Source organism: Cavia porcellus, unplaced genomic scaffold (genome assembly GCF_034190915.1).
Source record: "Cavia porcellus strain 051 isolate PalLab524CR breed Dunkin Hartley unplaced genomic scaffold, mCavPor4.1 scaffold_29, whole genome shotgun sequence".
Taxonomy (NCBI): Eukaryota; Metazoa; Chordata; class Mammalia; order Rodentia; family Caviidae; genus Cavia; species Cavia porcellus.
The window spans coordinates 46,425,240-46,497,328 of NW_026947512.1; positions in this window are offsets into that span (position 1 = coordinate 46,425,240).

The following is a 72,089-nucleotide window of genomic DNA, read 5'->3' on the forward strand; positions in this document are numbered from 1 at the left end:
ATGCCCTGTGCTGAGGCTAGGGATGACTTGCTGGTTCTAGACTGAGGAAATAAATAGGGTTCAGGGGACATATAGGCTCATGAAGCATGATCTGCACTGCCCTAATAGTGCATATTCACTCGCTTTTATCAATAGAGTTGGGGCCACTTGGTGCACAATTGTTCTGTTAAAAGGAAATTTGCAAGGTGATTAGTGGACTTCCATCAGAATCACCCGAGGTGAAGGTAAGCCAAGCTATCTCTGACCAGTTTCCACCACTGCTGACCTCTGAGAAAATCCTTTTTGTGGTCTCCTCATCACAGTCTCCACAAAGAGCAGGGTTCCAAAACAAACCCCATGAGAGAGGAAAAGAGACTCTGTAGAGGACACAGATCTTTGGGAAGGAGGGTGCGGTGAGCACAGGAGAAGATGACGTGCAAAACAGAAAGTGATGCCATTAGGGATAGTCGCTCCTTGGAAAGGGACATGGTGTCAACAGGAGAAGGTAGTGCAGGAACAATGTGGCCTTTTGTGGATTGCACAGAAGAAAGCAGGTTTACAAGGACCATGAGGAAAAGAAGATGCCTGTCAGAGTCATAAGGGGGCAGTGCAGACAGGACAGTGTTGCTTTGGACAGAAGAGGGTGACATATGCTGAAAGATACTGGTAATGTAGGTGACGGTCACCCAAGTTCGTAAAGCTGCATGTATTTCAGAGTCCAAAGCTCAAGGCAGTGGCTGACAGCCTACTTCCTTCACCCTGATGACCTTGCTCAGCAAAAGACTGTCCAGGTTGGGACCTGGGGCAGCCACAGCAGGCAGAAGGAAGGTGTGCAGAAGTGAAGGAGGCTCTGTCCCTCCAGAGAACCACTCTGTGTCACACTGACCCTGATCCACATTTTCATTTTCAATGCCAGATTCCCCAGTAAGGGATCAATGGGACACTGGGGCTCAGCTGAAAATCAAGTTTTAGAGATGCTAAGGCCCAGGGGAGGAAGTGATTTTGCTGATGTCACCCTGGCAAAGAGGACTCAAAACATCTTCTCCCAATCCTGGTGCCTGGGGCTCCCCTCACATACCTTGTGGGGCTATCAGAGAGCTTGAAGATGAGTAGCCATTCACACTGGGCTATTTTACTTGGCTGAGGTATATCAAATAGCAACTTCCACTTACATAATGTTTCCACTAGGCCCTAGTGAACAGACCTAAAAGCATTTCATTTGACCTTAAAGCGTGTAGGTAACATTTTCCCTCTGCTCCTTGCGTCCCTCCCTTCTTTTTCTCTTCCTTTGTTTCCTCCTCTTTTCTTGTTTCTAAGTTTTTTCCTGTTTTTCTCCTCTTCTCTGCTGTTCTTTTTAGTCTTCTCTCCTTTCTTTCCCTGCCTCTGTATTTTTGGAGTGCTGGTGGTTCAGTGTCAGAGCTTGCTACAAACTTGTCAAGCACCCAACCACTGAGCTATAGCACCCATAGATGCCAAATTAAGGATTCTTAACAAGCACCTGACACTTTCCTCATCTGAACCATGACCATCTGCTACCATTGGAGCCCCCAGTGCCAACAGTCTGGCCACCCAAACTCACTTCCTCTGATGAGAGACAATCACCAGCAGTGCCTGGCCCAAGGTGATTGCGGTTTTTAACCTTTTTCTTCTGAACCACTGCAAGATCACCAAGGCTGTCCTTTACTCACAACTCTCTCAACTGTAGAAAGAAAGAGCAGTATGCTCATGAAAAAGATAAGCCCTTGTGTGCCCATCTTCCCACGCAGCTTTTGCAAACTACCTGTGTGCACATTATTTGGTGCAATCCTACAAGGTCACCTCTCCATTCCAACAGCAGCAGGGACTGAGGTCCTCAGACATGGGGCTCAGGGAGATCTAGTGTGTGGTCTCACGAGGGGAGGGAAGAATCCCAAGAGTTGACCCAGGAGTAACTTCTAGAGCTACCCAAGCCATGGGAGTGGGGCATGGCCAGTGAGAAGAGGGACAGTGAGGGGCCCTGGTGGAGGAGTAAGAATTTATCTCTATGCTCCACCTGGGTGGCACACACACTGATCATGCAGCAGTAATCTCTAAGAAACTTAATCTTTGTGTAGGGGCTGCAACACGGAATGATTTACCTTTCTGAAGAGCTTGAGGTAGGATGGGTGCTATAACATCCTTAATGGTCATGCAGAATTCAGCAGTCAATCCATCCTGTCACGCAATATTTTGAGTTGATGGATTCTTTATAATTGTCTCAATTTTATTGCTTCTAGTTGGTTGTTAAGCATTTTGTGTCTTCTTGGGTTGGTTTTGGTAATTTTCATCATTCTAAGAATGTTTTTTTTTTTCAAGTTTTCTGCTTTATTGGAATAGAGTTTTTCATAACAATTACTATCTTCTGGATTGCAATAGCCTGCGTTATGATTTCACCTCTAATTGAATTGAAGTCTTTTTCTCTTTTTGTCTAGGTAAGTTGGGCTAGGGGCTTATCTGTATTGTTTATTCTTCTTTAGAAACGGCTCTTCACTTTGTTGATTGTATTGATTTAATCTCAATTTTCTTAATCTCCACTCTGAACACTACTTTTCCCTTCTTAGGTTTAGTTGTAGGATATGTTGTTATTTCTTGAGGATCTTAAGGTTTATCATCAGGCCATTTATTGGAATCTGATGTTTTCTCTTTTTTTTGTTTGTACTTTATAGAAAAAAAGTAAAACAAGCTTTTATAACAAAAAATTGAAGAAGTATTAATACACTGCATAGTGTTATCTTTAAAGTAGTTATTCCTAAGTATTAATGATGATGAACTTCCCCGTTAGGGCTGCTTTCATAGTATCCCAGATGTTGTGGTATTGTCCTTCAACTTCCCACAATATTCTGATGAAATCTCAGTATTGCATTAATTTGCCTCTCTCCATGAACAGTGATGTCGAATATTTTTTCATATATATATTTTCCATTTCTACCTCATCTGAGAAGTGTCTATTAATTTAAGATACCTATATTTTTATGGAGTCTTTAAATTTGGGTGGGTCTGATTTTTGCGTTTTAGTTTTTTATATGTTCTAGATAGTAGTCCTTTGTCAGAGCAACAGCTGGTAATTTTTTTATTCCAAGCTGTGGTTGGTCTCTTCAGCCTTCCATTGGTTTCTTTTGCTGTGAAAAAGCTTTTTAATGAGATGAGATCCCAGTTATTGATGCTTTGAGTTTCTACGCAATCAGGGTTTTCTTCATATTGCCTTTGCCTATATAAATGGCTTCAAAAGATCTACTTATTCTACCAGCATATTTACTGTCTTAAAATTTTAATCTGTAATCCATTTTGATTTTACCTGAGTGCATAGTGAAACACATGGGTCTAGTTTTAATCTTCAGCATGTGAAAAGCCACTTGTTCCGGAACCATTTACTAAACAGCCTGTATTTATTCCAGTAAAAGTGTTGGGGGACTTTTTTTTGAAGGTAAAGTGGCTGAGAATGCTCAGAGTTGTTTTTACATCTTCTAATCTCTTACAATGATAATACATGGGGTTTTTTGTGTGTTTTTTGCTTGTTTGTTTTTGTTGGGTTTTTTTGCCAGTATCATGCAGATTTTTCTCAGTAATTTTGTGGTATAATTTCAAGTCAGGATTTGTGATGCTCCCTGCATTGCCTTTGTTATTTTTGTTCTTTTCTGGCTCTAAATGAAGTTTTGGATTGTCCTCCCTAATACTTGAGATATACTGTTGGAATTTTGAGGACTGCATGGATTCTGTGTAAGAATTTCGAAAGTTTGCCCATTTTTACTGTATTGGTTTGTCATACTCGGAGCAAGAGATGTCTTTCCCTTTTCTGATATTCTCTTTGGTCTTCTTTTTAAGAGTAGGGTAATTTTCAATATACAGTTCTTTTATTTTTTCATTAGATTATTAGTTATCTCATTTTTTGGATGTTATTGTGAAAGATTTTTTTGCCCTAATTTCTCTTTTGATGTGTTTGTTATTCATGTACAAAAAGGTTGTTGATTTTTTTAGTGCTGGCATGGCTTCCAGACATGCTGCTGTAAGTTGCTCATTAATCTTTTGGTGAAGTTTTAGGTCTCTTCTGTGTAGAGTATCATGCCATCCACAAAGAATGATAATTTACACTTTTTCTTTCTCTTGTCTAATTGCTCTAGCTAGTATTTCCCAACTATATTAAAGAACAGTAGTAGTAATGCACATCGCTTTGTTGGTCTGTATTTTAGTGATATCTTTCAGTTTCTGTCAATTTAGTATTATGTTAGATGATGGCTTGACTTGTATGGTTTTTATCTAATTGACATAAAAATGCTTATTCTGCTTTTCTGTAGCACTTTGAACCATGAGTGGCTGTTAGACCTTGTCAAATGTTTTTCTGCATCTATTGAGATAATATGGTTTTTGCCCTTGATTCTGTTAATACAGTCTTAATACATTTATTCCTTTACATATATTGAACCATCTCTGTGTCCCTGGGATAAATTCTACTTGGCTGTGATGTATAATCTTCTGACTTGCCTCAATCTGTTTGTCACTATCTCATTGAGGATTTCTAAACATATCTTAAGAGAGATCAGTCTGTAGCTTGTTTTCGGTTGACAATCCTTGTCAGGATTGATGTTGGGGTAATACTTCCAGGAAGGTGTTTGTAGTATTGCTTGTCTTTCAGTTTCATTAAATAGTTTGACAAAAGGACATTAAGTTGTCTTTAGATATCTTACAGAATTTAGCAGTGAATCTATGAGGGCCTGGACTTTACTTTGTTGGTACAATTTTTCTTTACGCAACTTAATACATGGATATTTAGAAATTTTATATCTCATTGACTCAGGTTTGGTAATCCATACATAATCTGTCCATTTCTTTTTATTTTATTTTTTCTCTTTTTAGAATAGAAGTATGTATTTATAATCTTCTAGGTTTATGCAAATTTTGTTATTTCACATTTTTGAATGCTTAACTACTTGGCTTTGGCTTTTTAGGTTTTTGTTTCTTCTTTTTTTATATAAGTTTAGCTAACATTTTGTCAATTTTATTATTCAGAGAAGTATCTCTTTGATTTATTGATTCTTTTTATTGTTTTCTTAGTCTCCATTGCATTACTTTCTGATAGGATAATTTCCTCCCTCACATGAACTTTTGCCTTGACTGGCTCTTCTTTCTTTGAGACTGAGGTTCAACATTAGTTTGTTAATTTGAGCTTCTTTCTGTTTTGGTGATATGAAAATTCAATACTCTTTCCCTTGTAGGACTGCTTTCATAGTGTTCCATAGTGTATGTTGTATTGCAATGATCACTTAATTGTAGAAAGTGTCTAATTTAGTTTCTAATCCATTGGTGATTAAGGAAGGTGCTATTCATTTTACATGTGGTTATGAATGTCTTGTGGTTTCTCTTCACATTAATTTGCAAATTCATTGCACTATGGTTTGTACCCATCTTAACACTTCAATCCCCTTGCATTTACTTGAACAAATTCTATGAGCTGGTATATGGTCTATTTTGGAGAACAACCCATGTGCAGCTAGGAATGTGCACTCTTGATGTTGTTTGGTGGAACAATGTAGACATATACTTCATGTATTTGTTCAAACGTTTGGTTGCGTTCTGATATTCCTTTGTTGATTCTTTTTGTCTACTTGATCTATTTGTTACAGTGCGGCATTGAGGTCCCCCATTACAATTCTATTAGTGTTTGTTTTTTCTTGTCCATTAATATTTGTATGCGCTGGCATTTCATGCCTATATATTTATGATTGTTATTTAATCCTCTTGTATTCTTCTCTCTTCAAGGATATAGTAACCTTCTTTGTCTCCTCTTCATCAATATTGGCTTGAAATTCAATTTTTTTCTTGAAAATAGAGTAGCTACATGTATCTGTTTCTGGATTTTTCTTGCAAGGAGTAGGTTTTCTTTCTTGTTACTGGGTCCTGCTCTTTGATTCATTTTGCCAATATATTTCTTATGATTAAACTGAAACCATTATCAACACTGACCTTTATAACATATATATTGGCTTATCATTGACATGTAATTTTCACGTTTTTGGATTCCTTCACACCATTTGCCGTGCCTTTTGGATTCATTTAATTTCATTTCAAGTGGTTGCAATCCTTGTTATTTCTTCCTAAACTATCCTCCAGAACACTTTGGAGTGCCAGTTTCATGATCTTTCAGGTGGTTTTTTTCATGGAGTTATTTTCTCTCTCCATCAATTTTAAAGATAGTTTTGTGGGGTACATCAATATGAGTTAGAGTTCATTTTATTTTAGGGCTTGAAATACCTCACACTCTGACTTGCTTTTTGTGGAGACATCTTCTGTGATTCAGATGGTTTTTGCTTTATAGGAAATTTGTTTCTTTTCTGTAATGACTTTAACATGTTGCTCTAGAATCTTATTATAAGCATTACTGTAGTTTTTGTTTGTTTTGCCATGGCTTATTAGAGTTCTGTGTATCTCATGTGTGCGCATGATTTTGTCATGCTTGAGAAGTTATCTGAAGAAGTTTTCTTGTGTCTTCTGTGAATAAATTTTTTATTTTTGCTCTTGCTTTTTCATTTACTGTCGAAATTTTTGTTACTCTTTGCATCATCTAACAGCTTCTGAAGGATTTCTCATGATCTTTTACTATTATACAGAAATTTTTTTGCATGAAAACATGTATGCTGGGGCTGGGGATTTAGCTCAGCGGCATAAGCGCCTGCCTAGCAAGTGTGCGGTCATGAGTTCAATCCCTGGTATCGATAAAAAAAGAAAAAGAAAAAAAAAAAAAAAACAAAAAACAAAAACCATGCGCGCCATAGGTGTAATTCTGACTTCACATTGGCTCATTCTGCTGTGTACTCTTTCAATGGAATTGTCAGTCCTCTGGTTATCTGTTTTTATCTGTTTTGTGGATTGTATTTCACTCCTAGGTAGGTGTACATGTTTTCCATCATTTTTCTTAGGTTCCTCTAATTTTTTCATTTGTATCTTCCCTAGAGTCACTAAGTATGTCTTTCCTTTTGGTCAAAAGCTTTGCAGTTGTTTGAGAAATTATTTCTGATTTGATTTTTTCTAGAGGCTTTTTCGTTTGTTTTACTGCTTCCACCATTATCACTTCAGAGAGCCCAGGTGAGTGACTTTCAGATTGTTCCCCCTCATTTCTCCTAAGTTTGCTTTGATGAGCCGGAAGTCTGGGATTGCATAATTTTTCCCTGGGTTGATAACTGTAATGTCCTATGGCAAGTTGTTTTATTGCTAGTATTTAGAAACCTTAGGAAATGACTGTTCTACAGGTGTCTTCTGGGTATAACCTGATTTTGGGTTTTAAGTCCTTTGTAAAATCTTACTTAAAGAGAAGTCGTTAATAGAGGACAGAAAGAGAGAAGGGAGAAATAAAATAAGAACAGGACAGATCACCAAGAACAAAAAAAAAAATTTTCAAACTATGTTCACACTCATTTAAAAATAAACAGTGAAGAAAAACAAAAAAAGAAAAGACAGACAAAAGAAAATGAGAAAAAAATGTCCACTTCAAAGCATGTCTGTGATGTCACTGGTAGACTATGTGGACACACAGAGTTCAGATCCAAGTTGATTAATCTCAAGTTAGCCTTGGCTTTACGATGGGGTGGTGAACAATGCCAACAAGACTACACCTTAACATCCACCAAAGTGGAGATTGTTTTGTGGCCATGAGGCAGAAACCACATTTGTTCAGCATGCAGCAGTCTTGGCTTGAACTTGACTCCGTGCCATATAGAGCTTGGCTTCCTGATCTGTCACTGATAGTCACTAGATGAAGCTCACAGCTTTTCACAGTTCTGATGTCAGTAGTCCCTTGTCCATGATGGCTATCAGCCTGTTGCCCTCTACTGGAGGATGTCTGAATATGAATAACTGACCAGCCACTGCAGGCTGCTGCATCCAGGTTTCTGTTCTCTGGCACATTTTTCTATGGATGGCTCTGGGGTCGCCAGGAGACCCAGTGTGTCTGCAGCTGTGAGCTGCCTCTCCTAAGAAGAAAACCAAGCCTCAGGGAGAGACAACCACCTGCTGTTTCCTTGTTCTTCACTGAGGACTCTCTTCACTCTCGCTGGTAACTTCAGTTCTCATTTCTGATCTGTCCTGAATCACAGGAACCTGCTTCTCTCCTTTTCTTCCTCGTGTTGCTACATTTCAATGTCTGAAAATTCAACCTCTGAGGGGCTTTCTCTGCTGCTCACCATTCTGCCATCTTCATGGATGTCTCCATTTCCAGAAACATCTTGATTTAATTCTCACTTGTTTCCTGTGATTCAGAATTTGTTATTAATTTTCCACATCCTCCATTTTCTGTATTTTCTTCTGTCATTGTTATTCACTGCACAGTGATCTGAGAATAAAAGTGGTGATTTCCTCTACATTTTTCAGTCTTTGTGGACAGGAAAATGATTCATTTTAGAGAAGTACACCGTGCTTTAGAAGAAAATGTGTCTTCTTGTAGTAGGGTGTGATACTCTGTAGACATCTGTTGAGTCCAGATGCTCAAGGATGTGGCTCAGCATATATTGATTTGTTGGTTGAGCTACTGTCTGCAGAAGTTCAGTGTTTGGATCCCCCATTACGATGATGTCAGTATTCACTGGATGTTTTCCATTCAGCTGTATTTGTTATATGGAGTCACAACATGGTGTACATATATTACTGACCATTATCTCTTCTTGTTGGATTGTTCCCATAACTAGTAGTGACCTTCTTTGCTTTATAGCTAGCATTAGCTTGACATTTACCCTATGTGAAATTTGCCTGTTCCTGTTTGTCTTGGCCATCCTATTGCATGAAATACTGTTTTCTATCCCTTGGTTTTTAGTCTATAATTATTTGCTATATATAGATGAGTTTCTTGAATATAATAGGCTACTGGATTTTTGATCAAATTTTCCAATCTGTCTCTTTTAACTGGGAACGTGGGTTCATTAACACTAAAGGATATTACTGAGATATGTTGATTGCTTATGATCATTGCACTCTTCCTCTTGTAGTGACTCCTTTCTGCTTTTTTTTCCTGTCATATTTTGTCTTGTTCATGCACTGACCTTGCTTCAGCTTCTCATTTCCTCTGAGTTTGAGCTTTATTGGCTTCATTGTTTTGTCTATGCTACTTTTCTCTGTTTTCTGGAGTGTTTTTTTCATACTCGTATGTCTCTTCAGTTGGTCTTTTTCATGGAAAGTTCTCATTTCTGCAACTAATCGGAAGGGAAGCTTTGCTGGGTAGATTGATTTGCATAGAATTTATTTGCTCTCATGACAAGAAGTACTTCACTCTTAGTCTTTTAAGTCTTTTAAGATTCATTTTGGGAATTCTGCTATAACTTAAATGGCTTTAAATTTATGTATCACATTTTCTCTGATTGCTTATAAAATTTGATATGAATAATTTGTTATTTAATAAAGATGTGTCTCTTCGTGTGGTAGTGCATAATTGTGATCTCAGATCTTGGAATACTGAAGCAGGATGATTGTCATGAATTTGAGGCTGGCCTGGGCCACATAGTAAATTCAACGCCAGCCTGAACTTAATACTAACACCTCAATTCCAAAAGCAAATAATTTCTTGTACGTCACCTCTTTGGAAGCTACTGTAAAGGGTATTATTTGCAATTTCCTTATCATTCCACTCTTTGCTAGAGTACATAAATATTAGTAACCTTGGTGTTTTTCTTAAGCAGAAATGCTGACCTAACTGTAACTATTTTATTCAGTAATGTTGCAGTCACTCTATTGTCTGCCACTGAATTCAGTTAAACAATGATTTGATCAAATTGGAACTTCTGCGAGTGTGCTAAAAACAACTTTGCTACAAAAAACTACCCTGAACACAAGATATCTGTTGTACCATCACCTTCAGCAAAAGGTTATCTTGTTCTTGTAACTTCTGTTTGCCTCTTTATAAATAGGACGGACTGTTTGTAGTCAACACCTAGATTTTGAAATTTAGTCTTTTGGCATCAGTACAATTTCCCTTCTTCTCCTGAGATCTTGGGTACTGTTAACTCAACTGTTCTCATGACATTTTCTGATGCATTAGGCAGGGAAATGAGAAGACAGCTACAGCCCTTAGTGGCCCTCACTGTGTGTCGTGGAAATGGGTTGATGTCCCCTCAGTACTCAGACTGGAGGTATGTCCCTCTCTGGCTAACTGATTTCTGAAAACCCCTGTACATGCTTCATGGCATGTACCAGGACATGTACACTGTCATCATCAGCTATAACGGAGAATGAAATGAAACCATCCAGACTTCTGAATCATAATGTGTTTCTCTGGTACTCATCTTGTCTCAAGGGAAGGAACTCAATCACCTGATCAGCTCTGTTTTCTGGAGAGGGGGTGTAATGTTCTACCTCTGAGTGGATATGTGAGTGAATGTGTGACATGCCTGGAAATTCCAGCAATATAGGACTGTCATTTATATAGGTCCTTCAACGCTTTGGCCAAGGAGTTCAAGTGGGGTTGTCCTATGGTTCCATGGACTCTCATATGGCTCAGAGGTGACTCAAATCTCTGTAAGCAGTCACAGACATGGCCTGGGAAAATACAGGTGCAACTTTGCTAAGACAGACCTTCATCCACAAAAGCAGAGTGGCCAGACAAGTATCTCATCCTCTAACAAACATAAAACTCCACATTTGTCTGTCTTGCATCACCAGACAGGAGGACAACATATACTCATTTGGAGTCAGAATGGGATCTAATTACTAAGAGTTTCCAATTCCAAAATATATCCTAAAGAGTTTTCTAAAAAAATGTCTTTCCTGTTGATTACAGAATGAAAATGAACCCTGTTCTGTTCCTGAAGAGACTCTCTACTTGCTGAGGATCCCTCAGTGGCAGATTTATCATCTCTTATTGGCCACCATAGCTGCTGCCAGGGCCTGAAATTCCACTGGACAGCTGTATTCCTTCTCCTACTCCTGACTCATCTACTTCCAGCCAGTTTTATGGATTCCAGATCTTCTGTTGTGTCTGACTCTTCACCTCCCAGTCCTACCTCTTCCAGTTCTTAGGATTCCACAATGGCCCGCCTCTCCACTCCCAAATCCAAGGAGTCCACCCAGTCATTGCTTGCATCCAACCATAGACACACATCCCCTGGAGCCTTCTGTTTAATAGATGTCACACATGCCAATCCTAATCAGATGTCATACATGCCTATTGTGGTCAGATGGCTTTCATCTAGCACCCACTTGGAATGACTATCAGCAACTCCTTGTGGTCTTTTCAAGACAGAAATGTCAGTGCATTGTGACTGCAGCAAAAAAACAAACCACGATTAAAGGAAGAAATCCATCAACTGAGTATCAGCCCTGATGGATGTGTCACAATAGCCTTCCACAAAGGTCACCCCACCAAGGATTGTAATATGCCAGAAACAAACAGAGCAGTCCTGAAATACAATCAAGCCTTTCTCAAAGGCATCATAAATGTGGGGGGAAACCCTTTAGTATGTAAATACCACTACTGTAATCCAGAAGGCTGATAAATATTCTTCAGACTTTTATGTGAGACTCTGTGAAGCCTACAGTGCCTAGGCTCTTTTTGACCCTGAGGCCCCACATAACTTACAGACGCTAGATGCAGCCTTCACTGCACAAGCATCACTTAACATTGGCAAGAAAATCCAGTCTGTACATGACCATACCCTCTGGCCAAATTCCAGTGTGCCAGATATAAGGATTATGGATGCTGGAAAAATAAATGCTCACTCTAAGTTCAGACTAAAATATAAGGATGCTCAAATTCTTCAACATAGATCAGATGACAGTCCATTCATAGGTCCAACAGGCTCAGACTGGGCCAGACTGGGCTGCCTTCTTCAGCCAAGTCACTGGAGGACCACAATCTGTGTCAATATTTTGGCTAACTTATGACTTTCCAGGTAGACAGTGGAATTTAGCACCCTATAGTTCCCAAACTTATTGCCCCTCTATCAGAGAAAAAGTTTACCATCACTGGAGCATCTGGAACTCGTGACTCTTACACCTCTGTCAAAGTGTCACATCACACAAGAGTACCTCTATTCGCCAATCTGCAATTCTACTCCTGGGGAGAGGCATCCTAACTAAGTTAGAGGCCACCATGATCTTTTCTCTGATAATTTCTGCCTCCCTGTCCCTTCCAGTCCCACAACCAAGTTTCCTACTTACCATCTTCACATTTCCCTGAGAAAAACAATGGTGACTGATGGATACACATAGATGAAATCGACACTGAAATTCTCAAGACTCTTTTCCTCAATTTGGGCCACCAACCACCAGCCTCTGATTATAAAATTCCATCTCAAGCCAACTGTCACCAACATAGAGCATTACCTTATGCCTCCAGAGGCTCGAATATGAATTCATGTTCACATTTAGAGGCCTCAGAATTGTGTAATAACTATAGACTGTTAAGCATCCTGAAATGTACCTCCCCTGTCTGTTATGGTACTCAATAGGGAATATCATCCAGTTCACAATCTCCAAGCCACTAGTGCCACTGTGTTAGTTCTCCTTGCTGCAGTGCCAAACACTTATACATTCTTTAGTCTTTTGGCGCTCATAGCCTACTAATACACTTGCCTGGACATAAGGGATGTCTTCCTCTAGACTTAGGACTCAGGCAGTCCCTCTTTGCCTTTGAATAGTAAGACCTCAGTTTTGAACTCAAAATCAACTTCCTGCATTCACCACCCTTAAGGATCAAAAAATTACCCTCTTTGGAAAAACCCCCACCGCCGACATCACTCATTTCTCCAGCACAGAATTTCTAATTGCACCCTCTTCCAATATATTGATGATCTCCTTCTAGCTAGGGACACCCAAGCTGCCTGCTGGGAAGGCACAAAAGCTTTGCTGCAACATCTGATAGAAACTGGCTATATGTTATCTTGGAAAAAGGCAAATGTTTTCATGCGAAAACAAGTTTGTTTGTTTGTTTTACTTGAGTTAGGAACACCAGGCCCTTGGACAAAAAAGAAAAAAGGTCATCCACTCCAATCCATCCCAACCACAAGAAAGAAACTCCCCAAATTCCTTTGCTGGCTTCTGTAGGACATGGATCTCCAAGTTCACCAAAAAAGCAAGTCTCCTGTATGATGCCTTGTCTAGAAAACTCTAACACTTTCGAATGGAACCTAGAACTTTGAATGGAACTTTCGAATGGAATCCTTCAACGACATTAAAAAGGTCCTCTCTACAGTCCCAGCCTTGGGAATTCCAGAGGTAAATAATGCATTCACCTTGTTTGTTGGTAAATGATGATTTGTTGGCCAGGCATGGTGGCTCACACCTGGAATCACAACACTCAGGAGGCTAAGGCAAGATAATAGTTGAAGACTAAGCCTGTGCTACAAAGTGAGCTCAAGGCCCACCTCAACTGCCTAGAGAGAGCCTGTCTCAAAAAGACAAAAAAAATGATGACCTGTCACTTAAAAAATGTTTACACAAACTGTTGGCCCCAAGAAGGGACTAGTGACCTACTTGTGAAAGCATTTGAATCTTGTCAATAAGTGCCGGCCCATTTGCCTCCACACTCTATCAGTCAATATACTCCTGATCAAGAAAGGTGACAGGTTCACACACCAAGATGTAACCAACTGTTCAGATACCACATTTCTTACTGGACCTCCTGAATAACCATGGACTTCACTGGCTCTCCAACAGTGAAGTCACCCAGTGACAAGGACTCATGCAAAAACCTCTCCTGACCTTTGTATTGATATGAACACTCATTCCTCCCATACTCATGCCCACAAAGCAGGATCCCGCAGACCATGACTACCTGGCACTAACCATGAGATATTCTCAAACCAACCAGAATTAAGATGAACTTCTTGACAGATGCTGAGTACTGCCTGTTTTTAGATGGAAGTAAGTCTGTTGGGAATGGGGTTAGAAAGGTTAGATATGCTATTGTCACCTAAGACAAAGTTATTTTGGCCAAAGTTCTCCCATAAGGGAGGTCTGCACAGAAAACTGAACTATGGACCCTCATTCAGCCCCTCAATTAGTGTGAAATCAAATAAGTCAAGACAGACTCAAGATATGCCTTTGCACAGGTAATGTTTAGAAAATGAAATATACATATATTACTCACAATAAAAGTAAAAAATTGCTGAAAACAAAAATTCTGCTGCTATCTGGAAACCCCTCAATGTGGCAATCATTCACTTCCAGGGACATCACAATTTTAAAGGTCTCATGAGCTTAGAAAACAAAAAAGCAGGTAAAATGGAAAAAGAAGTTACTAAAGGAGCATCCTAGGACCAAAAACATCATACAAACAAATCTAGATCTTCTACTGGACATTCCCCCCAAAACACTGATGTTAATCAAAAGTCAACTAAGGAAGATAATAACTGGGCAAAACAAGAGCAAGGTACCAAGGGACCCACCCCTGGTGCACATGCCCACATAGATAAAGTGTCATCTAACAAAAATGGCTGATGTCTAAGTTCAAAAATGCCAAAATGTAGCCCATGTAGAGCTCCTAGGTTGCTAACATGACATCGCACACCTGGCCAGCATCTGCTCCACTGACCACCAATGATGCCAAACAGCACTCAAGATAATCTGATTTAGTGTCTAAAGTTCCCTCTTGGCATCCAATTGTGGCAAAATCATCCTTTTATGATATACAAATAGACTTCACAGAAGTCAAACCAACAAAGGATGCAGATATATTCTGGTCTTAGTCTGTACTTTGTCCGGTTGAGTAAAACCTTTCCACACCCAAAAGAAAATTCCTCCACGGTCAATCAAGCATTGCTCCAAGAAATTATTCCCATAGATGAGCTCTCTCTGCCCATGGAAAGTCATGTGATGGCCTAGACTTGTGGCACAAATAATTCAAATCCACACTGAACTACTCCAAAAAAAAAAAAAAAAAAAATGAAAACTGCATACTGCACATCGGCCTCAGAGCTCTGGAAAGGTTATTCAGATAAACCAGATCTTAAAGACAATTTTAACAAAATTCTGCCATAAAAGCAAAGCCTCATGTACTAGCTTTCTTCCTATGGCTCTTCTTCAGGTTCAGGGCTCATCTGGGCCCACTGGATTCATCTGCACAACTGATAAACTTGCAGAGATTCAGAAACAAGAAGTACCCTTCCCATGAACCAGTGGCAGACATGGGTTGGGAAGGGAAACAGGAAGTCAGTTCACCCTTCTTGAGGAGAAAAAAGAAGCATGCTTTCCATGAGCCAGCAGTAACCGTGGGTCAGAAGCGGAAACAAGAAGCACCCTTCCTTTGATCCAGCAGATACATGGGCTGGGAGACAAGAAGAGCTGAGCCCCACCTCACTTCAATCAGCAAATGGTTGAAATAGAAGAACATACTCAGTTGATAACAACCAAGGTACTTAGACAACACAATGCTTGTACTATCTGATTGGCTTTGCCGACTTAAAGCCAGCAGTATGGCCATGTATTTAGAGGCTAATAATGATATAGCAACTATGGGTGATTTTCTGCTCTTGTGTTTTGAAATCTAATATTGTTTACACTGTTTTGTTTTCCTACACTTACGGATTTTATTCCATAAATAATTCCATAATGTTTTGTTTTGATTGGTTTTATTCTGTACTGTTTTGTGTAGTTTTATTATACAAAATGGTACAGGCAGCAATTTTGAAAATAACAAGAGGCATTATGGTAGCAATTTTTGAATTCCTATTATCCTATTTTGAATTCCTGTATCACTTTCACTGTACTTTTTTATCGGTACTGGGGATCGAACTCACGGCCTCCTGCATGCAAGGCAGGTGCTTATGCCACTGAGCTAAATCCCCAGCCCCTCACTGTACTTTTTTGATTGAATTTATTGTACTTTATTTTATTTAGTTTTATTCTCTTAAAAAAAGAGTTGCCGAGATCTGACCTTGAATATGTCACATTTGCAACAAGAGATTCTACCCTGCCATCACTGATGATTGACAGGCAACATTTGATCCATATAACCCCTGCACTGCCAAAGATCGTTAGTCCTGCTCCTGTCACATTTAGAAACTGACATGTCTATGTCGGGCAGAATGCAAAGTTTGGAATGTTTTACTGGCTACCTTCTTCTTCCTAGAACTGATTAAATCCCTAAATTTTGCACTTTGCTATAGGAGTCTGGACTGTTGCATGCAATGACTGGGAAAACTAGAAGCATGGACATTTTTACTGATACATTTATTATAGTCTAGGGATTGACTGTCCTCAGCTGTTTCCAGGGCAATAGGGTTAAGGGATGACTTGTATTGTTATCTTGTTTTCTAGACCCGAACCTTGGGTCATAAACCAGGCCTTTCAGATTGTAGCTCTGCTCTTTCTGGTATCCTGCTACCCACATGAACCTCCTCACTCAGTCAGGCAACCCACAAACCAGCAATTCAATACATGCATCAGAGGAATCAAAACTCTGGTCACAATGTAGATGGCACTCCAGAATGTATACTGCCTAGAAAGCTCACTTACTTAGTCCTAATTCAGTCCATGGATCTCAATAATCTACGTGTAGATATCTGGTGATTATGTAACAAATCTCTGTACTTGACCAACAGAATGGCTGGAATCGATCCTGTGCCCAAGTCCAATTGGTTACTTGCTTTACAATTGCTCAGAATCAGTCTCTCCACTTTATATTCCCCATGAATCTAGAAATGCTGCTCAATACATCAGCCCTAGGTTCCTTTGATCCTATTATCTGCATGCTTGCAATAGGGATCCCACAACGGGCCTCAATGAATTCAGAGCTTAAAGCCAAGTAGCTGCAATATTTAGAAGTTCATGTTTTGGGGAATCATTATCACCAAAAATGTAGATTAGATAAACTATGTTTACTATAATCCACAAAGGTTTATAAAATTATACTTCGATTGACTTGTTCTAGATATGATTCTCACAGAAACCAGTGGTGTCTTGTGTTATGATATGAAGCCAATTTTGAACATTTATCTCAAACATCACTGAACCTGATAGCACAATTTCCAAGGCCTTCCAAGACTGAACAAACCCATCACAAAAACTAGCCAAAAACGCTGGAGATAATGACCCCTTTTCTGGTTTTCTAAAACAATCATTTGATAAATAAAAGTGTGTAATGGTTTCCATACTCACTTTCCTGCCATTAGTATTGGAATTTTCATTCTTACAGGTTTCTCTATAGTCTCTCATGCACATAATTTAACTCAGAGATTGAAACTGTTCTCCAGAAGGAGAAACCCCCAAGTTATCCAAGTTTCATGTGCTTAAGACCTGCCACCATTCAACAGTCTCTCATAGACTCAAATCATGACGCCTTCCGAAGTCATCAAGGGGCATCATGAGTAACGAATGCAGCAGAAATTTTGACCTAACTGCACTCATTATGTTTAATAAAGTTGCAATCATTCTGTTCTTTGCCACCACACTCAGTTAAATCACATTATTTAGGATCATATGATTTGTCATCAAAATGCAATTTCTGTGATTGTGCTAAAAACAACTTTGACATGCACAACTATGCTCCCCACAAAATACTTATTGTATCATAACCTTCAGCTAAAGTCTTATGTTCTTCATGTGACTTCTCTTTGACAATCGATAAATAAGACAACTCTGTAGTCAACACCTTAGACTTTGAAGATGATTCCTCTGGCATACATTAGCATCAACAAAATTATCTTTCTTTTCCTGAGCTCTGTCTATTAATATCCTCTTACGGTTTTTGACCTTCCTCCTGTTTATGTGATATATTACATTTATAGATTGAACCATCATTGCATCACTGGGGTGCAACCTATTAGATCATGATGTGTCCTGGTGTTTTCGGGTACCTGTGTTTAGTATTCTTATAGCCATGCTTGTTTATATGTTGAATTCTTTTCTCACATCTATGAAACTTTCTGCTACAATTTTTGTAGGTATATTAATAATTCTGCATGTGTTATCTTCTAGCTTGTCTCCCAATTCCACTGAGACTTTTGTTTGTCTCTTCTATTTCACTGAGAATCTCTTGGGTTTTGTTCTCTCCTTTTTTGTGCTTCTCTTAGCACTTTTTGGTTGTTTTGTTTTTTTCTTTTGAGACAGGGTCTTGCTATGCAGTTCAGGCTGGCTTTGAGCTCACTTTGTAGCCCAAGTTGGTCTAGAACTCACAACAATCCTCCTGTCTCAGCCTCCCAAGTGCTAGCATTGCAGGTGTGTGCCACCACACCCAGCTACCTTACAACTTCTGTATACCTGAACATTTTCTTCTGAATTTGAAACATAATGTCTTCAGCTTGGTGACTTCTGGAATTTTTCACTTCTATACACTTATTTTTACTTCAGATTTTCTGTCTGATAGCTTGTTAAGGATGATAAATCTTTGGTGAAGTTTTCATTCATGGTGTGTAAAGATTTGACCAACTCTTCTAATTTTTAACTTATTTCAACTGCATTCACTTTGGAAATTTTGGATGGTATTTCAGTGAACCTTTGGTTCATTTCTTTTTGAGGCTCTTCTGTTTTTTTTTTTTCATCTTTTCTCAAACATTTCATAGAGTTCTTCTACCTGATATTTTCTTTCCTCTTCAAGTTGTGTCCCCTTGATCAGACTTGGGGCATTTAGAAGATATTCAGGGTCATCTTCTGTCTTGGCTTTCCATGTTTTTGTGCATGTATATCCAATTTGCATATTTTAGTTTCACCAGGAAATCTAGATATTGGCATAAAAACATAAATCAACTGTTGTTCACTACAATGTTAGATTGGCTATAAGTAAGTTCAGTAGCATCAATGCCATGAAACTTCAAATGAATCTTGACCAAACCTGGGAACCACATTGAACATCCCTTAACCAGAACAAGAGGTTTAAGGTTTTAGAGAATGGTGCTAAGTCATTCATCCAATAGCCTATAACATGTTGGGTAATCAATTTATAATGCATACAGACAGCAATGCCAGGGCTAAAAATGCCACTAAATCTATGATAGTGAACTTTTAGGGACTGACTGAAGAATCTGCAATCAAAACCTACTTTGTAAGACAAAGTATCAACACTGGCCTCACATGTGCTGTTGTCCCAGGTTCAGCTGCTGTTGCAATGCTGGGGTGACCTCACCTGTCAACAGAGAGGGCTCTGCATCACTTCTCTGCCATGTAGGTCTTAGGTTAGCGAACACAGCATACAGTAGCTACCTTGTTTTTAAGGATAAGCTACTTTGAGGATTCCACCCTCCAAACCTAGCCTTCTTCAATAGAAAACAATGTCCATGAAATTCCTGGGTTTTGTCCTGAGCCTCCCAAGGAATCCCAAGTGGTCGCTATTTAGCAATCCCTCTTTCCAAGCCTAACTTTTAAGATGTTTTCTCACCTTGGTATTCTCTCATCTGATGCCTGGAGCACAGGAAGCCTTCAGCCATGAAGCAAAACTCTCTCCCCGGGTATTAGTCTGTTCTTCAATCAGGAGAGTCTGGTGACTGCCATCTATGTTGCCATGTGCTGAGGAGGTTCGAGGAGCAGGTCCCAGCAACATAGGCTGGGAGTGGGCTCATCAGTTCAGTTGATCTGAGCTGCCCTTCCCTGCCAGGCCACATGGAGGCCTCTGATGGCGGCCATGGCTGATGCACTCAGGCCTGTCTGTCCCACCTTGGGTGTTCCCTGGCCTGTTGTGCACAGGGTCCTGCCAGCAGTTTCAGCAGTTGGAGGTAGGTCACCTCCATTTTAACCGTAATCCTAACTTTAATATGTTGGGACCCTAAACCTAAATCTAATTGACACCTAAAAAAAAAAACCAAAACATATACCTTATGCTAACAGTGCAAACTAGACCTTGCCTTAGACTTTACCCTAATTATACTCTTTGCTCTTTTACTAACTTTATGCCAAAACCTAAATCTAAATATAGCTCTAACCCTAGTTGAATGGTAACTATAGACCTAATTGTAGCATTAAGTACTAGATGTAGCCATATCTCTGACCTTAGCCATACCCATATTCCTAAATGTAAACCTAAACAAATCTAATTCTAACAATGGATCTTGAACTGTAAACATAAACTAACACACACATTGCTGGAAACCTAGTGCTACCATAGACTAGACCCCATCACTAACCCTAACTTTAGACCCACTCCTGGACCTAGCTCTAACCCTGAGCCTTCCATGACCAAAAACACTAAGCTTTGTAGACTGGCCCTAACTGTAGTAGTACAACTAGACCTTAATCTAACAATAAACTTACTTTAAGCCTAACTGTGGTGAAGATCTAATGTTAAATCTAGACCTAACGATAACCTTCAGACTAAACCTGGTTGAGGAAAGGCTCAAGCCTGTTTTAAAGTTAAACATGAACATAAACCCAACCCGAGCCTGAGATTAAACCTAAACCTAAGCCTAAGTCTAATCCTGCCCTTGGTGGAAACCTAAAATGGAACACTAAAGCTATCTTTAACCCGAGGAAGAACCTTATTACTAGACATAGGCCAAGGTATAGACTGAGCCATAAAATGTCATTTGCAGTTTCCTATGAGGAACTCTAATTCTAATCATAACCTCAACCAAACCTTTTCACAAACCCAGACTTAACTCTAGGCCTAGCCCTTGCATAGTCCTAATCACTAACCTTAACACATTCTTAAATTGAACCTCAACACATCCTTAAATTAATACTAATCTTAACCTTAACCTTAGCCATGTGGAAACACTGACACTGTCCTTCTGTCCAAACCTAGATCTAAACCTAACAATAACCCTCATAGAATCCTGCAGATACTCCTAATCTAAAACCAAAATATAATCCTAGATATAAAATAACACTAGCTGTATCACCAAACCAAACCCTACTCTAATCATGGCAGAAAAGTAGACCTAGCCATAATCCAATCCCTAAATCTAATGCTGGTGAAAACCTAGGCCTAATTTTCACAGTAACTCAACACTATTCCTAAACTTATACCTGAGACCTAAATTTGGTCCTCAACCTACCCATAGTTTTGGAGCTAGACCAGTCACTAAACTGACAGTAGCCCTAATCATGATGGAACAATAAACCTCAACCTAAACATAAAATTTACCTAACTCTTATTGAACCATAAACCTAAAACTCCACCACCTGAATTGGAAACATAAACTTAACACTGGCCATAACTATAGCACATTAACTAACTGTATTCCTATCCTATGAACAACTTGGTGGAACTCTGATGCTAAGTATAACCTGCACTCTGGTCTTCCCTGACAGGGCACAAGCAGATGTGTAGTAGTAGCTATGGCTGGTATATTTGGCCTTGTGTCCCAAGTTGGGTGTTCCCTGACCTGCTGTGCACAGAATCCTGCTAGTATCACCACCTGGAGGTGGGCCACCTCTGCTTTAACCCTAACCATAATTCTAACATGTTGGAACACTAATACAAAGCCTAACCCTAAACCAAGGGCAATGATGGAAAAATATTTAGGGAACAAATAACCAAACTGGAAGCTAAAATCCACTTGGCCATCACAAAGTTCAAACATAGCAATAACCCCTGAGTACTAACATTTTAGTTTAAGGAAAAATACATAAACAACTTTTTATTTTTTCTGGGGATCAAATTCACAGTCAAGTCTTGCCAAGCAGAGTCGTGTGCCACTGAGCTATATTCAAAGCCACAATATCATATTTTTTGAAACAAAAACAAGTAACAGGCATGCAAAGGTTTCTCATCTCTGGTCTAGGGAAATATAATATGGCTCTTACCAAAACCATAACTGTAACTCTGTAAGCTTCTAGCTGTATAGCTACCTATAGCTCCAGCCCTAATTTCAGACTCAGCTGTAGGCCTAAACATAACCTGAACCTCATGCAACTATATTTCTAAAACTAAACCTAAGGATAAATCTGGTTGAACCCTAACCCTAGGCCCAGTGCTATTCTCGAAGTAGCCCTAACACTGAAACCACACAAAACTCTGTGGAACTCTAATCCTTAACCTAAACAAAAACCTAAACCTCAAATAAATCTAAGCTTCAACCTAAACCTAAACCTGGTGAAATCCTGAACTGAATCCTAACTGTACACCTAACTATATACATGGTGCAAAATAAATATTGGTCCTAATAGACACACTGCAGGCGGGATAGAGGCCTACTCTGCCCATTCTGAACAGGCTATTGAGGTTGTCTTGGTATTACTAACAGAAATCCTTACAGAGTTTGGACTATATGGTCCCTTCAGAGTGACAAAGGGCCTTCTTTTACCCCTGAAATAACTCAGGAAGAGGCTAATCATCTTGGAAAAAAACTATCAACTCCATTCTACATGGAGTCCTAAGGGGGATTTTATTAAGGAAAGGTTGAAAGTGTCAACAAAACCCTAAAGTGAACTTTAGAAACCCTTTGCCAAGAAACATCTTGCCACCTTCTCTGTGATTTTTGCTAACATTCTCCATGAAGGTCTAAATCCAAACTGGGGTTAGTATACTTTGTTTGAAATGCATGGGAGACTTTTTCTGTCTTGTGAGACAGTAAACTCAGAGACGAAAAGATTTTCATTTTAATGGTTACTAAGGAATTGGGTATAAGGCTAAGATTTGAGGTTGTGTAAACCTGACGTTTTGTCTGCCTGTTAGCCTTTTGATTGGCCAGAGAGACTACAAGATGTCAGTGCATGACTTGTTTTTTCTAAGCTTAAACATCAGCATTCAGAAGTAATTGCATTGTTGGTATTTTATGATCAATATATCATATTTGGGTTGCAATTTGGTTCCTTTTCACTAAAATGCTTGCCATCACTGCCTTTAGCTTAGGTTGAAGCTTAAGGTTAATATTGGATATGGTTACTGTTGAGACTGGCATTAAGGTTGGCTTTATGTTTAGGTTTTATTCTCTGAGATCATTAAGAATAATGGTATTTTCAAAGATTAGGTACGGTTCACATTAAGAATACACTTCCAACTTAATTAGGTCTAGGACTATGGCTATGAAAAGGGACTAGTTTTAGCATTTCAGCAAGCTTAGGCCTAGTATTGCTTTTAATGTCAGAGTTAGTGATAGTTTTGAAGTCAGACTAGCAATAGTTCTAGGGCAAGAGCTAGGTCCAGGAGTAGGGACAGGGCAGGGTGAGAGTTTTGGGCTCCAGCATGGATAGGGTAAGGTTTAGCATAAAATTACCTGAATAGGGTTAAGGCTAGAGAAAGATGACTGGACTCAACCTTCCAGAATAAATTATAATTTACTTTAATTATAAAGACAACCCAGAAAAATCTTTGTAAAACCTGACATTTCTATTCTAAAAGCAAGACTCCAGTGCTGCTGAATTCACATCAGTAAACAGGCATATCCAAGAATAATGGCTCTAAAGTTCTCAGTGTTTGTTTTTTTTTTTTAAGACATCTTGCTTTGTCATACATTTTCCTCTAAAGGAAGCGTGAAGTCTGACTTTCACCTGAAATTTGGACTCTACACTCAAAAATTAGTAGTAAAATTACTTTTTCTCCCAGTGAACAGACAGCTCAACAGTCATGAACCCAGTTTTCACTGTCTTATATCATCAACACAGTCAGTTTGCTACAACATCTCAGCACAGTTAGAGGGCACATAATCCCCAATACAGAGAACCTACAGGCCCTTGCAATGAAAATTACCTAAGAATATACATACCTCCAATCCTTTGACACCCCATAAAGAGTTACCAGAGTATGTGTCTCCCAAGGAAAAATTCAGCAGGAGGGCATGAAAGACTAGCTGGGGCAACTCCGTTGACGTGCTAATTGCAAAATTTCAGGACAAATGCACAAACCGTTCCCAAAGCCTAGCATATGAACTTCCAATCCAGATCTTATGTCAGTATGGGAAACGTAAGGAAGGAGGACAAGGACAAGGACAAGTTGCAGAAATAGGGAGAAGAAAGAGGAATAAGCAGAATAAAAAGGAAAGAGAGGCAAAGAAGAGAAGAAAGAGGAGGAGGGAGAAAAAGAAGAAAGACAAGAAGAAGAAAAAGGAGAAGGAAAAAAAGAAAGAAAGAAAGAGAAAGAAGAAAAGAAAGGAAGGAAGGAAGAAGAAGAAGATGAGGAAGAAGAATTATTTTTCTGCAAATGAGCTCTCATTGTCATGTCCTTTGTTGGCTACTCCTGCCCTATAGATTGTACTTATTACCGTTTCATACTTTTACTTGAGTCAACTCTCTCCATATGGATCATTTTTTAATTTTCAAACATTGATGCCTGTATTACTTTGGTACAATTTGTCTTTCCTTCACCAATGCTTTTCTAAAAACACAAATACTGAAGAACTACCTCCACAAGAAAACCTCAGTATGTGAAAATCCAATAACAGAAGCATAATCCTAACTCTAACCCTATCTATAAACCTAACTTTAGTCCAGTCTCTGGTGCAGCTGTACAGTTAGCCCTAGATTCAACCATACCCTTATACTTAACTTAAACCTATATGCAACCCTGGAGTAATACTAATTCTAACCATAATACTACCCTAATATTTAAATAAGCCCAACTATAACCCTTCCAGAAACCTATCTTTGGACTGATCAAACCATAAACCTGGAGAAACTCAAAACAGGAAACTCATCGTTATTCTAACCATGATTCTTACTCTGCTATAACACTAACCTTAGCCCTAGCCCTAGACATAGCTCTAAACATATCACTCACCCTATTACTATGTCTAATAACACTAGTTCTGGTGGAAAAAAACCAAGACCATAACATTCAACATAACCCTGGACCAAAAACAAACTCAGTGCTACCCCCAGCCCGAGCCATAGGCCTAATGGAAATCTAACCCTGAACTAATCTTAACTGTAATCCTTATGGAATCATGTCCATAGGCCTAGACAGGTGATTATTTAATGGTAAAACTAAACAAAATCCCAACATTAACTCTCACCAAACCCTAATGGAACTCTATTGTTAGGATAAAACTAGCTCATCCATGCTCTCACCATAACTCTACCTCAAGCTCCACTTTAACCAGTACCAGAATCACTAATCATAGCACTGTCACTATCCATCAACTTAAGCCTAACACTAACCGGAACCCTAACTCTAGTACAACACCGTCCCAGACCCTAGACCTAACACTAATGCTGATTATAACATCAAACCGAGTAAAATAGTACATACTCATAAACTAAGCAGAGTCATAACATTAAACCTAACAATAACCCTCATCATAATTGTAACCCCATAGAAAAACAATTCTAATCCCAGACCTGCCACTAGACCAAAAAAAAATAATGCTGATCATAACACTGAACTTACCCTGAAACAAAGCAGTCATAAGACTAACTGTTACAGAAACACTAACCATAACTGAAATCCTGCAGAATACATAAATATAACCTTGCCTAGAAATTTATTACTAACTCAAAACCTAAACCAAACAATTATAAGTAGAAGCCTAGTCCTTGACTTATCCCTAACCCTAATCCTAGCATCAACACAATCCTTAGCCCTATCTACGGACAAACCCTAAACCTAACACTATCACTGGTGGATTCCTAGGCAGCACTCCAGCAATAGACACACAGCTAGCCCTTACCATAATGATAACCCTAAAACAAATCCTAAACATAACTGTACTCGAGACTCTAATCCAAGACCTGTTCCTATATATTACAATAGTCTTATATCTTAACTGTAAATTTAGCAACAGTAACTCTAACGCTGGTAGAACTGTAACCATTTAAAGACACAGCCTCATTCATTAACAGTGCTAGCTATAGGAATAACACTAATCGTATACTTGATACAATCAGAATCCTATACCCTAATGCCGAACTTAAGTCTCAGCAAACACTCTCAACTAACCCAACCATAAGAGGAACCATGAGCTCAACCATAACATTAATAGGAAGCTTACACTGAGAATGATCCCTATCTCTAGCCTTCTCCCTAGATCTCTCAATAACTATAAACATAACCCTAGGTTTAGCACTAGATCTAGATCTAACAGGAACATACCATAACATTATCTCTAAGTCTGACCTCAGCCCTGCACCTAAAACTAGCCCTAATCCTAAACCTAGATACAAAGATGACTCTAGGACTAGCCCTAATCCTGAACATAACCCTAGCACTAATCCTATTCTTACACTTAGACTAAATATAGGCTGTATTTGAACATTATAGGTGGTTCATTAAGTAACCTTAGAATAATCAAGAGCCCAAACATAGCACTAAATTTATATGTGTATCTATCCTTAATTCTTATACAACCTAAATCTAACCCCATCCTAATCTCTAAACCTGGAATTCTAACAAATTCTGATCTTAAAATTAACCCTAATATTATCCTAACCCTAACTCTAGCCCTAGTCCTAAACCTCACCCCCACAATGTTGCTGGAATGCTAACACTAACACTAACGCTAATTCTAAAACTAATCCAAAAATAAACAAACCCAAATATAAAACCTAGTTAAATATCAGCCTCTACTCCAAATAGTGAACTCATGCTAGAAATTATAGCATTCATTTCCCTAAATTTCATTCTAACACCAAGTCTAACCTTAACACTTGTGGAACCACAAATCAATGTATAACTCTACTAATAATACTGTTGGAAAACTAGCCCTAGATCTATTTATCATCTTATATTAGCCCAACCCTAACCCTATACTTTAGCATAATTCTAAATCCAACCCCAATCTAAAATTTTACCATAACACAAACTTAGAGGAACCCAAATTCTAACTTAAATACCTATAGGAACTTCTTTAAACATGTAATCAAATGTTACCACTAACCCTAGGCAAAATCATAGACCTAACCTAGCCTAAACCTTAAGCCTCACCTTAAAAGAAGCCTGGTTGAACTTTATCCCTAGAACTAAATGTAGCCATAACCCTAACCATAAACCTTACAATAACATTAATGGAAATGTAACATTAACCGTAATTCTACTGATGGGGAACCCTAAGCCCTAACTCTAACCCTAGACCTAAACCAACCACAACATTAACTCTAAAACTAAAGGTGGCACTACTTTAGTATCACAGCAGGCACTATCCTACTTTAAGTCTTAGTAATAATATAATCTGAACATGAGTCAGACTGCAATGCAAACACTAATCCTAACCCTAATCTGAACCTTGAAGTAACTAACCTATCCCAAGTCTGAACCACAACCCTGACCCTATACCTGGAGGGAACTTAAAACAGAATACTGAAAATAACATTAAAACTGCCAGCGTTGCTGGTGGTCCCTTAGGCATAGGCTTAACCCTGAACCAGCCCTAAACTATGTCTTTAATTTTAAGCCTCATAGAAATCCTATTATTGTAGAAGAAAACAGTTACTCTTAACCCTAACTTAACCCTATAGAATCATCCTGAGGAAAACTAACCTCAACTCTACAACTAAATGCACCCCTAACCAGGGTGAGAAGATAAACTTAACATTGTCTTAAACAGAAAACTTAATGCTTCTGAAAACCTAAAACTAAGCATACCCTTAGCCATGATAGAACACTGAATACAAATTTAACAATAACCATTGCTTAAACCTAGACTAATTTTAAAACTAACACTAACATTAACTAAAATTATCCATTAACCCCTAGTATAATCCTAACTTTAATCCTCTTTTTTGTACCAGAGATCAAACTCACTACCTCACGTTTAACAGACAGGTGCTTATGGCACTTTGATAAGGCTCAAGTCCTCTAAGTTGAATCTTAACATTGTCTCTAAATATGTCAAATACTAATATAACAGTATCCAAGAACTCTTCCTATCTTAGTTCTTATGATAACAATCCCCACCCTATCCCTACATATACCACTGCTCTTATGCAAGTGATTCTATAGTGTTAGGGTTAAGAGTAACTGTTTTCTTCTACAATAATAGGATTTGAATGAGGCTTAAAATTAAATTTAAGACATAGTTTAGGGCCTGGTTCAGGGTTAAGCCTATGCCTAAGGGACCACCAGCAATGCTGGTAGTTTTAATGTTATTTTCATTTCTTATGCTCTTATGCCCTAAAAATCACCCAAACGGTAAGCCTATCCTTACTGAATTTTAAATTTAATGGAAATCAAAACCTTAGTTATGTTGGAGCCCCAAACTTAAACCTAATAACCCTTTCTATTTATTTGAGAACAATCATAATTCTAATACTCACTCTAAATAAACACAAATCCTAACATTAGTGAAACTGAATCCTAAATTTAGCATTGAATAGATACTCTAACCCTAAACCTATCCATACTTTTGTGTTACTCTAAGCTCCAGACCTAGAGCTCTATGCCTAGCCTTGGTCTTATGATTACTTGTAACCCTACATCCTGTGATTATCATTAAGGATGCATGAACTCTAATCCAAATCCTAATCCTAACTTTAACTCTAACACAAATATACAGTGGTAGAATGCAAGCCCTAGGCTTAGTTATAATTCAGGCTGTAGCCCTGACAAAAAAGGTTACCTAAAGTATCATATACCTATGTCTGACCGTAATCTGACTCTGATCTCAATATTAACCATAGACCGAGACCTAGCAATAGTATTAGCTGTGTTCCTAACACTAGATTTAACATAAACCTAGGCCTAACCTTATACCTAACACTACTCTGCTGAAATTTAACCATATACACTAGCCCTAAAACAAATTTAAAACCAAATACAAACTCTAACCTAAACTTAAATTTAAACCAACTAACATTAAACCTATAGTTAGCCCTAGTCCTAATCATAAATCTAGTATTACTGTGGTGCACATTAGCCCTAACCTATCAGACACCCCAAACAGCAACTCAATTCCTAGTGCAGCCTTAAACCTATGGGAAATGTAAATCTGTAATCCTGTTGGTATTTTAAACTTAATCCTAACCTTAAAATAAACCTTAACCTGAATCTTTACTATCTCTACACCTAACTCTAGCCTTATTGAAAACATAAAATTAAAAATAGAAACACATGCTGGAGATGCCCTAAACACAACAATAATCTTAATTGTAAGCCTGAGATTACATGTATCACTGTCCTATCTATGCATGGTGAATCTCTAACCCTAAGCATTATCCCAACTTTAGCCCAAACCGAATGCTATATCTAAAGCAAGCCATAGCCCTAACACTAACACTAACCCAAGCACTAGAACTTTCTCTCAATCTAATCATAACACTAATACCAGCCCTTAGTTCAATTTTACTCTGACCATGATGAAAACCTACATCTTTCCTTATCCTATGCCTAGCCTCACCTTTAACGCTATTCCTAAAGATAACCTTGGTAGAATCACTGTCCCAACACTAACTCTGACCCTAACACTAAACAAATATTAAATCTAACTATAATGAGACAATAATTATATCCACTCACTTACACTTCCATAATACTGCCAGAACCCTAGGACCAACACTAGACCTACACCTAGGATTGGCTTTAGCCCTAGCCATAACATTAACCCAAAAGGGACTGTAAAAATAAGCTCACCAAACACCAAACAGAAACACCAAACTAATCTAATGGCAATGATAGAAAATATTTTAGGGACAGGTAGTAGAACTGCTAAATAAAATCTGCTTATATATCACAAAATGTCAACACTGCAATTAATACTCAATATTGAAATTTATTTTCAGAAAAACAACCCATGCATTAACATTTTTCATCTTAAAAGAAGAAGAACACACCTGTCATAGGCTTTCCAAATCCATTCTGGAGGAATACAATTCTAATCTAGCTAAAATATAACCAAAAATTTATAGGTCAGTCGCTATAAAGTTAAGCCATACCAACTTCTACATCAAACCAAAATCCTAGGAGAAACATAACCCTCAAACTAATCCTCATGGAACCCTACATGGCAAATTAAACCTAAGGCTAAGTCTGGTTGAACCATGACACTACACTGAGCACACTACTACACTAGCCCAAAAATCAATCCAATATAAAATAATACTGGAATCATAAACCTAAAGGTAAGCACAAACTTAACCAAAAGACATAACCCAAACCCTATCTGAAACTTTAACCTACACCTACACAGAAGTCAAAAGTTGACCATGTCAGAATTAAAAATAAAACACTAGTTCTAAAGATAACCGTAAACATGTTGGAACTGTTAACATGACTAATATCCTAACCGAATTTCTAGTCCTAGCCTTAGTCATACAAACAATAACTAAGCCTCAGCCTAACAAGAAACCTAACAAGAAAACCAGTCTTAACTCTTAACAGCAAACCTACTAACCCTAAGACTGGTAGAACCGTAAACCTAATGCAACACTAGAAGCCTAACCCTAACCCTAACGGTGGCACTGACAGGAACCTAGAATTAGTACTAGCACTAGATTAGGCTCTAGTCCTGACTAAAACAGTAGCCCTATACCTAGGTAAAAACCTACCCAATAACATTAATGCTAACAGTAAGTTCAGTGGGACTCTAATCCTAACACCAATTCAAACCCGAAACCCATAAATGTAAGTATGACCTTAATTCTAAAAATAACATAAAACCTGAGTTTTCCCTAATTTCAATTAAGATGAAATTCTAACACTAAATCTAAGCCTAACTTAAAACTTACCACTAAGCCTAACTCCAGACTTAACCCTAACTATGAGTCTAACACTAGCCCTAGCACTACACCAAACTCTAACCCTAGCACTAACAGTAACCTTAAACATAACCCTATCTTAAATATGGAAGAAGATTATCCATATTACTATTTCTACCTTAAATCTAACCTTACACTTAAAACAACCCATATCTCTAAGAAAACCATAACCATAACCTTGACATTAACAGCTCTATCCTTGCCTTAGCCCTAGCCCTAGCACTACTCAAAGCCCTGTCTCCAAGCCCTAACCCAAATCATAACATAAATATAACCATAAACCCAAACATTAGTCTAGGCCTAAACCTAACCTTCAACACTACCCTTACCCAAATTCTCCTAGAACTCTAAGGCTAACTTTGACCAGAACTCTAACCTTAACACTAACATTACAGCTACACTAACCCTAACACTGGTAGAACTCCAAGCTTCACCGTATTCCTAAGTCTAACACTAACATTAGGCCTAAAACTTTCTTAACTCTAGCCAGTCTTAGACTTGGCTCTAAATCTAAACCTAAACCTAAAATTGACACTAACACTACCCTACACTGAATCCTACCATAAACATGGTGTATAACATACCAGTGAAGTGCATTAGCCCTAAACCTAAACTTAACAGTGGCAGAATCATAAACCTATTATGAATCTTATCTTTAAATTATATTTTGAAAATGCCAAAAACCTTAATGCGAATCCTAATCTTTACACTGAGAACACTCTGGTATCATCCTTATTGTTAACCCTATTCCCAACCGTAACAATACACCAGTCCTAGCCCTAAACTTTAGGAATACCTTAACTCTCAGACTATCAACAACACTAACACCATACCTAATGCTAAAACTAATCTTGCTGGAACCCTATCCTTTACCTTAACTCTAACCCTAATGTTAAAAAACCATACATCTCCTTGAATGTTAAACATAATAAAGAAAATGTTAATCTTAGCAATAACTTGTAGTCATTCTAACTTGAACACTGGAAAACCAATGTATATAAAGCTAACTTGAACAATAGACCTAAAAATAAGTCTAAAACTAAAGTTAGAGCAGACACTAATTCTAGCCCTAGCCCTATCACAGGCCCAGAAGTTATTCATCTCTTGTGAATAAGTTGTCTCCCGTATCTGTGATGGATCTATATTCAAATGGAAGATGTTGTAGCTCCTAGGTGTGCATTGATATTAATAAAAAATCCCCAAACTGAGTATCTATACAGACTTCAAATATGATTTTCTGGTGATGCATGCCCATGCAGTCCTCTAGAAACAAAGGGGCTTGATAACTATCACCAGCTACAAAGCAAACAAAAGCAAATTTTGCTGTTTCTACTGGTAGTATATTTTCCCAATCAGGTCACTGGTATGCATTGTAAGAGACACCAAAAAGACATGTTTAACGTTTCTTTGAACAAATAAAAGACTGACAGAGAGGCAAAAGTTGAGATTTACAAAACTTCAAAATCATAGTTTTACTGTGAATTCTTTAGAAAACATATCCACACACACTAGGAAGACAGAGGAACATTAGGAAAGGGGCAATTATAAAGGTACTAGGATGGTATTTAAGTAACAAACTGTTCCCAAGAAACAAAAATTACCTTCATGATTTTGGTGATTGTTTCCAAATGTCAAGAGATGTTAGAGTAGAAATTCTCATTCAAACTTTCATAAGACTCAGTTAGTAACAACCACCTGACAGATCTTGAAAACTTGTACGTACTATGTTATCCTTACCCTTAGGTCAACCCTAACACTAGATTTAACCCAAACATAACACTAAACAGATACAAACTGTAATCCTAATTGAATGTTAGTCTTCATCCTAGACAAGTCCAACTCGAAGGGTAACACTAAATATCATAACTCAGGTGGAAATCTAACAATAAAACTACAAACACTAACCAAACACTAGTTCAACCCTAGCCATGGAACAGATCAAACCTTACCCTAACCATAGGAAGAACCCTACCTCACAGCCTCATCTCAATCCTGGTGAAACTGTATCCCAATCCATACAAATATTCCTGTCACTAAGCCCTAACCTACGCCTAACACTAACCTCAAACCTAACTCTGACGTAACCCTAGCTCAATCCTAGCCAAACCTAGCCCTAACAATAATGTAGATCTTAATTTTACATCTAAGTGTAAGTCTTCCAAATTCATAATATTTATACAAACTCTACTCCTAACTGTAACCATAACCCTGGTTGAATCATAAGACTAAGCCCTGACCAAGTGCCTAACACTAATCAAACACCTAACCCTAATCTTAACACAGTTCGAACGCTAGAGCTGGTCTAGTTCTAGCTCTGAACATCACCATGCCCTAGTTCTACCCCTAAACCTATCTTTAGTGGATCAGTACTCTACTAAATCTAGTCATAGCACTATCCTTAGAAACAGATTTCACTATTGCCATAAACTATCATATATCCTATGCTTGCTACTAGACCTAACACTAGCCCTAACCATAATCCTAAATTTCAAGTAATCATAACCCTAAACCTAACTTTCAGCCTCACCTTCAAAATTGCGTTATAAACCTAATAATAACCATAAACTTAACCTTAACTTTAATTAAAATTTAGTCCAAGCATGTGTCCAATTTCGAGCCCTAGCATAAGATCTATATAACTGCAAATATATCACTAAACCTGGCTCTGGATCTAGACTTAACACTAACCATAAACATAATACTAGCTCTAAGCTCAGTGCTAGCTCTACACCTAACACTTTGCCCTATCATGAAGCCATAAACCTGAGCCTAACACTAACCTTAATCCTAACTATGGTTTAATTCTAGCTATAGACCTACAACTAACTCTTGTGCTAATCTTAATGCTAAACTTAACCCAAAACTTGGTGGATTCATAACAATTACACTATCATTAGTTCTAATTACAACCTTAAATGTGGTAGAACCATAATGCTAAGCCTGACCATAATTTGAACACTAACCCAAAACTTAATTCTAAGGATAACGTACATTGGGTGTCACTCTTGGAACTAGAGCTACCTCAAGCCTAGCTCTAGCCTTCTTCATGATACTAGCACTAACCCTTATCTGAAATTTGATGTCATCATAAAACTAAACCCCAAACTTAACATTAAATCTAAATCTAAGCCTCTCTTCCACTTTACCAAACATAATCCAAAAATCAGCCATAAAATTAACCAAACACTTAAATAAAACCTTAGACACAATAATGAGTCCTATTTTATCCCTAGTCATCGATCTTTGTATAAATGTCAACTTAAACAAGGACCTGGGAGTAGATACAGACCCACCAATAACAACGAACCTATTATTATATCGAAGTGCAACCCTATTCCTACACCTATATTTAACCCTAAGCATACACCTAGCACAATTCCTAGAGAGCCCAACCATAACAAGGCCTTAATACTCATGAACCTAATCCTAAAGAAATTCATAAACATATCCTTAGGACTAGCCTTAATGCTAACCACAAATCCTAAATCTTACAGTACCCTAATTGTGGCCCTATACTATGTCCTAATGCTAACCCTAGCCCTAACACTAACCATAAAATTAACACAAAAAATAACAATGGTGGAAACTAATTACTATGCCTGTTTCTAGCCCTTTTGCTAGACCTAGCCTTAGCACTAACCCTAAAATGAACATAGGGGAAACTCTAGCCCATAGTCACAGACCTAGACTTACCCATCAAACTACCAGTTTCACCTATCCAAATCCTAAACCTAACACCAGCTTTAACATTTATTTAATCTTTATATGAAATGCAGCCCAAGACATAAACTTAAACCTAGCCATACACCTAAGCTTCACCTGATATATGACACTGGTAAAATCTGAAACCCAGCCATAAACTGAAACCTATCCTTAATTTAAATGTCACTATGAGATTTACTATAAACCTAAGATTGATAAAAACCTAAACTGAACCCTAACCCAGATCAAACTTAACCATGGCTCAAGTATGAACCCTAGCTGTAACCCTAGCCTGAGCACTATCACTAATCCTGTTTTTCTGAAACCTAACCAAAGCATCCTGCACAGATAGGCAGTTTCTCAGAGGATGCTGGATCACAGTGTATGGTACTAGATTAGTCAGTTAATTGATTTAACTTAGATCTGGCTCTGGGTGAATGAATTTACTTAAGAAAGAAAACTCTCAGTAGATAAATGTGGTGCTCCAAAATAGGCTTGTATTCCAGAAGGGATACAAATGGAAATGGAGGCTCACTACTGTGGCTTCCTGTCTGCCTATGATGGAATGTTTCTCTACTGACATGACACTCTACCACCTACCCTGCCTTGGAGCCAGCTAACTATGGACCAAACATCCCCAATCTGCAAAATAAGGTAAACCTGTAATACTCAGTTTAAACCTAAAAGTAAACCTTAAATAAAACCCTAGATCAAATCCTAAACATAAACATGGTAGAAGTATTGTGCATAGGCTATCTCTAGCCCTAACCATAGCCCTAAAAAGTATTCTTAACTCTAGCTTAACCATAATGTTAACACTAACCGTACTACTAAACCAGGCTCAAGGATAGGCTCTAACCCTAAACCTTACCTTAATCCTAAACTTTACCTTAACTCTAATATTGAATGCAAAAACTAACAATGACTATAAAAATAAACCTAATTTGAAACATAACTCTAACCTTAACCATAACCTTGGTGGAACAATAAAAATAATTTCATACCTTAAACCAAATCTCAACACCATGATATCAAACTCTAACCTTAAATAAAGTCCACATGTGAGACAATGCTAAACATAACAAAATCTAACCTAAACACTAAACTGTACTGTATCCAACCTGGACACTGATGAAAATACTACACTTAAAGCTAACTCAAACTGTAGGTCTAACAGTAAATCTAAATCTAGTCTTAGCCCAAACACTAACCTAAGACCTTCCACAGGCCCAGAAGTTAGCCACACTTGTGAACAAGTTATCTCCCAGACATATGAAATCAGTGAGCACACTCAGGACCTACATTTCCAAGACCCTGAAGAGGTGTAATTCATGAATGGAAGTAGCTTTGTTCAAGAATGTCATCAAAAGCTACATTCTGAAGTTGTCTGCACACAAATTGTCATTGAAACCAAACTACTCAGTGGATACTCTGTTCAAAATGCAGCAATGGTAGCTCTTACGTGGGCACTGATATTACTAAAAATAAACAAATGTTTTCACAAACCACAAATATTCTTTTCTTCTGCTATATGCCCAAGCAGCCCTCTGGAAAGAAAGGGATTTGCAAACTAATGGAAAATCATCTATAAAGGAAATTCTATAATTTCTAGAGGAGGTCTATCTTCCCAAGCCAATTACTATTGTTCACACTAAAGACACATGTCTAAAGTCACTCTGGTCAATCTAAAGGCTGGGAGGAAGGAAAAAGATCAATATTATACAGCTACAAATCCTTAGCCACATACTGCATTACACATAAACCATTAGAACAAGTATATATTCCCCAGGATGAAAAGGGGACCTTAGGCAAAGGGAGAATTTAAAAAGTACTCTAATATTTAGCTAACTGGTCCTTCCTCAAGGGACACAGTTGGGAAAAAAAGGCTAAATAAATACAACCAAGCATTCTTTCAAACTCTTCAGGATTCTTTCCATATGGGGAGACATGCTGGAATGGAGATGGTCATGCAAACTTTCATAGGATCATGCCTAGCAGTAACGAAGTGAGAGGACTGAAGCACCTTCCCACACTGTGCCTACAGGAATCCTAGGAAACCACACATCCTTTGTTAAGACCAGGACAGGGGAGTGGACATAACCTGAAGAATACTAGCAATTAGACTTGGGGAATATAGTCCTAACAAACACTTTACAGCCTGGACTAAGGCCTTCCATGCCCATTCAGAAAAGGTTATGGAGGTAGTCAGGGTGCTCCCCCAAGAAATAATCCGCTGCTTGGACTACTCCATCCCTTCAGAATGACAATGGGCCTTTTCCCTCTCAAATTCCCCAAGAATGGGGGAAGGCTTTTGGAATAAACTTTCATCTTCACTGTAAATGGAGTGCCCAGATGTTTGGAAAGCTCAAAGGAGCCACACAAATCCCAAAGTAAACTCTGAAATCATATTGCCAAGAATTATCTGAGTCTTGTCTCTGATTAATGCCAGTAGACCTCATGAAGGTATAAACTCCAATACTGAGCTGCATATGAATCTGTTTGAAATTTTATGTGGAGGAATTTTTCTGTCTTGTGATATGACTGTAAACTCAAAAAAGCAGGATTTTACACAGTCTTAATCACTTAGGCCAAGTACAACAGGGCATCCAACTGCAGGAACCCTAATTTTGCCAGCTCTATTCCCAGAGGAACAGCCAATGTCTTCCCAGGAGATCAAGTGCTCATTAAAATTTGGAAATAAGTAGCTAATGCAGACAAATTAAAAACAAACTGAAGGGCCATTTTTAAAGCGACACTTTCCACATTTACTGCAAAAAATGTGGCAGACATAGATATCTGCCAGCCCCACTTCAATCATAAGAAAATGTCAACTCAGAGGAACCCTGTGCAAAATCTGACAAGACTAGTACTCCTCTGAGTACAGATAATTAAATGGGAGCTTGCCAAGGTCATGACTCTCAGGCTCTGAAGAATTATTAAGACATCTTGCTTTTCCGTACTTTCTCCTCCAAAGGAAGCATGGACTCTGACCTGCCCCTGGTATTTGGGCTCTACCCTCCAATCCTAATAGTAAAATTACAGTCTTTCTCACATTGAACAGACAGCTCAGTGATCATGAATCCATTTTTCACTGTCTTCTGTCAAGTTCAGTTTTCTACAAAATGTCATCCAACATATTTGGCGAGCACATAATCCCCAATGAGGACAGTTTCCCTCCATGAAAATAAATACCTCCTCTCCCTTGGCACCTCCTAAAGAATTACAGGTGCATGGGTCTCTCAAGAAGATTTGAGGCAGGATGCTAGGGTATGGAGAAGTATGGTTAGGAAAGCAGGCATAACCTGTTAAATAAAAAAATTTCAGAAGGGCATGAAAGATTAGGTGGGCCAAGTAGATCCCAGATACATGCTCAGAAGAGTTTCCAAACATATGCAATCTTAACTCTAAACCTAAGCAAGGCCTTACACCTTAACCTAATTTTATCAGCAATCATAGCTCTAAACCTGGGGAATGCCAGTCCTACCTAAAGACTAGATTTAAACATAAAATTAGCACAAATCCTAAACACAACATCAATCCTAGAACACTAAAAGTAACGCAGCTGGAACCCTAACAATATTTCTAACAGTTGGCATAATATGAGCCTTAAGAAAAACAGAAACCCTAACCCAAACACTAGCTGTAAGCATAATGAAGGCCACCATGACCTTGCCACACTATAAAGAACTATGACAGTATGTGCGTCTCAAAGAAAAATAAGGCAGGAGTCTATGCTGTGGCAAGGAATGGTTAGGAATATAGGGAGGACATGTTAAATGCAAAATCCCAGGAAGGCATGAAATACTACCAGGGGAAATTCATCTGACATGCTGCTTACTTTTTTTCCTAACTTTGAAAGCTCTAAGACATTATTACTATTTGTGCTTCTCAATCAATTTTTTTGCACAGAATGTAAAACACCTGGAAGTCTTCAGAAGAAGACTTGGACATATAAAATCCAGTTATAAAACTATAAATGTTACTCTAAACGTATCCACGTACCTCACGCAAGCCAAACCTCTAGCACAATTATGGAACTATCCTTAGATTCAACCACACCCTTATACATAGACTAATGTGTAACCCTAGAAGAATGGTGATACAAGCCAATCTGTACCCCTTTAGCTTAATACTAAAGTCAAGCCTCATGCTGGGAAAAACCTACCCTTAAAATAATCTAAGCATAAACCTGGAGAAATGCTAGCTGTAAACTTCATCCTAACCCTAGCCACAATCCTTACTCTAGGCAAAGCCCTAGCCCAAGACATAGCTGTAACTGTATCTCTGTCCCAGCCTGCGGTAAGTCCACGAAGATCCTAGAGGGGAGTGGAGATGTAAAGGGGCAAGAGACCCAAAGAGCGGAGACAAGACCAAGTCCCTTGGTTCAAGTCTCGTTTATTCAAGGAAGGAGTATCAAACATATAGGGTATTGAGGAGGAGGTAGTTGGGTTCTGAGACATCAGCAGGTAACGTGGCAACAGTGGCAAGACCCAGGGTTATAGAACAATTCAAATTTCCAGCCTGTGGGCTCATATGGTGGGCCGATTAACATAGTATCTCAATATATCAAACAAGCTAGGTAGGCAAGGTGCTGCTTAACTACCAAACTTAAACTCCTGGAGGGAGTTAAGGTGCTGCAGCCTGCAGATGTTAAGGTGGTGCAGCCTGCAGATATAAGGTGGCAGCCAATTACAGGGCTTCCCACATATCTCCAGCCCTACCCCTATGTCTAACTTAACACTAACTGGTGGAAAAAGAACCCTAATCCTAAAAATAAACCAAATACTGGACAAAAAAAAAAAGCAGCCTCAGTGTATTCCTAGTCCTATCCTTAGGCCTAGGACTAACCTAAATATAAGTTTAAACCTTACCTCTAAAACGTACGGAACCCTAGACCAAAGCCTAGCCATAGCCCAAATCAAATGGTAACAAATACTATATTCATAATCTTGGTGGATACCATCTAATAAAACTAAAGTGGACCTTAACATTAACACTAGTCAAATCCTGGCTAACTCTACCTTTAGGCTAGATCTAACTCACCCTGACCATAACACTAATACAATGCACCACCTTAGCCTCAGTGAAACTATATCCCATAACCTATCACTACCTATAAGCCTAATAGGAACAAAAACCTTAACTTTTGTTTAATGTTAGACCTAGAACTAAACCTAACTCTACTGCTAATTTTAATGTTAAACCTAATTAAAACCTAATGGATTCATAACAAATACACTAAAACAAGTCTTAAATGCAACACTAATCCTATTGAAAGCATAATGCTAAGCCTGACCATAATCTTTATACTAATTAAGAGCTTAACACTAACAAAACACACACTGAATGCCAGTCCCACATGTAACCAATTCCTTGGTTTTACACCTACTCCCACTTGTGCCCTAGGTCTAGCCTTAACCCTAATCTGAAACTTTATATAAGCATGAATTGAAGCCCTAACTTTCTGAATAACCAACCCTTCTATTAATACTGTCCCTAAAAGAACACTAATCTTAACCCTAGAATTCTCCTAAATATGACATTAACCACATTATAGCTTGACCTTAACACTAACCATAAACCTAGTATTAAACAAATTTTAAACATAACCATAGTACTAGGCGCACCATAAACTTAAAGCTTTATCTTATTCTAAGCCATTATTCTCAGCTTACAATCTCCAGGCTCCACAAAGCCCTAAACTCATGAAGAAACCTATCACTAATTCTTACTCTACCCTAAATGTAACCCTAATACAAAACTTGATTCTAACCTAATCAAACTTAACACTAACCCTAAATCTAACCCAAAAAGTAACCCAAGTGGATCCAATCCATATGCCCATTTCTGCCACATATGGCCTGCTAACCCTAGCCCTAACTAGAACACCAATCAATGAAGAACTCTAACCTTACATATAGGCATAGTCTTCACTATAAACCTAGCACCAAAATTTGTCAGGCCCTAGCCCTAACAGTAGCCTTAACATTAGCTATATCCATAGTATGAAATATAATCCCAGGCCCAAACCTATCCACACTACAACTCCTGTGATCTCCAACACAGGTACAATTCAAAACTCAGACAAAAAGCTAACCCTATCCCTAATTTAAATGTAACTGTGAACCATAACTCTAAAACTGGTGAAATCCGAAACATAACCACAAACCAGCCTAAATCTTAAACCAACCTCAAATGTTAACACTAACTGCAGCTCTAGTCCTAGCTGGAACCCTAACACTCTTTTTTTAAAAGGAGCCTTATCACTAAATCTAAGACTAAATCTAAACCTAACCATAAGCATGATGGCTGTGGTGAATTGCATCTAGATTTCTCCCATTGCTGCCATCATTTGTAGGGGCTTTTCAGAAGTCGCCAGATAAATGTTTTCAGTACTGGATTAGTCAATTAATTGATTTAACATAGATCTGGGTCTTCATGGATGAATTTACTGAAGGCAGAATCCTCTTGATAGATAACACAAGGCAGGAAAACAGAGGATTCTAGCCCATATAGTATATAATGAAAAATGGTGGCTCACTGATGTGGTTTCCTGTCTGTCCTACTGTTGGATGTTCCTCCTATGCCATGGCCCTCACACGCAGCCCTGCCTTGGAGCCAGCTCACTATGAAATCAAACACGCACAAACCACAAAGTGAAATAAATCTTTCCTCCAATAACTTGGAGTGACTATATTATCTCGGTAATGAAAAAACAAAACAAAAACAAGACAGTAGAATCCAAGCACTAGCTCTACACCTAAACTTCACCATAACCCTAAACCTATTACTAAATACTTAGCTCTAACTCTAATCCTGGTGGAACCCTAAACCTTATTTTAAACCTAACAGTGACCCTAAATCCTAGCCATATTATGTCCCCAAGCAAACCCAGCACAGGCCATAAACCTTGTCCTATTTATTTACCCCTATGTTACACTTTACTGTAACCATGCTGGAACACTAAGCCATAGCCCTTTCCTAGCAAAACCTCTTACCTTAGCCTGTCCTGCACCTGTCACTAAAACCTGAATTTAAAGCTATCAATAATCCTAACCTTAAGTATCTTCCTAACGATCACCCTGATGAAAATCTACACTTAGTCATAATTCTAGCCCTAATCCCAGCACTCAACCAGGAGGAAATATATCCTTTACCTAGAATCTAACTAATCACTTATAAAAGCCTTATTGCTAATGAACTCAGGATACTACACATAAACATAAATCTGTCTAAAACTAACTTGAAGCCTAAATATAGCCATATACCTACACCTAAATGACCATCAACCAAGAAATAGACAATGATGGAGGATATTTATAGAATGGCTAAATTTGAAGCATTTCTTGGTAAATTTTTTAATTTTTAATTTTAAAAAGAATAAACCTAAGAATAAAAAAAGAAACAGAACGAAGCAGATTAGAGCAAAATATTGCAATCAACACAAGAGTTCAAAACAAGACAACAGGAAATCAATATGGATTTCTGTAATTTCTCTTGTTTTCTTTGAAATAGTTGTGCATTTCTTCACACACAATATGAATTCAAACATGGCAAAATAGTATAAAACCAAAACAGAATAAAACCAAAACAGTAGAATGAAATCATTACAGGCCTTCAAAACCAGACAATATGAAGCTCAGCAATGGCTACCATAATGTCTCTTGTGTTTTTCAAAACAGCTTTCCATACCTTCACACATATTGAAATCAAATAATAGAAAATAGACTAAAACCAAACATAACAAAGAATAAAAGCATTACTAGACTTCACAATAAGATGATAGTGGATTGACTATTTTGTCTCAGCAGTATGAAAACAAAACTACACCTAAATTTCACCAGAACCCTAAACCTATCACTAAACACTTAACTCTAACTCTAATCCTGGTGGAACCCAAAAACCTTATTTTAAATCTAATAGTAGACCCTAAATCCCAGCCATGATGTAACCCCAAGCAAACCAAGCCCAGGCCATAAACCTTATTTTAGCCATAAACAATGGCGAACATAAGGTCTCATTTTCTTTAAAGTAGCTATTCACACTATCAATTGTAATAAAATCAATTATTGTAAAGTCTTTAGAAGTTCTAAGCATGTATAAGCCTATACATTACATCTATCCTTTCTGTTAGATTACAGATTAATTTTAACAAATTAAAATATCAAATTATGAGAAAAACAAGGAACAAAAGAGACAGATAACATTAACAAAAATCTCAAAACCATAACACTATTAAGCTTTCCAAACAAGGTGATAAGAAAATAATAAAGTTGCTATTTGGCAGAGTTATCTTCAAAATAGTTACTCAGATTCCCATCTATAAACACTCAAGATTGATCTAATCTTATGAATGTTAACTGTTTCATTCCAAGAATTAATAGAAATATTAGCACAACCAGGATTCACAAGTGTGTATATACAAATTTCTATCTTATGTTTTCTTTTTTTGTTCTTTTCTTTCTTTTCTTTGACTTCTTTTTCTAGGTAAATTAATGGAACTTGGGACCATATGGTTAAGAGAGATAAATTGGCATACTTTTGGAAACATTGCATTCTTTCACTGGCATGAGAAATTAGACATTGTGAAATGGGAAGAAATTGTTCAAAATAAAGAGGAACTATGGTGAGGGAAGGAAAAATGGAAGCGAGAAGAAAAAAGGATTTTAAAATGGGTAGCAAAGCTGTGTAAATAAGAAGGGATAAGGGTTTGAATGGAACAAAGTGAATTTGGGGGAAAAAGAGGAATCAAAATATAATATGTACAAATACAAGTTCCCTATAATGAGCATGATCATTACCTATCTAAAATGCATCAATAAATGTAATTTTAATAAAAAATATACTATGGAAATTAAAAAAGAAAAATAAAACTAACCCTAACTCTGAATGTGATGGAACACTCCCCATAAATCTTTTCCTAACCCTAATCCTAGCACCACACTAGGTGGCAATATAACCTTAATACTAACCCTCTGCAATCCCTCAAAAAGCAATTGTTCACAGTCCAGAAAACTTTCACCTTTGTCCTATCATAAGTACTAGCTGTAGACGATTTAGCACTTACCTTAAAAATAGCCATAATCTTAAACCTAACATTAAAAGTAATCTTGGGGTGTCCCTAATAATAACCTTACCGTAGACCTATTCTGAGCCTCAACCAGAACCAACATGAAAACCAGAATCAGGGCAAGAATCAGAACCAAAAGAAAACATGGAAGAAAATTAAACCTATCTCTAAACTTAATGATTATCTCTAGACTTAGATCTACCACAGGCACTAAACTGAGGTCTAACTGTAAACCTAAAACTAAGCCTATACTTAACCATAACTATGGCACTAGTGCACACCTAGCCCTAGTACTAGATCCAGCACTAGCTTTAGGCCTAGCACAGACACTAAATAATCCATAACTTCGTGTCCAGTGAAAACTAAACCCTAATGCTAACTCTAAATTAATCCTAATTCCAACTCAGACATGAAGCAGAAGCCAAGCATAGCCCCAATACTTGCACAAATCCTTTCTTCAGACTATCACTTGCAGTATCTCTAATCCTGGAGAAAACCTGGCCATAGTTCCAGGACAATGCCTCAAACTAGCCTTTGGCCTAATATTAGCCATAGTTATGGTTAGACTAGCCTTAACAATAACCTTACACTTTACTCTGCTGGAAAATAAACACAAATAATAAAATTAACACCCTAACTGTGGTGCAGCCCTAGCTCTCTTACAAACTTAACTCTAACAGTGCTGGACCATAACAAAAACACTAGACATAGCCTTAAACCTACACTAATCTAACCTGATCCCTTACTGTGCTAGAATACCAAGTTTAAACCTGTTGGAAACCTAACAATAAACTTGATTCTACATTTAACCCTAACTTTACTGTAGAGGGACTAGATTGCTAATGCTAGCCCAAGTCCTAAAATAAGAATTATTTAATGCCTTAAATCTAAATTTCTATCTTTGTGGAACCCTCATACTCACATTAATCCTAACATTAATCCTACCATCAAAACGAAGCCCAATACTAAATCTGGTTGAATACCAGGTCATGTCCTAGCCAAGGACCTCATCCTAGAAATAGCACCAATCATTGCCCTAAATTTAGCCTGAACATTAACCCTACAGGTAGCACTAACACAAGTGAATCCCTAACTTTAACACTATAGATAATTCAAATATTTGTCTTTTTTTTCTTCATAACAGGGATTGAACTCATGACCTGGCACTAGCCAGGAGATGCTTATGCCACAGAGCTAATACAAATACAATTACTGATGGAAAAAATAGGCCTAGACCTAGCTCTCCTTTTAACTATATCCTACCCTAAACCTAGCTCTTACCATGAAGCTAAACGTAACCTATTTCTAATCCTTACCCTAAACTAAGTAAAACATAGAGGGGACCCTAACTCTAATGATAACACAAGTAGAAATTTCTTCTTCCTTAGTACCCAAGTATTAACACTAGCCCTAGAGATAGTCACAGACCTAGTGCTAAACCTAAATGAATATGTATGGTAAACAAACCAATAAAGAATACTAGATGAACATTAGTCCTCATAAAAGCTAACACATAAACACTAAGCATAAGCCTAACACTAAGCCTGATGGAACAGTTAATCTCATTCTAATTCTAATCTAAGTGGAACCCAAAAAATTAACACAAAATTTAGCCTTAACCCTAACACCATAGATGGAAGAAACCTACACTGCTTTATGTCTTAGCATTACCTCAAGCTGAACCTGAGCCCCAACTCTAATAAAAACAATAACTCTAAGTCTAAGACTAACTCTAATTCTAAACTTAATCCTAATGCAAATCATAACCCTAAATTGTGGAAAGCTTGTCCTATTCCTATCTCTAGCACTAAAACTTTTCTCAGTACCTATCCCTATCCTGAACACTTCCCTTAACCCTGTGCCTATCCCTAGCCTTATCCCTATCCCTAGCCATACCCAAATCCCTATTCCTATCCCTACCATCATCCCTATCCCTGTTCCTACCCCCAACCCTACACCACCCCATACCTTTCCTTATCCCTATCACTAACCCTACCTCCATCCCTATCACTATTCCTAACCATGAGCCTATCTCCATAACTATCCTTATCCCTATCACTGTTCCTAATCCTACCCTCTACTCATGTACCTGTCTCTATCCCCATTTCTAGCATTAGCACTCTCCTTATTGCTTACTCTATTCATATTCCATGCTTCATCATATCTAAATACAATAACTCTAACATAGAACCAATGTTATTGGTTAATAATATAATATTAATGTTATTAGGTTAATGATTATTAATTAAGTTACTAAACTGATGCTGGCAGAACTGTATGCCTAGAAGAAACTGTACTCCCAACCCTATATAGAACACTAAACCGAATTCTAACCCTGGAGGAGCCACAGGATTAGTCCTAGCCATAACTTTATATTGAACCATAATCCTAAACTAAGTTGCAGGCCTGGTTGAATACTAAAACTAGCTCTAGAAAAACCCCAAAACTGGTGGTAAACTAACCCTAACCCTACCCTAACCTTAGCCATATAAATAGACATCGACCTTGCTTTAGCCCTAACCCTACCCAAAGAGTAATCCTAATACTCATTATTGATGAGTCCTTAGTCTTAGCCATAGTCCTACATCTACTCTTAAACTTAGCACTAGTCCCAGGCTTTCCCTAACACAAACCCTAACCCCATTCTCATATCTGCTGGAAGTTTTAAACACTAAAAAAAACCCACCAGCTTTCAATGTATTGCTGGTAGAAATCTTAGGTTTACCCCTGTACCTATCCCTAAATCTATTCTTAAACCTAACTCTAACCTTAATGCCAATCCTGCCATGGTAGGAGAATAAACCTAAACCTAAACCTAACCTTAACCATAAACCATAAACATGAAGGCAATTAACCTTAATGATAAAATAATTCTATGACTAAATCTGATAGAATCATAACTTTAAGACATCTCAATACTTTCTGAAACACGAAACATTCAATTTTGTAACATATCACTAAACACATTTCTAACCCTGATAGAAAAGTAAACAATAAATTTAACAATAACCATAGCCTAGAGTAATCAAAACACTAACTACAACTCTAATCCTAACTAAAACCAGCCATTAACTTAACTATTCTTGGAGGAACCCTAATTCTATCTCTAACACTGACTGTAAATATAAGCCACACTTTAGCCTAGGAGAAAATATGGCTCTAACTTGAGCCCCAGACCTACCTTTAACCAAGTGATACCCCATGCCCTAAAGCTTACCATAACTGTAAACATAACTGTGATGCAGAGAGAACTCCAGCAATATCCCTAGATGTACCCCTGCTCTTTTCCAAGCACTAACACTACAACTAATACAAACAGTAATCTTATTTCTAGTGAATCTTAAACATAATGGAAATCCAAACCTTAAATCTGCTGGAGTCCTAACCTTAAACATTATAATTTCTCCCATCTGTACATCTAACCCTAACTCCAAGCCTAACTCTAAACAAACCCTAATCCTAACACTGGTGGAAACTGAATCCTAATCCTACCATCAAATCCTACACTGAGCCTCAGCATTATCCTTAGCCTTTTAGCTCTAGCACTACCCCCAGATATAGCTGTGGTCTAAAACCTACACATAACTCCACATCTAATAGTAGAACTGTCTGAAATCTAATGCTATCCTTTTCTCTTTTTTAAAGATGAAAAGAACAAAAACAATTATACAAAATTTCAAAACAAAATGATGGGAGATTAACATTGTTTCAGTTAGTATAGTATAACTCTATACTATAAGTCAGTATAGTATAACTCTAACTCTATACTAGAGTCAGTATAGTATAACTCTAACAAATCCTGGTGGACTCTCAGCCTTAGCCCAGGGTGTATTAGTTATAAGCCTAACACTAAACCTCTTCCTAACAATAAGCATAAAACTAATCCCTTGTTGCAACCCAACTCTGACCTGAAAACCAACTGTAGACATAGATGAGCCTTAGACTTAGCACTACCACTAACCATAAAGCTATCAATAGGCCTGGCCATAGACCTAAGTCTAGGCCTAGCCTTTTGCCTAACTTTAAAGCTAACTCTACCATGCCAACATCATAAACCTAACACTAAAACTAAACCAAATGCTAAACTAAAACAAAATTGAATCTACACCGAACACTAATACTACCCTTAGCCTTAACCCTAAATTTAAACTAATGTTGACATGGCGGAGACTTAGACATAGTCCTATATATTTCTATCCCTAGAACCACATCTATAATCATACTTAGCCCTAGATCAAGGCATATTCCTGGTGGTACATTGACCCTCTGCCTAGTATAATTTGAAAATAAGGAAAACCAAACCATAATCCTACTGGAAAATCAAACTTAACCTGAAGATTAAAAATAACCTAAATATTTAATTTTTCCTATCTTCAGAACTAACACTAGCCTTAATCCTAACCCTAACATTAGTTGACTCCTATTCCTGATTCTAATGGTAAACCTAACTCTGATTCTGGGAGAACTCTAATCATAATCCCAAACCAATTCATAGCCCTAACACTAGCCTGGTAGAACACTAAGCCTAGTCCTACACTCAAGTCATAATCATAGTGATGACTATAGAAATGATAGTGAACCTAAAATTAACCCTATATTGAACCAATCTAAACAGTGAAGACATTTATCTTAACCATAAAATAAATATCAGCCTAGGAGAGACCTTAATCTAAGCCCTGATACTACACCTAGTCATGGTTCCAAATCGAATATTTGCCTTGGAGAAATCCTAACCCAAAAACTATACCTAAACTCACCCTGATGCTAAAACTATATCTAAAATGCATTCCAACATAATAATAATGATAATACTGGTTAAACCCTAAGTACAGCCCCAGCCCTAGATATAATCCTATGCATAAACTTAACCTTTACCTTAATCCTACTCCTAATACATAGCCTCATGGATCACTAACATTGACATTACGTTTAGCCAAAGTTCTAGGTCTAGACCTTATCCTATACCTATACCTAACCCTAACCATGAAGGAAACCCAGTCCCAGCACTTCTGCCTATTCTAATCACTATTCCTCATCCCAAACCAAACACTGAAACCTACCCTATCCTTGAACTTGCTGGTCCAATGGTCCTAACTCTAGACCTAAGCTTAAACCCAGGTCTGATCATGAACCTATCACCAACAATGACCTTAACCCTAAGCCTGTGCAATAATAACCCTAAACCACCAATACCCTAACAGAAATCTAATCCACCCCTATCATTTAACCTAACCTTACTAGAACCTTGGACCTAACCCCAGCCCTAAGTGTAGCTGTAGCTCTAACAATAACCATGAATCAAACAATATCTCTAAGCCTATAGTTTACCTGAGACTAGATATAGGCTTATCTAAATCCTACTTTTAACTCTAGACATAGAAACCTAGAGTCTTAACCCTAGCATGGACTTAACTTTAGCTCTTACCCAGCCATAAACAGAACTCTAAATTTAACACGAAAGCTAACATAGTTTTTCAATTAAATCTAAACCAAGACCTAACCTAACTTTAATCTACACTTCAAAATAGCAATAGTTCTAGATCAAGATGTAACTTGAAATATATCCCTAAACCTACACATAAACTTAAACATAGCCCTAACTTATGTCTTATTATAACACAAACCCCAAATCTAACTAACTGTAGGCCAGTCCCACTCATAACCTTATCTCTAGCCCTGGGTCTAAACCTAGTCCCAAGCCTATATAGATTCCCACTCTAAATCTAACCACCTCTAGTCCTAGTTCTATTCCTAACATTAATCCTAAACTTAACCCAACTCAAATGCTGAAGCTAACTTTAAACAACACTAAATGTAACATGAAAGATAAATGTAACCCTAAATCTAAAATGGTAGATCCCTCGTATTAACACTAAAACTGCTAGAGCCCAGATCTGGGCCTTATTGTAGTGTTCACTCTCATTCTACTCAAATTCCAGGTCTATCTGAACATTCATCCTGAAAATATATGTGACCATAAAACTAATTCTATTGCTTAGAATTAGTATTAGAAACCACATTGTTATCCTAAACTTATACCTAAACGTAACACTGTCCCTCTCCCTTAGAACAATCACTGACACTAACTATTCACTGAAACCTAAACCTAACTGTAGACCTAAACTTCACTGAACCCTAGCCATACATCTAACTGTGCTCTAGAAATGGAGACACAATGTCAGGGGTTGTTAGGCTTGTAACTAGATCTCCTTCCAAAGCCTCATGCCTCATAGGTGAGGCTTTTCAGCAGTGGGTGGATCTAAATCAGTGGTGGCAAAGAGATGGTATGGGTGTTGTTGTTCTTTGCTTTTAAGAGAGAAGCTCTTAATGTATGAGGTGTTTTTCCTCAACAAAATCTCAGCATTCAAATTGCAGCATTGGTACTTTGCACTTAACAAATCCATTTGGTTTGCATTTTGGCATGCATTTTTAAAAGATTTGCCTTCAACGACCTAAGGTGTCATACTGTGTCATACTGGGAATAAGTGTATATTGTACTTGATTAGAACATTACTTTTTATCATAATGCTGAACGTAGATGCAACCTGGATGTGGCTGGGAACATCCAACAGGTTTGTAGCCAGGATGAGATAAAAGGGAAATGGCATGTTGTTGCTGCTTACTGCCTTCCTGCCTGACATGCCATGGGCTGTTTCTCCTCTGTGATGCCCCTCAGCAATCCCAACCTGCCCTGCAGACAGCTGATTTAAGACTACTGAAACGTTTACAAACTGTGAACTGACTTAAACCTTGTCTCCTTTAACATAAGACTGCTGAGCATTTTGACTCAACAATATGAAACTAATATCAGGGAACAGGTGGCTGTCTGGGGAAGTGTACTGTAGACATTATCCTTCCCTGACCCCTTAACCTCTGAACTGCTCCCCAAGGTGAAGAGAGTCACTTGAGTTCAGCCATGGTTGCAGCCACAGGCAGAGTCAGAGTCCTGTTTAGAAAGAAATATAAGAGGCAGTGATTCAACATCCTGAGAGGAACACTCAGGTGGAAAGGAAGTATGATCCAAATCTGAAAACCTCCCCAGATCTCAAGGAAAAGTCTCACTTAGGCCTCCCCATCTTAGTCCCCAGGGAGAACACAGGGCTCTAGGAACCAAACTCCGTGAGAGAGGGAAAGAGACTCTGGAGAGGGCACGGTTCTATGGGAAGGAGGATGGGGTGAACACAGGGGAAGACAGCAAGCAAAAGGGGAAAGGTACAAACCTCAAGTGATGCCAGCAGTGACAGAGGCTCCTGGGGAAGGGACACCACCAGGTGACACGGTGTCAACAGCAGAGGTAGTGCAGGAGCAACACTGCCTTTGTGAGCCTGCACAGAAGAAAGCAGGTTTCAGGGAGTTAATAAGGAGCCCTGATGGATTCACTGCTAAATTCTACAGGAAATTTAGAGAGGACCTAACACCACCAAGGCTGAAACTCTTTAATGACACTGAGAGGGAACCAATACTTCTAAAATCATTCCTGGAAGCAAGTATTACCCTGAAATTAAACCAGAGCAAGATCCAGCCAAAAAAGGGAAGCTACCAACTAATCTCCCTAATGAACAAAGAAGCAAAAGTCCTTAATAAGATCCTGGCAAACAAAATGCAGCAAGTCACCAAGAAGATTGCATTCCATGACCAAGTAAGGCTCATCCTAGAGATACAGTGATGATTCAACATACACAAATCAATAAACGTAATACCTTATATTGTCAAAGCCAGAGGCAAAAATTACCTGCTCATCCAAATAGACACAGAAAACTCAACATACAAAGTGCAAAACCCGCTCATGATAAATTCCCAACAGAAAACTGAAATAGATGGTATTTACCTCAATCTGATAAAACCCACTTAGGAGAAATCAACAGCCAGCATCATACTAAAAAGTAAAAAAAAAATCTTTCATTCTAACATCAGTAATAAATCAAACATGTCTACTATCACCACTCGTGTTCGATACAGTTCTGGAAAGATTTGCCACAGCATTAGATAAAGTATGGGAATAAAAGGAATAAGGATAGGAAAGGAAAGTTAGACTATTGTTATTGGCAGCTGACAAGGTCCTCTACATAGAAGACCTCAAGCCTCCACCAAAAGAGTAACACATATAATAACCAAATTCAGTAATGTACCTGGGTGCAAAATCAACACTCAAAAATCAATAGAAATACTAGACAGAAACAATAAACTTAATGAAATAGGAATTAGGCAACACACACCCTTCAAAATACAAATCAATCTAACAAAGGAAGTAAAAGACTTGCCCACTGAAAATTATAGTACTCTAAAAAGGGAGATCAAAAAGTTACCAGAAAGTGAAAAGATGTACCTTGCACATGGTAGCAAGAATCAACCTAGTCAAGATTTCATCCTCAAAACCTATACAAATTTAATTCAATCCCAATAAAATACCACTTGCGTATCACACAGAACTAGAGACAACATTCCTAAAATTAATCTGAAACCAGAAGATACTTACACTAGCAAAAGCAATTCTTGGCAGTAAGGGCAAGGCAGGGGATCCTCAAACCCTGAGTTCAAATTTTAGTACAAAGGTAGTGGGATTTAAAAAAAAACAAAAACAAAAAGCAAAACAGACCTGAGGATCAATAAAACAGATTAGAAACTGCAGACACAATTCTAAGTACACTCAGCCCTTGTCTGGTGATTGTACTGGTGATTGAACTCAGAACTTTGAGCTCGCCCAGCAGATTGTTATGCCTCTGAGTTCGATGGCCCATCCAGGTCACCATATTTTTGACAAATGACTGAACATGATTACTGAAAAAAATATATACTCTTTAATAAATGATGCTGGACACACAGGCTTTCAATATAGCAAAGACTAAATTAGACCCACATCTATTATGATGCACTAAACTAAGATCAAAATGGATCAAAGACCTAAGTCTTAAAAAAGAAAACAGCAAACCTGTGACAAGAGAGAATAGGTAGAACCCTTGAAAACATATGTGCAGGCAAAGATTTCATGAAGAAAACCTCAGTCATACAGGCAACAATACAAAGAATCAATAACTGGGAATGCATTCTATTAAAAGCATTTTACACAACAAAAGAAAGCACCAACAGAGTAAAAAGACAAACCACGGAGTGGAAAAAAATTTCAGCAGGTTGCCCTTCAGACAAAGGACTTATATCAAAACGTATAAAGAATGGAAGAAAAATGAGACACCCCAAATTCAAAAGCCCAATCCAAAAATTTAAGGGACATTTCATACACTTATCTGTCATTTGTATTTCTTCATCTGGAGAAATGAATCTGAAGACACACAATGGCAAATAAAGTATGAAAAAACTAACAACACAGGTTTTAGAGAGATGCAAATTTTTAAAATGTTGAGATTATGTCCCACTCTAGAAGGAAAGGCTATCAAGAATAAATCAACCAATAACAAATGCTGAAAGAGCTGTGGGAAAATGAAACCTTTCTCCACTGTTGGTGGGTAGTAGACTGTTACAACTGCTGTGGAAATCAGTATGGAGAGTCCTCATAGAAACAAGGATTGGAGGTTCCATTTGATCCAGCTATTCTCCTTCTTCATATCTTTGTATATAACTTAAAACATCACACCACATTGAAATTTTGCACTCATGTTTATAACAGCACAGTTTGTAAGAGCTCAGTCATGGAAACAACCCATGTGAAGGCACAGTTAGCAAGGGCACAGTGAATGAACAGCAAACTTATAGATATGTTATAGCAACAGTTAATCAAATAGAGGCCTCTTCCTCTCGTCCTGCCACTTCTCACATAATCAAACTGCTAAATTCAGTCAGCCTTAACCATCTGAGCCTAGCTGCTTTTGTTCTGATAATGTACTGGGTCACTTTGACTCTGTCCAGTGATTTTCCTTAGCTCAATCAATATGTATTCTTTCCAACTTGCTTCAAGGACTTTGTTTGGCAGAATGGCCCCATCAAGGTCACCTGTAACTTTACTGGCTCCACTGCAAATCCCTCCCATGTACCCAGCATGGCCCTACATTATGGTAAACATTTCTTTTTAAGTATATCTATTTGCAACCAGCTTACTTGACAATATGTGACTTAATTAATGTAACCAATCATGGGATAACCTGCCATCTGTCTTGCACTTCCTGCCTGCAAACTGTATTTAAACTGAACTCTAAGCTGATTCATACCTGGTGATTTTGACTCTATTATAGGCCACTAGCCTTCCAGCATCAGTTAAATAAGCATTGATTTTAGACTCCTTGGTGTAAAGAGTCTTCTGTTCATTTTGGTATTGGTTTTTATATAGCACCCAAATGCCCATCGATTAAATAATGCAGTAAGATGATGTGGAGCTTTTTATATGACAGAATACTACTTGTCCATAAAGTAGGAAAAATTTGAGGCACTTCTAGGTAAAGCAAAGTTACTTGACACCATACTCCTAAGTGAATTAAGTCAGACTCACATGTGGAAACATCACATTGTCTTTGGTATGCAAAACTGAAAGAGTAAATAAGGACCAAAAAAAGGTACAATAGATATTGTGAAATGGGAAGAAATTGTTCAAAAGAACTAGGATGGGGGAAGATGAAAATGAAGGAAGGGAAAAGGAAAAAAATGATTTAAAAAAGATTAAAGTAGAAACAAGCTTTGTACATGGGGAGAGAAAGATTGCTTGATGGGAGTAGAGGGAATTGGGAAGAACAGAGAAATCAAAATATGTCAGGTACAAATTCCTTATGATGAATATGATCATTATGTATATATCTAAAATATACCAAAAAATTCAATTATATAACAGATTAAAAATAAATTTTGCAAGTGTACATAAATTTTCCCTCCTCCTCTTCCTTCTTTCCTCTCTTTTCCTTTCTCTCCTCCCTCTTTCTTTGTTTCTTTTTTTGGAGTACAGGATACGAAGCCCAGCAGCTAACCACTGATGTATAACACTCACAGAATTAAGACATCCATAGTTCTCAAAGGCAGAATTCCCACTCAGTAGCTAACACTTTCTTCACCTACATCATGATCCTCTTTGCCACTGGAGCCCCCAATCCCAGCAATCTGGTCACCCTAAAACTTACTCCCACATGTGAGTGAGTCATCAGCAGTGCTTGTCCCAGGGTCATATTGTAAGATCACCAAATCTGTCCTTTACTTGCAACTCTCTCAACTGTGGAATGGAAAAGCAGTAATGTTCATGAAAATGATCAGCCCCTGTGTTCACATCCTCCTACATAATCTTTACAAAATACATGTATGCAGGTTATCTGCTGCAGGGCCACACACAACCCTACAAGGTGTTGTAATGATCACTGAGTGACTGAGAAAATGAACTGTGAATATGACTAAAGGCCAGCAGGCACAGTGGTATAAGTCCCTAATCCAAGATAGTTAGAAGGCTGGGATGGCAGGACTTCAGAGTACCAAGTAGCAAGCATCCTCATGAATAACCACCAGAGTTACCCAAGCCGTGAAAGGTGGGGCATGGCCTTGAGCACAGGGGCTGTGAGGGTCCTGATGGGGCACTGATGCTTTGTCTCCAGCATCCTCATGGGTGGCACAAATGGTGATAATGCAGCAGCAATCAGGAAGCTTGCAACCAAAGGATGCAACCCTGCACAATTTACATTTTTGAAGAGCTTGAACAGTATAAATGGTGTAACCTCCTTAGTGGTCTTGTAGAATTCACCAGTTGATTCATCATGTCATGAGCAAGTTTTATTTAACAGATTCTTTATTACTGTCTCAACTTTATTGCTTTGTATTGAGTTAAATATTTTTGTATCTTCTTTAATTTATTTTGGTAATTTGCATGACTCTAGCAATCTGTTTATTCTTCAAATTTTTCCACTTTATTGGGAGACAATTTCTCAAAATAATTACTACCTTCTGGATTGCAGAGGTATGTTTGTTACACTAACTCTAATTGCATGGATCTGAGTCTTGGTAAGTTTGGCTCTAGGTGTTTCTATTTTGTTTGTTCTTTTCACTACACAGATCTTCCATTTGTTGATACTTTGTATCATGTTTTGAATCTCAAGTTTGTTGACTTCTACTCTGAACAATAGAATTTCTTTTCTTAAATTTGGTTTTGGTCTAGGTTACTGTTATTGCTTGAATATCTTAAGATTTATCATAGGTCTATTGATTGAGTCTGCAACATTTTCTTAAGGTAAAAATTAATTAAAATGAACTTCCCTGTTAGGACTCTTTCATACTCTCTCAGATATTCTGGAGTGATGTTCAGGAATTGTCATTAATTTCCAGAAATACTATCATTTCATTCTCAATTTTATTTTTTGTGATTCAACAGCTTCCATATTTTCTGTAGATTTATCTACTACTGACTTATTTCATTGAACAGTGGTCTCATAATACCGATGGGGTGATTTTGATTCTTTTGTATTTATTTAAGCAGGCTTTAGTAACATGAATGTGACCTATCTGAAGAAAGTTCTATGTGCTACAGATGAGAATGTGTATTGTGGTGCTGTATGATGTAATACTCTGTACACATCTATTAAGTCCAAATGTTCAAAGATGTGACTCAAATTTGATATTTCCTTATTGATTTTTGTTAGCTGATCTGTTTGAAAAGCAGAATGCTAAGCTCTCTATGATTACACTGGTATTACTTTGATCTTTTTAACATTATATGTACTTGTTTTAAGAAAATAGGTGCTTATCTACTTGATGCATAAAAATTAATCATTATTACCTCTTCTTGTAAGGTTGTTCCCACAACTAATAGGTAGGGACATTCTTTGTGTTTTCTAATCAGTTTTGGCTTGACATTTACCATATGAGAAATTCAAATTGTTATCCTTGCTTGTTTTAGGGGTCCATGGTATGTGAAATGTTTTTTTCTATCCTTTGATTTTTAATCTATGAATATGTTTTTAAGTTAAGTGAGTTTTTTGAATAAAACTGACTGCTGTGTTTTACTTTTTGATCCAGTTTGCCAGTCTATATCTTTGAACCGGGGACTTAAGGTCATTGACATTGACAGATATTCCTGAGATGTGATTACTTATGATCATTGCACTCCTTCTCTCTTGATGATTCTTGTTTTTCTTCTCCTGTTATTTTTATCTTTCTGTGACTCCACTGACCTTGCATGGCAGCTTCATTTCATCAGGGTTTCTAGCTTCACTGGTTTTATCATTCTGTTTAGATTAATCTTGGCTATTTTCTGGAGTGCTGGATTCATACACATACATCTCTTCAGCTGGCCTTTCTCAGGAAATGTCCTCCTTTCTTCATCTATTCTGAAGGAAAGACTTGCTGAATTGAGTGGTTCAGGCAGGAATATACTTGATCTTAGGGCCTGGCATTCTCACTCAATGCCCTTTTTCTAGCCTTTAAGGTTCTATAGAGAAGTCTGCTGTAAATCTAATTGGTTTAACTTTATATATTTTCTTTTCACCTCTGGCTGCTTTTAAATTCTTTTTATGTAGGATACCTGGAAATTTAATCAAAACACGTCTCTGGGTGTGCTGGTGTGTGCTTGTAATCTGACCCCTCAGGAGGCAGAGGCAGGAGAATGGCAATGAGTTTGATGCCAGCCTGGGCTGCATGGTGAGTTCTAAGCAGGTTGAACTAACCTAGTGTGACCGTGTCCCAAAAACACCAGGAATTCTTTGCTATTTCATTTTTCTGGCAGCTACTGTGAATGGTATTATGTCCATAATTTCCTTCTTATACTATTCATCGTTGGTGTACTCAGATGCTAATGATATTTGCCTGTTGCTCTTCTTTCCTGCTACTTCGTTTATAAATTATGACAGTATTTGCTGGAGATCAGCATGGAGATTTCTCAAACAACTAAAACTAGATATTCCATAAAAACCAGCTCTCTCCCTGGTAGGTATCTTCCCTCCAAAGTTTAAGTCATCATATACAGTAAAACACGCATACCAATGTTTATAACTGCCAAAATATGATAGCAAAATTCTAGAAGCAGACTATATACCTAAATAAAGACAACTAGATAAATAAAAGAAACATGTCCTAATATCCACATTTAAACGTTCCCAAAAATGACTCTGAATTACATGTAGAAGTAAAATTAAAAAAAAAAAATTAAAGCACCACACTATGAACCACAACAGCAGTAAGATGTGTCTTGGTGACTTTCTATTATACTTATCTGGTATTCTGTATGCTGAACACTTTTTCATGTTTGAGTTTTCTGCTCTGAATTCTTTTGCTATACTAGTAACTCCATCTGAGTTGTCTTTTAGCTTCCTCTAACAATTAGATTGGTCTTTGTATGTCATTTAGTAGCTGTTGGATTGTCTTTACTTGTGCTTGCATTTTTTGTGCTTCTTGACATAGTTCTCTATGATTAACCACTTTGTTCTGAATTTCAGACATTTTGCTTTCACATTGGTCATTTCTGAAATTTCTGAAATGCCACCCTATGTTTTGTTTCAGATTTCTCAGTATATAACTTTTTTGAGGATGCTTACTTTCTGTTGATTGTGTCATTGAAGACTTGAATTGATTTTGGCCAACTCTTTCAATTTTGATTTACTTACCTTGTATCCACTTTATATAGTTTCAGTGCTATTTCAGTGAAATTTTGGTCTGTTTCCTCTTAGAGAACATCTATTTTCTTCATATTTTCTACAAATGTTTCATAGAGTTCTGCTCCATGCTTTCCTCTCCATTTGTGTCCCCTTGTTCTGCTTTAGGAGACTTTGAAGATTTTCAGCATCTTCTGTTGTCTTGTCAGTTTCTTGTGTATGTATATTGATTTTTTTTAAAAATTAAAGTTCCAGGCAATCTACATAACGAAATAGAGGAAAAATCAGTTGTTATCCAATGCAATGTTAGCATAGCTATAGTAGTAAATAGAGTCACATCAATGGCATCAAATGCAAACTAAACATTGAGAAATCCTAGAAACAACATGAATATTCCTTAACCAGAACTAAGAGGGCTATCATTTTAGTGAAGGTAATTAGACCACTTGCACATTAGTATGTAAAACTTCAGAAAACTAATTTTTCCAGATGTAAGCAGCAGTGTCAGAGTCCCAAAATACCAGTAGACCAGATGGAAAAGCTTTTGGAGACCATGTTTCTGAACTACAACCTGAATCCACTAATTTATCACAAAGTACCAACACTGCCCACAGATGCACAGTCACCAAATGCACTGCTGCTGTTGTGATGGCTCATGAATTTGATCACTAACAGAACAGGCTCTGCATGCCATCTATGGCACATAAGCTTTAGGTTAAACACCACTGCACCAGAATAACTACTTTGTCCTTCAAAACCACTCCCTCTGATATTTTTCAACCTCCAAATCTGGCCTCCGTTAATGGAATACAACGGCCTGTGACATTTTTGGTCTGACCATGGCCCTCACATGGAGTCCCAGGAGATCTCAACATATCAGCCCCTATTTCCAAGCCTGTATCTCAAAATATATTCTCATCATAGTATCTTCTCACCTGGAAATGTGGCACAGTAACCTTCAGTCCTAAAGCAAATTCTCCCCCTGGGTGTTCGGCTGTTCTTTGGAGATACGAATCCGAAGTTTGTCATCTTGCTGAGGTAACTCCAGAATCAGACCCAGCAATATCAGCTTGGGGTAGGGTGATCAGGTCAGTTGGTCTGTTCCTGCCTGCTGGACCTTATACAGGTCTTGGGTGGTGGTGATGGCTGGAGCAAGATACTCAGGCCTGTCTATCATAGGTTGAGCCCTGTAAGGCTGAGTGTGCACTGGCCACTGGAAGCAGCAGTGTCTGAGAATGAGTAACTAAGCCTAATTTTAAACTTATCTATAGCTATTACCGTAACAGTAAACATTACCCAGTGAGTCACTAAACTTAACCATAATACAAGCCTAGAACCAAACTTAAACAGAACCATAAACCTAATCCAACCCACAAGTGGAATCTAGGCCTGCTCACTTCCTGGACCTCAGTTATGACCTTTCAAAGGTTATGACCTTTCCCCTATTCCTAAATTTGGGCCTCATCCCAAACATAAGGGTAATCCCAAATATTGGAGGAGGTAAGTACAGTGTCAGCCCTGAAAATATTCAAGCGGTAGACACATCACTAGTTGTACCACCTAAGCAAAAATATTTTCTTGGCCCTAGCTTAGCACTAGTGCTAAACCTAACTCTGAACTTATGTTAGCCCTAACCTTGGTGGAAACCCAATGGCAACCCTAATCCTAACAATTACAGTAAGGCTAACTTTGGTGGAAGACCAGTCCATGCCCTAGCACTAACCCTAAATCTTATCCTGAGCCTGTGCCTGGTGAAAATCTTACCTAAAATGAAACACTGAAGCTAACTATACTCCTAACAGGAGATTTTGCACTATCCATAACCCTAGGCATAGCTCTAGCAGTAAAACTCACACTAAACTTCACACTAAATAATCCTGGTAAAACACTAACCATAACCCTGAACATTCCTTAACACTAACACTAACACTAACACTAACACTAACACTAACACTAACACTAACACTAACACTAACACTAACACTAACATTCCTTAAACCTACATGGAACTCTAGTGCTTCCCCTTTTGTATTTCTAGATCTAACATTAAAACAACTCTAACTTTACCTTAACTTTAACCTTAACCTTAACCTTAACTTTAACCTTAACTTTAACCCTAAGCAAAGGCATGCTGGAACACTAACCATGTTTTTCTGAAAACTCCTTCACCAAAAACTCAACCACAACCATTATGGAACCCTCAACATAGTACTAATTCAAAACTTTTTCCTAACCCTAATGATAAACTAATCTTAGATTTAGCACCAAACACAGTCCTACTCTAATCAGGGTGCAAATCTAGCCCTGACCCTAACTGGAACCCTAACTCTAACCCTAACTCTAACTGGAACATTGATGGAAATCCAGTTTTATCTTTAACAGTATCTCTAATACTAATTCTAAATCTAAGTCTGATAAAACCTTAGTCCTATACCTCACTTTGGCCATATCGCTAGTCATAGCCATAATCTTGGCCCTCGGCCTATCATGAAATTGAAATTAGTACTAACCCCAAGGGAAAGCCAAACCAGATCATACACTTAAATATACTTTTTTTCATTCAAAGAATTAAGATAGTAATCTTACACTTGCCACACAAGTGGTTATGCCACTGAGGTAAATACTTGACCAATAAAATTAAATCTTAACTCTAAATTTAAAACAAAACCAACCTCAAAACTGCTATAACACTACACATAAACTTGAATTTAACTCCGACCCTGTCACTAACTATATCCATGTTCTATGAAAAACTTGTAGGAAATGAAACCTTTACAATAATCCTAACTCTAACCTACAACCTAAAACTAACCCTAAACATTGTCTCCAACACTAATACTAAGCATAACCCTAGTCCTTTCTATAAAACTCGCCTTAGGCACAAACACCAACACTAAAGCTAATCTTTCTCTCACCATGTTGGAAACCTAGATTTTTCCCAATTCATATGATTAGCTTTAGGCTTAACACCAATCTTGCATATAACCAATGGAATCATGGTTCAAACAGTGACCCTGGCATTAACATTAAACAAATCTTAGCTCTAGTCTTAGTAGGAGACTAATTATACCAAAGCAATAACACTACCATTATACTAGTAGAACCCTAGTACTACTGCTAGATCTACACTGAGCTTGAGCTTAAGCTGTAGCCCTAGACCTAATGATAACATAAAGGAGGTAGCCCTAAGAGTAACCGTATCCAACACTAACTCTAAGGTTCACCCTAATCCAAGGGCAGTGACAAAAAATCTTTCAATCATAAATAAACTGCAAACTACTACCAGCTTTTTTTCACATGGAGCCAACAATGAAACTAATCCTGAAAACAGACTTTTTAGTTTAGAAAAAAATACTCATACATTATCTAATTTGTTCTAAAAGAAAAACAAGTGATCTGCGTGCTATTGGTCTGTGAACACTGGTCTGGGGGAAAATTAATTCTACTATAACCCTAAAAAATCCGTAACTGTAACTTGGTAGACATCTAGCCATGAACTTACCTATATCCCAATCTCTAATTCAAGTCTCAAATTAAGGCTTAATCACAATCCTAAACCTAAACATCATAGAACACCATATTCAACACTAAACAGAAGTTATATCTGGTTGAACCCTAACCCTAGTTCCAGCACTAGCACCAATACAAACCCAACACAGAACCATAGAGACCTGACACTAAGACCTTAGAACTAACACTAAGTCTGAAACTAAACCTAAACCTACAGCATTTCAAAATATAACCCTAACTCTAAACCTAACCATTTGCACATTGCAACTCTAGCTTTGGCCATACACATACCTCTTTGTCTAGATACATGTCTAGCCAAAACAACTAACTGTAAAGCAAAACTGAGATCTACACCTATCCCTAACACTAATTGGTACAGTTAGCTCTAACTCTAACCATTATCTGAACCCTAACTATTATAAAACACTAAGCCTAACATTAAAACACTAACCTAAAAGTATCTCTAATACTAATACTAACACTTACAAGAGTCTAGTTTGATCCATATTTCTAATTCTAGTCCTTGTGCTAGATGTAGAACTAAAATTGACCCTTACTTGAGGCATATCCCTAATTCTGGAGCTATTACCAAAATTAACACCAACCCTAATGCTAACACTAACTCTGGTGGGACCCTACCTCTAGCTCTTACATTAACCCTAAACTTAACATTAAATTATGCTATATCTAAAGGCATGCTAAACATAATAATGAGATCTCTAAACCTAACATCAGCTATTCTCATCTAACCTGAACCCTGGAAGAATTCTAAACAAAAAGCTAATTATAACCCTACTAAAATTAGCGTGTCTTAGCCTTTGCCCAAACTATTCGAGCTCTAGTACTAACACAGATGCAGAAGTCAGCAACTTTTGTAAACAAATAATCTCGCACACCTATGACAGCAGTCCGGACATCTGGAACCTGCCTTTCCAACACTGAAGAAATGCAGTTCTTCAAAAGTAGCTTTCTCCAAGAAGGACATTGAGAGGCAGGTTATACATTTGTCAGTCCTCAAATGGTCATACAGGCCAAATCCCTCTCATGGGGGATCCCCACTCAAAGTAATGACAATGTAAAGCTTACCTGTACACTGATATTTGGGAGAACAAACTATGTATCAATATACACTACAAATGTTTTTTTCTGTTGCTACATGCTTATGCAGCCCTCTGGAAAGAAGGGCTTGCTACCTAATAAGTAATCAGCTATAATGCATCCAAAAGAATTTCACATTTCCTAGAGGCAGTATATCTTCTCCTGTATCTCCTGTATGGTCACTCTTGAGCATTGTGAGGGACACCAAAGAGACACGTCTAAAGTCTCTTTGTAGAATCAAAAGGCTGACAGGGAGATAGAAGGTCAGCCTCACACCTCTTAAAACATTTGTTTTATTTACAGTTTCTGTGGAACCATGAAAATCTGTCTATATAATCTAGGAAGGAGAAAGGAATTAAGAATAAGGGGAAATTAAAAAGGGACTCTGGTGATATTTAGAAAGTAAATGTGCTTCCTCAAGGGACACCATGGAAGACTATACAAAATATTTGATGATGCTTTTCATAACTAAAGAAAGGCTAAAGAGGAAATGGTTGTTGAAATTTTCAGAGGACAAGAATTGGCCATAACCACCTGACAAGTCTGCAAAACTTGTCCACACGGTACCTCAAAGATTCTTACAAATCCCAAGCACTGTGGTTTTAGTTTAGAAAAAACAACTCATACATTAATATGTTCTAACGTAAAGTAAATCAAACAGCACACATGCCGTAATTTTTTCACCACTGGCTTAGTGAAAACTGAACTCCATAACCATAACCATAACCATAAATATTAATGCAGCTATGACTTTGCAAAACGCTAGCTATAGATTTATCTCTAGTCCAAGACCTACCCCTAATTCAGCCACATACCTAAACCACCTATTAAAACACATCCTGAAATGAATCCACAGTGAACTGTATAAACACTAAAACTAAGTCTAAACCAGGTAAAATCCTAACCCCAGCCTAGCAATAGTGTGGCACTAGACCTAACCCTAAAGAAATACAGAACATGAATGAAAGCCTAATCATAAAGCTAAGCAAAAACATAACCTTAAAGCTAGTGAGACTATCACTAGGTCTCTGCTAACACAGGACCTAATCTGAACCTTAACCATTAATCTAAACCTAAAACTGAAATTAAATTTTCCTAAATCTTAACCAAAACCTGATGCTGACAATGGTGAAAGATAAAATCAAATCCTAACTTGAAAGTGAACCCTTTTTCTAATCCTGGCTCTAGTCCTACCACTAGCCCTAAAAGGCCCAAAATATTAAACATAACTTTAAATCTAAACCTAATACTACCATTAATCAAGGCAATAGCCCTAAGTGTAACCTAAAATTTTATGTTAGTGCTATCCCTCATGGAATGCAAAATCTAACATTAACCCTAATTTTAACTCTAACAATAAACCTATTTCTACACTACCCCTTATCCTGCTGGAACTGCAAACCTAACCCCACATGTTAAGACTAATACTAATATGAGCCCTATATTTGACAGAAACCTAGGACAAGTTAGTGCTAGAGCTAACCCTGAACAGACTAAAACTAAAGCAAGCACTATGCCTATTGCCACACTTAATATTAATGCTAAAATTGACATGAACCTAGGTGGAAACCTATTCCTAAACCCAAATCTAACATTAAACCTTTAACCCTAGCAATAGTATTAATTCAAAAACATTAATCCTATCGCTGACCTCCCTGCAATCCTGATTGGGCACTAAATTTAAATTTCTTAATAAATATAACTCACACTACATTAAATTTAATCCTGACCTTAATCATGGTGGAAACATAGCTTTATCCATATTTTTCTTAATCCTAAGCCTAGCATTAACTCTAAATATAATCGGGGTGGAATCATAATCATGACTCTAATGCTGACATTATCCCAAAGCTTAAATCTAACCAAGCCATATTCCAAAGGATAATATTCATGATGGTGAAGAAAGTCTAAAATAACCCAGACACTAACACTGAACCTAACCCTAACCCTAACACAAATGATAAAACTAAAATTACCTCTAACACTTAACCCGTCATCTAATCCTAACCCTAACAACAGTAGAATGCTAACTGAATTAGCATTCTAGTTTTTTTTTTTTTTTTTTGTCTTTTTTATCAGTCCGGGGATCGAACTCAGGACTGCCTGCTTACAAGGCAGGCGCTTATGCCACTGAGCTAAATCTCCAGCCCCAGCATTCTAGTTCTAATGCTATTTCTAGTTCTACTCCCAGGTAAGCTCACCTACCATTCAATAACTATATCTGAACCTAACACAAAAATGTCACTTTACCTTTACTGGAAGGATAAACGTTCCCTAGCCCTAAACCTAGACTTTGACCAAAAAACAGACCTAACCCTAACTACAACTCAAACTTCAATCCGAAGTCCACTCAAAACTCTAACCCCAAAGAACCCTAAATCTCATCCTACACAACTAAACAAACTCTGGGGAAGACAAGTACTAACACTAACACCAGCACTGCCATTAGGTCTAACCCTAACCCTAACCCTAATCCCAACCATAACCCTAAACCAAGCCTAAACATACTTAAAATGAGGAAGCTAAGGTGTGGTAAGGGCTACCTAGGAATTTAGGCATCACCTGTTAATTAGAACATTACAGGAGAGCGTGACAGAATGACAAAATGCCACAACACATGCACAGAACAGGTCCCCAAATCCTCACGCTAAAGAGCCTGTCTTTGTCTATCTTTAATAAATGCAGAAACTTATTATCATTTATGCTGGTGTTGAACAATTCTTTGACCAGTAGAGAACATAGAAATCATCTCTAAAAGGAGGTTCCGAGATTTTATTCTTTCTATCTCCTTCCCTCTCCTCCTCCTGTTTTCCCTCCTATCCTCCCCTTGCCTCTCTCCTGTCTTCTTCTATCTCCTCTCCTCCTTTCCTCACTTACCATCCTCACACATTTCTAATGGCACCAGAAGTGGTTTCCTTCTTTCTCCTTCATTTAAGAAACTTGCTGGTGGTCCCAAATCAAGGCAAAATGTCCACCTAGCAAAACTTGAATCTAACAAGGGATGCTTCATGGGTGTGATTTTGGATTCTTTTTTCTGCATGAAGTGTGATTTGAAATACCCAAGACCTAGTTCTCTATAAATTCCCCACAATGAGCCATAGGACATCATAAACAGCAACCTACAGATTACTCCAATCTCACCACTAGGCCATATCCTTTGTCAGTGGGAAAGGTTTGATTCTACTAACTTTAAAAATGAACAATCTACTATAAAAAGATCTAGTACTGCAACGCATTTTGTGTCTAGCACGAACTAGGGAATGACAACAAATGGGTACAGGATGGCACTTTAAATTTTGATACATTTTCTATGAAATCATTTTTTAAAGCATAGATAGCTGAGAGAAATGCTTTATCCTCTGAATTTTGTGACACTTATCTCAGGAAAACTCCAAGGAACTATGCTCCACAGAGTGAACCCTGAGGAAGACAGCTATATTTCTGATGGTGCTGTCCTTAGATCTCCACCTGTTGTTCATCTTAATGAAGACAACGGTGCAGGAAGTTCTTCTTGAACCTCTCCTCATAATCTTCTGGTGAAAAAAGCAGTCTCCTACCCTTCAAAGGACTCATGAATTCATTTAGAGCTTAGTGTCCCAGAGAAATTCGGTATCCTCAACTCCTGCATTCATGTTCCTCATACAGTTGTGCACCCTGAAAGATGTACCCACTCCTAGGCATCACCAGATGTACACTAACAGCTCTAAGACCCAGAGATGATGCTATGAGTTTCCTTTTTATTTCTCTGACTCACAAGTTGTCCTGCTCTGCCTCTAGAGGTCACTACTTGAATCCAGGGCTTTATTACAATTGGAGGCATCCAACAATGAAAAGAAGGGCTAGTTGGTTTTCAAAGCATCCAAGCAAGATTGTTACATGAGTTTTAAAGTTTGAGCCTCACATTAGACATACTATGGAAAGATGTCCAATATGAAAGGAGAAAGATAAAGTATCCTAAAAGAGACTAAGAACTCTACAAGTGAACCATATGTTTCATCAAGATTTAGAAATGCCCTGTAGAAGCTCTTCTCACTTCAACACTGTGAATATACTAGAGAGGTATAAAATTGATGTCTAAAATTATAGCTGCTCTTACAATGGGATATAAAGGTGTAATAAGGAATAAGGTGTAATGGGAATATAAATGTGTAAAGCAAGGGGGTAATCATAAATTAAACAGGGCAATATAGGGCAAAGAGGAAACATCAACTGTCTTCTGTAGCTGATGTAAAGAAGCATTTTATAAATATACAAACACAAATCAATTTTCTAAGAGACTTCAAAGTACTACACAGATATCATTTTATTTAACAATCAAGCCCAGATATTCTACATAAATAACAGAAAACCCTATCAGAACCCATTGTGCTTTTGATCCAATTACGAGACATAATTGTTTGTGGTCGTCAGTTAGGATCTCAGATGATGGCAAAAACACAGAGGCCAGAATTACAGCTGTCACCATTGGCTAATTATCAAATTCACCCAAAACATCTAACAGAAAACCTAAGGACACCTGAGAAAAGAGTTCCTCTATTATCTGCATGAAGCCTGGACACTGGGCGCTTGATTGTAGCAGCTCAACTCCTGGGGACTGCTCCAAGTGTCTCATGACTCTTGAGTGGTGACTCTCCTTGATTCAGAGAGGGGCAGGGCATGTAAAACATTTGCTTCCTACCTGGTAAACACTGAAAGAGTCTGGTGAAGCAACAATGTGTCTCTCAGTGGACATCACAATCCCTGTCAGGAAACCTGGATCACACTAGATGTCACAAGTGAGCCAGTACAATTACTCACTGATATATAGGAAGACAAAATCTTTCACTGGAAAACTCTATTCTAGATCAATAGCCATAACTGGGGTGAGGGGAACCTCTAATGTGAGATTCTTTATACTATCTCTGACTTGTAAGTTGGAACCCAACATGCTTTGCCAAGAGGTTTCATTTGTCCCCCAGTGTTCTACTTCCTTTCAAGGAAGAAATTTCTTTCTTTCTTTTTTTTTTTTTTTTTTGTCTTTTTCCTTTTTATCAGTACCGGAGATTGAACTCATGACTGCCTGCTTGCAAGGCAGGCGCTTATGCCGCTGAGCTAAATCCCCAGCCCCCACGAGGAAGAAATTTAATTAAACAATGAGAGTCATATAAAATTCCAGCAAAGGCCAAAATGGATTTTACCTATTGGGATTGCACCAGGTCTCTCCAAACTAATTAGGAAATGAGTAAGTCCTACTACACAGTAAAAGAGAATGCCTCATGGAGGAAACTCAGCTATGCCTGAAGGTATCAAAGTAAGAGCAACCCCAGGCAATTCACTAACTAAAATCAGCATCCAGTCAAAGAAGAGTCAACCATAGAGTAATTTCTCAAACATAACTTTTGGTGACATAGTCACTTCCCTTGCAATACTCCCACTTTCTCTTTAGTAAAGCCCCCCTGAATATTCAGCATGGTAAAAGACCTCTTTCATTAATGAAGCTGCCATCTCAATGCATCCTCTGGAGGTAAAGCCATACTCAGTTCTCTCCCAAGTTCCAGATTACACAACTCTGTTCTCAAATCATTTCTTCTTTATTCCCCTCCAACCAGATACCCAGAATCTTTTTGACTTCAAGGGGAAAAAACCCAATTTCAAAGAAGCATAACAGCATGCTTGGGCAGTTTTCTTACAAGTGTTTAAAGATCGCCCTCACCTTTTTGACCAGGCATTGTCAAACAATTTAAAGCACATAGAACTTAAACAGGAAATCATTCTGCATAATGTACATTTCATTCTAATCTGTAGTGTTAAGTGCCAAGTCACCTAAAAGAAATTGTATACGAACTTTTGGTTTTCAACCTAAGAAAGATATAAGTTTCAAAGGAAATAGCTTAGATACCTCATCAGAAATTTCAATATTTAGCTGTGCAGCTGGAGGAGGTTTAGGGCCTGCCTGGGGCATGCAAGATGACCTTCTTTCAATCCAGGGAGCTTTGCTGCCTGAGAAGGTGGATTCCTGCACATCCTCCTAGCCTCGGGAGAGTTTGAGTTCCTTGCTCACAGTGGTCAGGGACCTCCCTGGCTTGCAGCTACTCTGGATTGAGCTCTGCAGGTTTCAGGCCTGCCTAGGCCACTCCCAGTAACCTTCTTTCAATCTGGGGTGCTTCACTGCTGGAGGAGGAAGCTGCACTGCCAGAGGAGGTTTCTGGCCTGCGTGGGCCAACCCTGGTGACCTTCTTTCAACCTAGAGATCTTCGCTGTCCACGGAGGTGGGTTTCTGCATACCATCTGAACCCTGGGAGAGTTTGAGATAATTGCTCCCAATGGTCAGGTTCCCACCTGGCTTGCAGCCACACTAGACTGGACTCTAGCAGGTTTCAGGCCTGCCTGGGCCACGCCCAGTGACCTTCTTTAAATCCTGGGAGCTGTGCTGCCAGAGGTGGTTTCAGGCTTACCTGGGCCACACTCGGTGACCCTTCAATCTAGAGAGTTTAATTGCCAGAGGAGGGGAGTTCCTGCACACCATCTGAGCCCTAGGAGAGTTTGAGATAATTGCTCCCAGTGGTCAGGTTCCTGCCTGGCTTGCAGCCACACTAGACTGGACTTTAGCAGGTTTCAGGCCTGGCTGGGCCACACCCAGTAACCTTTCAATCAACGGAGCTATGCTGCCAGAGGAGTCCCAGGAGCCCAGGACATGGGAGATGATTTCCAACATACAAGGAGAAGTTTTGGAACAACACTTGAAATATGGAAATATAGGAAAATGACAATTGAAAGACCAAAATGCAATCTCAAAATTCCAGCCCATCCCAAAAATGCCTAGGAGCCATGTACATAGAAGAAATATATCCCATGCACCCGAAATGCCTAAAATAATAGCAACTGAAATAAAGAAGCAACTCTGGGAAGCTTTAAAGGAATTCAAACTAGAAATAATCTCCGCAATAAAAGAAACAATGATAAAAGTAATGAAAGAGATCCTGAACACATCTGAAGAAGATGCAATTAAAAAGTTAGAGGAACAAAGCAAAAAGATAAGACTCCCTGGATGAACAATATAAGAAACAAACAGAATACATGTGGCAGATTCAAAGAGATACATAGGAAACCAAAATTCAATTGAAAGTTGTCAAAACCTCCTCACGAAAGTGAAGATAGCATTTCAGACCTTGAAGACAAGATTGCAGCTAGTGAGCAGAAAAGGAATGATCTTTTAACAATAACAAGGAAACAGGAAATAACAATTCAACAGTTGCAAGATGATGCAAAGAAAAACAGCATATGACTGACAGGGATAAATGAAAAAGAAGGGGACAATACAAATGATATCAAGAGGATATTTATGTTATACTAAGATGCTAAAAATTAAAATAATTGATCAAAAGATAATTAACAAAAATAGTTACTTAAAAGGTAGTTATTAGTAATATTGTCATTCTGTACTGAGCTCATTACCCTAGTAACCAAGCACCAACCACATAGTTATAAATTAACTGACTGCAATGCGTCATCCTCCCCCTTAGTGACCTGTGTGCTATGTCAACTTCTGTTCCCCTTGTAAGAGACAAATGATGCTGTGTCAACCATTGTTCCCTTCATTAGAGACAAATGTTCCTGGAACTGGCAGACCAAGGGCTATGAATTGGCTAACCACCCACTGTGAAATGCCTCTGACCCCAAGCAAAGGGGAACAAAGGCCCACCTTATTTCTGTTTCTCATCACTATGTACTTAATGATCAATGAGCTAATCATAAATGAGCTATAAAAATCAGTCAAAACTCTAAGTCAGTTGCATTTGCAAATTCCATCTGCACTGTGTCACTGGGCCAGCTAAAATAAAAGCGCTTCTTTTAAAAAAGACGTCTTGCCCCGTTTGTCATCTTGGGGTCTTGCCCCATTTTTCATCATGGGGCCCTGTTTTTTGAATAGAGTACAACATTTGGGGGCTCTCTGGGATTACATGGGGACCCCTCCCCAAATTTTTTCGCCGATTGGTAGGCTTGAAACATCTGTAAGTACTTGGATCTTTTGTTCTTTGTAATTTGAGTGTGCACCTTTAAAGTTGCAGAGGAGTTTGGCTGGCTCCTTCTGCACCGGAGCGGGACGCCCTCTGGGACAGGGCTTCTAGCCCATTTGTGATTTGTGATTTTTTTATCCATTTGGTTTTATGCTTGGTATATTTTTACAGTGGAGCCATGTGTTCATTTGAATCTGTTACCTCAGTACTAACATTTACATTTCTTTTTTCTCTTAAACTACTGTTGCAGGTTCCATGTGGCTTATTGGACTTAAGGGTCATAATGAAAATTTATTTCCCTTTAGGTCGCCAAACCATGGACAGAAAATCCTTTGTGTCTTTAATGTTGGTCTTGTCTTTTGTGGCGCCTTGTTTAATGTTTTAGTTCTCAACTGATTATGTACAACCTTGGCATGCCTTTAAAAGTGTTTTTCTTGTTAAAATGTAAATATATAACAATACATATATATGTTTACGGTTTTTAGAATTATATTGGCTTTACCAAATAAAGCCAGGTCATACTGTTATTGAGCCAGTTTAAAAAGTTACAGTTTTTAAAGTGTAACATTTTAAGGTGGTAAAAAAGACATAAAATGATTTAATATATTTTAGACTACTAAGAAAGTCACTTCAAGGATTTTGTTAAAAGTTTTAATGTTGTCTAAAAAGCTAAAAATAAAAGGTAATTGACTGGTAATAAACAGAAACAAAAACAGAGAAACAAATGTGTTCAGAATTTGACAGTATTGGATCAGTAACCTTTACTGCAAAATGTTTCCATTAAAATGAGATTATATTCTAAAAAGGGGAGGACAAACTGGAGCCCTTTGTCATCCCAAGTTTATATAATGATAAAAAGTCAGTGTTAACCATATATAAAATATATTTGCCTATAAAAATAAAAATTAAAAAGGACTGTAATTCTCAGTCCCATCCGAACTAGAAGCCATCAGCGTTCAGAATTGCTGGACTCCTCTTCTTCATACCCCTTTGTCTAAGGACCCTCGGGGCTTTATTTCTCTTTTGGAATTTGTCTTCTCCATTCATCACCCCACTTCGGATGACTGCCAGCAGATTTTGCAGGTTTTGTTTACAGTAAAAAACAAAACAAAACAAAACATTCTTGTTTCAGGATAAAAAGCAAGTGTGCATTCCAAACAGTTGTGTTTTCCCTTTGTCCCACCCAGATCGGACAACCAGAGGTAAGAAGGCTCTCATTCAGTATCGCCAGTTGTTCTCAGAAGCCTTTAAAGGCTGCCAGAAAACCCATCAATTTGTCCAAGGTAGCAGAGGTGAGACAATTGGATGATGAGTCTCCCTTGGGGTTTCTGGAGAGATTGCTAGAGGCCTATTACATTTGTGCACCTATAGATCTGGTAACACCTAAAAAGGCAAGGGCCATTAATAATACCTTTGTAACTGTCAGCCCCTGATATTAAGCAAAAATTGCAAAGGCTTAAGAGATTTTAAAAAAAATGCCCCTCAGTTAGTTATTAGAGTTTGCTTAGAACTGACTCTTTCCTCCCAGCTGGTGCAAGCCATTCAACAGATTCCAGTTCCTGTGACTAAAAAGCAAATATGAGAATTTTAGGAGCCATAGGATATTGCCTGCTTTAGATTACAGACTCACGAGACCAGGCTTTTCAGCAACTAAAATCAGCCTTAACAGAAGCTCCCGTTCTGGCTCTGTCAAAGTTGCAAAAACCTCTTTCTCTCTATGTTGATAAAAAACAAGGGATAACAAAA